The 72,089-nt window shown below is 36.0% G+C and overlaps 1 protein-coding gene across 1 annotated transcript; it reads left to right on the top strand.

Moving 5' to 3' along the window:
• Positions 1–49,293: 49,293 nt before the first annotated feature.
• LOC141403571 (importin-4-like) lies at positions 49,294–69,917 on the top strand. The gene is made up of 8 exons (XM_073986174.1): positions 49,294–49,740; positions 61,413–61,585; positions 61,666–62,390; positions 62,458–62,867; positions 63,407–63,516; positions 63,587–64,730; positions 67,644–67,864; positions 67,939–69,917. Exons 1-8 carry the CDS (start codon positions 49,687–49,689, stop codon positions 68,363–68,365), a joined length of 3,264 nt encoding a protein of 1,087 aa, XP_073842275.1. The 5' UTR covers positions 49,294–49,686; the 3' UTR covers positions 68,366–69,917.
• The last annotated feature ends 2,172 nt before the right edge of the window (positions 69,918–72,089 follow it).

Genomic DNA, 72,089 nt, shown 5'->3' with positions numbered 1-72,089 from the left:
TGAACAGGGTGAACCATACATAGGAAAAAGGGCACAGAATTTATCGCCCATTTACACCATAACCGGTGGGATGATTTTAACTGATTTTTCCTAGTTCTTAGCCTTTTTAAATCGCTTACCGACGGTGACTACAATCTTTTAAACGGTGTTACTTCAAAAACACGTTTCGGGCCGGATCGATTTATTTTCCTTACAGCAACCTTTTGTCCCTCTCGGCCTTGGTGGCATCCAACCATTGAAATATTCGGCACTTTGCTGATTCATATAAGACTCCTATTAATTGAAACACGCATATTTTTCTAATTAGTATGATGTTGGTTAAAGAACACTAGCGATAACACTGTTTTGTTTTCACAATACAAAATCATCACTTACTTTTTATCGTTAGTCTCTTTCACATAGAAAAATTGGCACCAAAATTTCAACTATTAACCTCTATTGGTATACTTTAGTTCACAAAATTAACATGGACTCATCCGCACCGGAATATTTCACTGATACAACTGAATGATTTTCCATATAATTTTGTCTTTTATATGGGCATTTTCCCGCTAGCCATTTTCTTCCAAATATTCTTTTTATAATTTCAAGCATTAAAATCTATACATCTTTCCCTGTTTTTCACATAATTGTTGTTATTTTTTTTTTTTTGAATTTACATTTAACAGAGTAATTATGTCTGTCCGCCATACGTTCAACTTCAGGGTTGGCATCCATACGTTTTGGAACCTCCCTGTACATTTTAGTACTAGGTGTAATACCGACCCCAGGATGACAGCTGAGTATTTTCATTTGGCAGCAGCTGTCAAGAGGACAAATGGAACATAAACAAAGAGAAAATGTGCAAATCGGGAAAAATATTGCATTTTATCCCTTAAAAACTATTAAAAAGGCCGCTAAAAATTTCATTTTCATATCTCGGCAATACGCGATTTGTCTACCGCCCAACACCCGCGCTAAACATAGTTACAATGTGATAAAAAAAAACAAAACAAAAGATGTGTTGTGCTATTATGTTTGTGTGTGCGCTGTTTATGTTGACTGCCGGTTTCCACCAGATCAACCATTCACAATAAGTGCCAAGGCAAATCTTTTTTATTCATTTTATTAGTGGAAAATTATACCAATTCTACTTTCTCTTGTATATTGGCCTTCCGCCAGTTGATATGTTGGGTCCCGAGGATATCTCGTCGGATAAATTTACCCAGTGTTAAAAGAAACTCATCAAAACACAACCAACATAATATTGCCCTAAAGGGGTTGTTTCTGTGGTGTGATGGATTTTCATATTGGGCCACCCGCAACAAAACTCCAAATACTACGAGCTTGCGCAGGAGTATGTGGTGTGCGGGGGTTTTGTTTATGGACTAATGCAGTGTGTTGTTAGTAGTGACGTTCATTCGGCTATGCCTTAACGTGGGGAACTCCCACACCCTGAAGTCTTTTCAGCCGGGCTAAAGTAAATTTTTAGGGAAGTATTTAAAATATTTAACATAACTGGGAGAGCTGTTACTTTTTGGTACGTTTCTTTTCACCGTAGGTACAATCGGTCGATAAGGGCCTGTGGATTTCCGGAACTGTTCTTCCAGATTGTGGATTGTTTTTCAGCATAAAAGATGGTAAGTTACTATGCTCAACACCAACTAACCCTCATACACATAGAATGGTGACAAAAGAATAATCAGTATTGCCCGTAGTGTTGTTAGTATCACCTCCGGTTTCTATATTACCGATTTTGTTATTGCTTCAGGTCTTTAGCGTGAGCTACACCTATGGGGCGGCCCTGTAGGTCTTCTAACTCGTACATATTGTTGCCAATTATCTTGGTAATACGGCATTTTGTAAATTTTCGAGCAAATTTTGAATTAAAGTTTTTTCCAAAGTCACTGAGCATGTGATTACGTTTGAAAACCTCCTGACCTGGTACAAATCTGATTATTCTCGCCCTCTGATTATACCTCTTCGCACTTATTTCGTAAGCCTGATGCATATTTTGCTTCACCTTTTCCCTTATCAAAGTTAGGCGGTCATTTTTCTCGAGATTCAGTATCTCATGATCTGTTAATGACTTTAGTTTACGCGCCAGCACATAATCGGCCCCATTTGTATACATATGATGGCCGAATAAGGCGAAAAAGGGTGTTACGCCGGTGGCTGAATGAACGGATGTGCGAAGGGCACACTCTATCTCCGATAGATAGAGATCCCAATCTCTATGGTCCTTCTCCATGTACGCTCGGATGGCCGCCAGAACGGATTGATTAACCCGTTCTGAGGCATTCGATTGTGGGGAGTAAGGGGCAGTCTGCATGTGTTGGATTTTGTAAGTTTTTACCATATCCTTAAATTGTTTGGAGATAAACTGAGCGCCATTGTCGCTATGGACAATCTCAGGTACTCCAAACTTTCTAAAGATATCCTCAATTAGGAATTTAACGACGTTACTGGCTGTCGCCTCGCGCATGGATTTAAGAAACACAAATTTTGTGAAGTGATCCACTACCACAAAAATGTAGGCGTTGCCACTTTTTGACCTCGGGTATTTACCCAGAAAGTCTATGTAAAGCTTTTGAAAAGCGCGTTCGGTTATCACCTCTTTACCTATAGTGGGTTGTGTTCTGTATGTCGCATGCTTTGTTTCTTTACATGTAATGCAGTTCCCAACGTACTGTCGCACTTGGCACACCATGTTAGGCCAGTAATATTGCTGTCTGAGACGATATAAAGTTTTTGATATGCCACCATGAGCAGCCGTTGGACTGTCATGGGCCTTTTTGATTAAAATATGGGTTAATGATTGCGGTACCCACAATCTCCATTCATATTCTGTAAGTGAAATGTCTCCTTCTGATTTTAGACGCTTAAAAATCATCCCATCTTCGACTTTTAAATCCGGCAGGCGTTCGGAATTTGCCTCAATAGTTTCTTTAATGTCGTTATATTCTTCGGATTCGAACTCTTTGGGATCCAAATCGACCATTTGACAACCTATTTCATCGACAGTCGGAAGTCTTGACAAAGTATCCGCCACTACGTTGTCCTTGCCCTTCCTGTGTTCGATGTTGAAACGGTATGCTTGAAGCTGTAACGACCAACGGGCGAGCCGCCCACTCAAGTCCTTCAGATTCATTAGCCATTGGAGGCTGGCATGATCTGTTATGACAGTAAAGTCCATCAGTTCCACATACGGCCTGAACTTCTTTACTGCCATAACAGCAGCCAGACACTCCTTCTCCGTTACACTATAATTTTTCTGACTGGCATTTAACTTCTGCGAATAGAAGGCTATCGGGTGCTCGTCCCCTTGGTCATTAAGTTGAAACAAACCCGCTCCAATACCGTGCTCAGACGCATCGCATTGAATGAAAAATTTCTTGCGGAAGTCTGCATGGCGTAGGACGGGGGCGGTGGTTAGGGCTTTTTTCAGGCTTTCGAAAGCCTCTATCGCCTCTTCTGTCATGTGGAATTTCTTGGCCTTTTTCAGTGTGTCTGTCAATGGCGCAGAAATCGTGGCAAAATCTCTAATGAAACGCCGGTACCATCCGGCAGTTCCCAGGAAACTGCGGACTTCCCGAGCGTTACGAGGTGTGGCTATCTTTTTAATAGCCTCGACTTTTTGAGGATCAGTCTTCAGTATGCCATCTCCGATGATAAAGCCGAGATACCTCAACTCTTTAAAACAAAATTGAGACTTTTTGATGCCAATAGTCAAGTTGGCCTTCTTGAGACAATCCGCCACTTCTCTCAGTAGCTCCAAATGATGGTCAAAATCGCTGGAGATTACCCACAAATCATCTAGATAGACGAAAACGTTTTCTCTCAGCCTACTCGGGACGACCTTGTCCATTAATCTGCACAATCTTTGTGCAGCATTACAAAGCCCAAAGGGCATTACACGAAATTGGTACAATGGTCGTCCCGGTACCGTAAAAGCAGTGTACTTCTTACTGGCGTCATCCAATTGGATTTGCCAAAAGGCGTACTTTAAGTCTACACTACTGATGAAATACGTCTCGTCTATCCTACTTAGAATTCCATCAATATTTTGGAGAGGATATGCATCCTTCTCCGTGACTTTATTCAGTTTTCTCGCGTCGAGACAGAACCGGTTTTTACCCGGTTTTCTTACCACAGTGGTTCGGTTAGACCACGGGCTTTCACTTACTTCGATCACATTTAGTCGAAGCATATTGTCGATCTCATCGTAAGTGATTTGTTGGACTGCTGGCGACATCGGATAGTGTCTATCCTTAACCGGTTCTGTCCCTTCGAGTAGTTTGATGGTATGTTTCTCAAGTGGGGTACACCCGAGACCCTTTTCCTCGAAGGTGTCAAATTCCTTAATCACATCATTCAATTTTGCTTGCTGTTCGGGCGTTAGCTCGTGCGGCTTTAGCTTATAATCTTCCCCCGAATCCTTAAAATCCTTCATCACCTGCTCTAAATCTACCTCCTCAATCCCTAGTACTTCAGGTGCGAGGTTAAATTTGCGCCAAAAATCTATTCCCAGGTACATATTTTGTTCCAAATCGGGACATAAATAAAATATCATCTCATTAATCTTATCTTCGAACTCAACTCGACATTCGACCTTGCCTACAACACGAAATCTGTGGCCACTGGCCGTTGTCACATTGTTGTAAACAGGCTCTAGTTCAATTCCTAGATCCTCCACCAATTCACGACATCCTTTCCCGAGTATGCTCACGGATGCTCCGGAATCTAGAAGCCCCATGATTTTTCTGCTATTAAGGCCGACTTCTACGTATTTTCTGGGGTCAGAATGTTTGGTGTCGAATTGGGAGATAGCCTCAACAATTTGGCGTTTAATATAGCGCTTTTCTGCGACTTTATTTCTGATTTTCATAATGCGCTTCGATACCTGATTATTGCCGTCATTCGGCCCAAAAATTCTATCCCTAACTTTCCTGTAATTTTCTTCCCTATCTTCTAATGGGATTTGATGTCTCAAACTTGCATAAGAACACCCATTATTCAAGCTATTGTTAAATTTATTCTCATTTTTCTTTTCAGTTGCTGACCGAGGATCCACTGTAGCCTTCCTTAATTTATAGGGTTCTCTGACGGACGCGTTTCCCCTACTCTCTCCACGCCCCTCTTGCGGTTTCCCGATTGACATATTGGGCACATTGGAGTAATGGTTTTGGGCTTACCACATCTATAGCAGAACAATGATCGTTCGGTAGAAGGACAGTCCATAAAAACATGCCCTGGGACCCTACAGTTCCAACAGATTACTGTCTTATTTTGTTGTGGATTCACCCGCATCGCCTCAACTGCATCGACTGAATCTTCCAATGGGTTTGGCTCGCCATAGTTGTATTCGTCTACGTTTACTTCGGCCACCTGTCGTAAAGGACGTGAGTGAGACGGATTAAGTCTCAGATCTTTCCTGGGAAAGTTTTTCTCAGCGTCCTTACACTCCACCCTTAACATCTCAACAGTGGAGATAGCCATCGGGTAAATTACCATTCTAATATTTTCTCGAACATTACCCTTTATAATCCTTATCATATCATGATCAGTTATAGGTGTCAACAATCTGGAACGTAACTGTCCCATGGCGTGGAAATAGGCGTCTATGGACTCGTTGGTGGCCTGTTTCCTTTCCCATAGGTCACGCATTGCTTCAAAGGGAGACTTCGTCGTTTGGTATTGGCACAAAAGGGCGTCCTTTAACTGAGTCCACGATGTGAAGCAGCGCATTTTCTGGTACTGCCAGAACCACTCTAACACGGGTCCGGATATCAATAAACGAAAATCCCTCAAGACTTCCTCCCATGGTATACCATACTGGCATTGCAGACTTTCGAGACGGAAAATAAACTCTTCTACGGTAAGTTTTTGGGTATTACCCTCAAAATTAATTCCGAATTTATCTACCCTTATACGAATATTTTCACTATTGATAGGTGTCTGGTGATAAAAACTGTTCGTAGACGATGCCCTAGACGATTGGTCGTCCCTACTGGAGGCATTCCCTGGAGGTACCTGCGGTTCTGATGGAGTACCCATCTTCAAACTCTGTACCGTTCTCACTAAGGTATCCAAACTATTTCTTATGTCACTGACTTCGTTGCCTATAATTGTTTTTATCTTTTCTTCCAAAGCTCTATCGGATGGGTTGCCCTTAGAAGGTCCTGGCGTCGAGAAACGCTCGCCTCCACCTTCGGTTTCATTCGGCATGGCTTGAGAAGTACCTGGAAGAGGGCGATTTATTATCGTGTTTGACAAATCCCTGATTTGCTGATCGTTCGGCGCGGCATTACCGCCTGATTCCATCATCTTTTGCTTTTTTGAATCTAACGTGATTTCTTCGGAATTTTCATTAAAAGCTGGGGGCCAAATCCTTTTCTTTGCGGTCCGAGATCTGGTATTCATCCCCGAGGAAGGAACTACCTGTGGCTTTTATTAAATTTCCGGTATTATTTGGAAGAAAATAGACGCAAAAACAACCCTTAAAACCTTTTAGCTAATTGTACAAAAGTCCGTTATCGTGATCGATTTGTAATCCAAGTATTATTAAATATGTGAAATCACCTAGATGGGGATTTTCAGAATAAATTCTTAATATTTTGGTAATGTAATAGTTTTAGTCTTTTTTATATATATATATACTTAACTGGGAGGTATATAGCTGTATTCTCAGAGGTTGTATTTTTGGGGTGCTTTTTTCATCTCACATCATTATCATTGTATCACTAATTTATTCCCAAGATGCACTACCTTGAATGTTATAACACTCAGATTTGAACCTTGTCATGAACAACGGCTAATTTTGTAAGATTCTTAATGTAATTCATTCTTTCTAAAAGTGCTATATTATCCCCAAAAAATGTCTTAAACAATAACAAATGTATTTGGGATCTACCAGTATAGGCTCCTGATACTCTGACTTACATTGACTCATTGTCCGTAACGGCTATCACTATCCTGCCTACACATTTCGTACTTCCTATTTCCCAATAATCTAATCATTTTACACAAAGAGAACGAACACAGGTCGACTACAACATTCTTAGTTACAAACACACACAACTAGAGATTGTATCAGACCCTTATATATTCATCTGATCTAATCCTAGAATAACTAAGTCCAATATTGCACATTAACAATATCTACTACGGTAGACTTGGTTGCAATGTTGACCAGCCATAATAGGGTTTGATCAGACACTTTGGGCTATTAATACTAAATTATGGCTATTTTCAAGTGCCTCGCTGATACTGCACTTAGCTTATCCTACTCCTAATATCACGTTTAGTATGATTTTGGGAGCTACTATTTCGGTTGGGCGCCATTTCTGTTATGACCACACATGTATGCTGGCTCAGGGTCATCCGGCAGCTCACTGGCCTCAGGGAGATCCTCAACCCACCCTAAACTAGCTTCTGGCATAACATCACATTTTCCATGAACACTAAACAAACACTAAACTCTAACACAAACAACAACACAGGAGACATTTTCCAGAGAGGTAGGGTCCTTGATGGTCAAACCCTCACTTGCCCGCCCTTCCATGGTCCAGAGGTCCTATTCCTCCGTATTTCCTGGACCCCACAAAGCACTCACCCAAAAATACTTCACTTACCCTCTTTCAGCCATCTTTCCTCCCAACATCCAATTCACTACTCTTCATACATATTCATTTTTACTCATATAATGATTTTATTAACATAACACAAAAAAATTAAATAAATATAAAAATATCGTTTATGGTCATCTAATTTTGTTTCTTTTTACTAAAGTTTCTTATCTTGACATAGAAATCAATAAAAAAGGTAAATTTGGGAACCTACAAAACTGGTAACATAGGGATCATGGGCCCTTATAACGGGCAGCCTGAACTTTACTTTATATCCTACTTAAGTGAGCTCAATTAAGGGGACTCTATAGGCCTGTATCTTCAGGTTATAAAAAAAAACAAAACCCCTAGTACTGGTCTTTGTACAGTTCCTCACAAATTAAAAAAAAATTAAATGATTAAAGGTCCAAATTAATGTAATCAATTAATAATAATAAAAAAATAATATTTAGCCAGTAATAATAATGATAATATAATAAAAATACTTAATAACAAAGATACATATAAAACACACAAGGATACAAACAAACAAAATGAATCGAATCGAGGTTTTTTTTCTTTTGCGCCTAAGGTTTGGCTTCAAAATCTGATCGTTATCGTTTTTATGACAATTTGATCCAATTTCGTATATATGGCAGTTTCGTATATATGACAGTTTATAACAATTACTATTACGAATACTGACATCTATATATCAATAATTTTCTTGACCGGTATAACCGGAAGGTTGTTGCCACTACTTTAGCCTTGGAACAGCTGATGTCTTTAGAACTAATTCTCATGAACAGGGTGAACCATACATAGGAAAAAGGGCACAGAATTTATCGCCCATTTACACCATAACCGGTGGGATGATTTTAACTGATTTTTCCTAGTTCTTAGCCTTTTTAAATCGCTTACCGACGGTGACTACAATCTTTTAAACGGTGTTACTTCAAAAACACGTTTCGGGCCGGATCGATTTATTTTCCTTACAGCAACCTTTTGTCCCTCTCGGCCTTGGTGGCATCCAACCATTGAAATATTCGGCACTTTGCTGATTCATATAAGACTCCTATTAATTGAAACACGCATATTTTTCTAATTAGTATGATGTTGGTTAAAGAACACTAGCGATAACACTGTTTTGTTTTCACAATACAAAATCATCACTTACTTTTTATCGTTAGTCTCTTTCACATAGAAAAATTGGCACCAAAATTTCAACTATTAACCTCTATTGGTATACTTTAGTTCACAAAATTAACATGGACTCATCCGCACCGGAATATTTCACTGATACAACTGAATGATTTTCCATATAATTTTGTCTTTTATATGGGCATTTTCCCGCTAGCCATTTTCTTCCAAATATTCTTTTTATAATTTCAAGCATTAAAATCTATACATCTTTCCCTGTTTTTCACATAATTGTTGTTATTTTTTTTTTTTTGAATTTACATTTAACAGAGTAATTATGTCTGTCCGCCATACGTTCAACTTCAGGGTTGGCATCCATACGTTTTGGAACCTCCCTGTACATTTTAGTACTAGGTGTAATACCGACCCCAGGATGACAGCTGAGTATTTTCATTTGGCAGCAGCTGTCAAGAGGACAAATGGAACATAAACAAAGAGAAAATGTGCAAATCGGGAAAAATATTGCATTTTATCCCTTAAAAACTATTAAAAAGGCCGCTAAAAATTTCATTTTCATATCTCGGCAATACGCGATTTGTCTACCGCCCAACACCCGCGCTAAACATAGTTACAATGTGATAAAAAAAAACAAAACAAAAGATGTGTTGTGCTATTATGTTTGTGTGTGCGCTGTTTATGTTGACTGCCGGTTTCCACCAGATCAACCATTCACAATAAGTGCCAAGGCAAATCTTTTTTATTCATTTTATTAGTGGAAAATTATACCAATTCTACTTTCTCTTGTATATTGGCCTTCCGCCAGTTGATATGTTGGGTCCCGAGGATATCTCGTCGGATAAATTTACCCAGTGTTAAAAGAAACTCATCAAAACACAACCAACATAATATTGCCCTAAAGGGGTTGTTTCTGTGGTGTGATGGATTTTCATATTGGGCCACCCGCAACAAAGTCACGCCTTAAAGTGTATGCTGTTTTACGGTTTTTTTTTTTTTGCAGAAGGACGTTTTCAGAGACTTACCTCGGTATGGCTCAACCCATATTGTCAGTGGTATCAGTGAAGTGTTGCTGTCAATAGAGGAAAAATTGTGTAAACGTTGGTGTAGTTGCGGTATTCTTATTATTACCTAATTTTCTCTTTATTGTAGCCTTAAAATGAATCCACACTCTGCGCCATTCATCTGGTGTACGGGTTGGTGGACCACAACTATTTAATTGCTTTAGTGGCCTTAGTTTCGCCAAAAAGCCTGACTCCACGAGCTATGTATGTTTGGGTGGGCTTCCATTTTTTCAACCAGCACTTCAAATTGTTTTGTAGTCATTTTTGCCATTATAATTACTCAAACACCAACAAGTAAAAAAGCGTTAAGTTCGGCCGGGCCGAACTTTTCATACCCTCCACCATAAAATATTCTGAACTAAAATGGAATAATTAGTTTTCATTCCTGTCCCCAACTTTAAGTGGGTACGTTTCTGAACATGGACCTATGTTGACAATTTTTTATGGAGAGGTGTTGTAACCACTAAGAACTTCAAATGTCAAATTACCGCTAGTTCGGTTTAATATTGTAGCTAAAATCATCAAATTACTGAAAATCGGGAGGTACTTTTATCAATACATCGACCTTTCTTGACAATTTTTGGTGGATAGGTGTGGTGACCACTAAGAATTTCAAATTACAGATAATTCGGTTAAAACTTGTAGGTAAAATTCTCAAAATACCGAAAATCCGTTATATGGGGATATCGAGGTACCGTTATATTGGGCTATACCAAAACATGGACCTACGTTCATAATTATTTCGAATATAAGTTTTTTGTCACTAAGAACCCTAAATATCAAATTATAGCTCATTCGGTCTAGAAATGTGAATTTAAACGTCAAAATACCTGAAATCGGGCGGTAACGTTATATGGGGGCTATTCCAAAACATGGACCTATGTCCACTAGTTATATAACTTTATTGACATTTAAGAACCCTAAATGTCACATTATAGATAAATCGATCTGAAAATGTAACTAAAAACGTCAAAATGCCATAAATCGGGGGTACCGTTATATGGGGGCTATACCAAAACGTGGACCTATGTCCACAACTTTTGTTATATAAGTTTATTTACACTTAAGAACCCTAAATCTCAAATTATAGCTTAATCGACCTGAAAATGTAGCTATAAACGTCAAAATACCGTAAATCGGGGGGCACCGTTATATGGGAGCTATACCAAAACAAGTTTTGTTATATACACACAGCCCAGAAAGTCTGCGTTCACCTTACTACTTTTCAAAAATGATGCTAAAACTTTAACAATCAGGTAAACCAGATCAGTTTTTCTTTCATAAATATGTTATTGGCACTCTTTAGTACCAGAATAAAAAGAAAAATGCCAGAAAATATATTATTATTGCGAAGATAACGGTAGAAAAGTGTTACAACTGCTAAATTAAAGCCCCAAAAAGTCTACGTTCACTTTGTATGTTGCAATAATACCGTTAGTTTTTTTGAATCTTTTTGAAGTTTTCTCCCATTTTTAATCAATATTGTCACAACTGGTCATTCTGTGAGGTCGCTTGCATACTTAACTTAAAAAAGTAAGTTATTTCAAGAATGGAAAACAAGGGCAAAGAAATTGGCATCGATAAAAGGAAAATTCTAGATAAATTATGGAAAAAGCTATCGAAATATTGGCGAAACTGTAGGTAGAACATATCAGTCCATACATAGAGTGATAATTAACTATAAACAAACCAGAATTTTTACGTCAAAACCCAGATCTGGGCATTATATAGGAGCCAAAACCTTACAGTCTCAGCAGTATGCTTTGAAACGTTATGTTGTTGCAACCAAAATTTCGTAGTTCTTCTGCATTTTGGTTCAAATTGCGCTTCATGAAGTTTAGGTAACCATACATACTTGTCCATTGTCGATTCAAACCAAAACTGCACCCTCGCAAGTTTTTACAGTGTAAAACAAGATTTTGTTTTTTCAAGGCCCACTCCAGAAGCTGCCACACACCCCAAACCAAAACTGCACCCTCGCAAGTTTTTACAGTGTAAAACAAGATTTTGTTTTTTCAAGCGCTGTTCGAGCTTTCTCCAAACAGTTTGAAGCCCTTTCATTGCAAACAAATAGAACATGCTTTCGGCCAAAAATATGACTTGATTCCGGAATACTTGGAGGCTTGTTTATGTATTCATTAGCAAATTCAATATGCTTCTGCCTGTCCACTAGTGATATGTACGGCTTTCGCCGTGCGACTATACCATGATATCCAGCTTTATGCCGTATTTTTCTGGCAGTTTGTGCACAAATACTTTTTTTGGATGCCATTTTAAAATTTTCAACAATTTTTGAAGTAATTATCGGCCTGTTTGTTTTAACTACATAGTTATGTTACGCTCCTCCCGTTCTGATAATATTTTTGACCGTCCAAAACTGAGCTTTGACCGTCCAGATCTGGGCATTGACTTCAAAATTCCGATTTTTTATAGTTAATTATCACTCTATGTATAGACTAATATGTTCTACCTACAGTTTCGCCAATATTTCGATAGCTTTTTCCATTATTTACCTAGAATTTTCCTTTTATCGATGCCAATTTCTTTGTCCTTGTTTTCTATTCTTGAAATATTTTACTTTTTAAAGTTAAGTGTGTAAACGACCTCACAGAATGACCAGTTGTGACAATATTGATTAAAAATGGGAGAAAACTGCAAAAAAATTCAAAAAATTAACGGTATTATTGCAACATACAAAGTGAACGCAGACTTTTTGGGGCTCTAATTTAGCGGTTGTAACACTTTTTTACCGTTATCTTCGTAATAATAATATATTTTCAGGAATTTTTCTTTTTATTCTGGTAGTAAAGAGTGCCAATAACATATTTATGAAAGAAAATCTGATCTCATTTACCTATTTATTAAAGTTTTAGCATCGTTTTTGAAAAGTAGTAAGGTGAACGCAGACTTTCTGGGCTATGTGTACATGTTGACATCGAAGTCTTCGTAGCAATAAGTATTGTCTAAAAATTAAGTTTTCTTGATAATGCTGTTTAAGTGATCGAATTTCACCAAATCGTTCTCAAAAGTGGTCCTGGTGGTCGTTCATGCGCGAGAAGCAGAACACACAATGTGGGCCAGGTTCTGGCCCCAACTTATATGTCTTTCTCGGTCTATATATACAGTGAATCACAGTCAAAATTGTCCACTTCACTTTCTTTCATTAAAACTGCGATTTCTAAGAGTTAATTAATGATAGCGATTTCATTCTTTTTTATATGGTTACATTAGTGTCTTAACTTAAATAATATAAAAATAGAATTAAAAAAATTCAGGTAAGTTTAGATAAAAAATAAAAATTGTTAAACATCGATTTCTACCTCACAGTGAAAAGTATCCACTCTAAAAGTTTTATGAAACAAAAGGATTTCTTAGGAGTTTAACACTTGACATCCTTTGTTATCCTTTACAGCTTTTAGCCTTCTTGACAAAGATTTAACTAAATTTTCGGTGCACGATATCTGAATTTTTCACCATCCTTCTTGCAAGGCATTTTTCAGGGTTCCTATACTTTAGATGTTACGATTTTTTTATATTTGTCTCCAAAATACTCCATAAATTATCTATAGGATTTAAATCCGGGGATCGGGGAGGTGTTTTGAATCACTTTTGGACAGTTACATAGCATCCACTTTGGAAAAATATGTATGTATGTATGTGATTTGTGCTCGGGGTCATATATTGATAAAATTGGAATGTTGTCCCAAATCCCATTTTTTCAGCGCCAAAATTTCAAATAATCCTTCAGAATGTTTAAATAATACATCTTATCCTTAATTCCTTCGATAAAGACACGATTTCCTACACCGGAAGCATTCATACAACGCCATACCACAACAGTCTCCTCTGTGCTTAACTTTTGAAATTCCGATAACCTGCCCCGAAAACTTAGTTAAATCTAGGTAGAAATCGATGTTGTTTAACAATTTTTATTTTTGAACCCTCCACCATAGGATGGGGATATATTAAAGCTTTGTTCCTTTACTTTTTTAATGGTAAGAGTGGTAACAGAGAAAAGTGTCACAATTGTTCAAAATTGCTCTCTCATGAACATTTTTACCAGAAAAGTAAAGGAACGGAAAAATGGTAGATCCGGCAGCAATGTCAGAAAAAAACATAAAAAAACAATTTTCGTCTTTTATTTTTTTTAATTTAGTGTTGTCAGTGTTCGACTTTTTCTTCGGTTTTTCGTCCATTTTGTGAAATAATCGTCAAACAAAAGTCGAAAAATCAGTTCTGCCTTTTTCTACCTGCAGAAATTTTGCTGGTAGCCTGTGGTAGAAGAGAAAGCCATTTTCGCTCTCTCTCCCCACTCACTCTCTTAAAAATTGCTTCCAGTTTTGCCACTTTTCGGGGTTAAGGAACGCTTTGCAGGTTAAAAATGGTAACAAATGGTTAAAATGGTAACCTCAGGTAAGTAAAGGAACACAGCTTAAGTTTGTCACTACGTTTGTAACTACTCGAAATAATCATTGTAGACCCCACAAAGTATATATATTCTTGATCAGCGTGCAATTCTACATCAATATAGCCATGTCCGTCCGTCTGTCCGTCTGTGGAAATCACTCTAGCGTCCGAACGGATTGACGTAGGTTGATGAAATTTTGGGAAAATATGTTATATTTACGTAGGACTTTTGGTATTGAAAGTGGGCTATGTAGGTCCACGCTTTCGTATAGCCCCCATACAAAATGACGCGTCGTCGTTTTAAGGAATTTTTAAGATATTTGGCCCATTTTACCACCGAATTGGTTGTAATTTGGTACTTTGTGTCTCCAGAGGCCAAAAAATATTCCTACCAAAGTTGGGTTATATAGGTCCACGCTTTGGTATAGCCCCAATATAAGGCCCCATATAAAGTACGCGTCATTTTAATATATTTTGAATGTATTAGACCCATTTGACCACAAGTTTGTTGTAATTTGGTATTTTGTGTCTTCAGAGGCCAGAAAACATTCCTACCAAAGTTGGGTTATATAGGTCCACGTTTTGGTATAGGCCCCACATAAGGCCCCTTATAAAGTACGCGTCATTTTAATATATTTTGAATGTATTAGACCCATTTGACCAAAGAATCGGTTGTAACTTTGTATTTTGTGTTTCCAGAGGCTAAGAAAAATTTTTACCATAAAATGTTTATATAGGTCCACGTGTTGATATAGCCCGCATAATACAATATCTCCCGATTTTCGACATTTTGAACGTTTAAGCCTCATTATCACACCGAGATGACTGAAATTTGGTATTTAGTCTTCTTTAGGCGTATAAAACTTTCCCCCAGAAATTTGTAGGTATAAGTCCACGCCATCATATAGCCCCATTGAACGGTACCATTCGAATTTCGGTATTTTGAAGGTTGTGGTCACATTAATCTACCGAAATGGCTGAAATTTGTGGTGGACGGTATAAAAAGTTCGGCCAGACCGAACTTACCGCTTTTCTGGTTTTTATACCCTCCACCATAGTATGGAGGGTATATTAAGTTTGTTTTTCCATTTGTAACGCATTGAAATACTCATTTGCGACCCTATAAAGTATATATATTCTTGATCAGGGTAAAATTCTGAGTCGATCTGTGCACGTCCGTCCGTCCGTCTGTGGTAATCACTCTAGCATCCACAAAAATGGAGATAGGACGCTGAAATTTTGGGAAAATGCGTCTTTTGTTTGCAGGCAGGTCAAGTTCGATGATGGGCTATATCGGTCCACGTTTTGGTATAGCCCCCATATAACGGTACCCCCCGATTTACGGTATTTTGATGTTTTTAGCTACATTTTCAGACCGATTTAGCTAAAATTTGACATTTAGGGTTCTGAAGTGTCAATAAACTTATACACAGTCTTACATAAGTATACGTACGCCCCATAAATCTCGGGTTTTAGAAAAAGTAATGATATTTATGAAATTCCAAGTACACAGGTTTATTTCGTCTCACTAATAAACAATATTTAATACAACAAAAGTATATTTCATAATATAAATAACGGTAAATTTTACAAAAACCCAAAAATGATATTTACAAAAGTATACATACGCCCCAAGGAAATATGAGTATTATCGTACAATTTATGGAATTAACAGCAAAATTTATACATTTTATTGTTTTGGCGAATGTGTCTGGGTGTCCGAGATATATTTTAGAGAGAAAAAAATAATTTTTGGGTGTTAAATGCCGTTATTTAATGCCAAACTTCTTGTATAGCTCGTTAAAGCGGACCCTTGCCGATTTCTTTCCGTTTTAGGTATTTGAGTACACAAAATCCACAATATTAGTGTCAAATTATAGATTTTGATATCCTAGAAAGCTTTTTAGTTGACCTTGGCCAAAACACACCTTCCTGGGTGTCGATAAATTCACATTTTTCCTGGGATATCTCAGGAAGTTAACAGATTCCTCGGAATTCTTGGCTCAAATTACATACAGAAGACCTTGAATTGTGTTTTAATATGGTGTTATATAATCCTTGGACACCAATTGAATCGGAAATACTAAATATTCTGTTAAAAACCTGCTCCCAAAGCATCAAAATATAATCACTACCAAAAAGCATGAAATTTACACTGTGAACAACGTAGTTTTCGTATTATGACCATTACCGTCAATATAGTGTCGGAAAGTATCGGATAATTGTACATTTCTAATACAATTGGTGTCCAAGGATTATATAACACCATATTAAAACACAATTCAAGGTCTTCCGTATGTAATATGAGCCAAGATTTCCGAGGAATCTATTAACTTCCTGAGATATCCCAGGAAAAATGTGAATTTATCGACACCCAGGAAGGTGTGTTATGCACAAGGTCAACTAAAAAGCTTTCTAGGATATCAAAATCTATAATCTGACACTAATATTGTGGATTTTGTGTACTCAAATACCTAAAACGGAAAGAAATCGGCAAGGGTCCGCTTTAACGAGCTATACAAGAAGTTTGGCATTAAATAGCGGCATTTAACACCCAAAAATTATTTTTTTTCTCTAAAATATATCTCGGACACCCAGACACATTCGCCAAAACAATAAAATGTATAAATTTTGCTGTTAATTCCATAAATTGTACGATAATACTCATATTTCCTTGGGGCGTATGTATACTTTTGTAAGTATCATTTTTTGGTTTTTGTAAAATTTACCGTTATTTATATTATGGAATATACTTTTGTTGTATTAAATATTGTTTATTAGTGAGACGAAATAAACCTGTGTACTTGGAATTTCATAAATATCATTACATTTTCTAAAACCCGAGATTTATGGGGCGTACGTATACTTATGTAAGACTGTGTATAACAAAACTTGTGGACATAGGTCCACGTTTTGGTATAGCTCCCATATAACGGTACCCCCCGTTTTACGGTATTTTGACGTTTTTAGCTACATTTTCAGACCGATTTAGCTATAATTTGGCATTTAGGGTTCTTAAATGTCAATAAACTTATATAACAAAAGTTGTGGACATAGGTCCTCGTTTTGGTATAGCCCCCATATAACGGTACCCCCGATTTACGGTATTTTTACGTTTTTAGCTACATTTTAAGACCGATTTAGCTATAATTTGACATTTAGGGTTCTTAGGTTCCAATAAACTTATATAAGAAAACTTGTGGGCATAGGTCCACGTTTTGGTATAGCTCCCATATAACGGTACCCCCGATTTACGGTATTTTGACGTTTTTAGCTACATTTTCAGACCGATTTAGCTATAATTTGGCATTTAGGGTTCTTAAATGTCAATAAACTTATATAACAAAAGTTGTGGACATAGGTCCTCGTTTTGGTATAGCCCCCATATAACGGTACCCCCGATTTACGGTATTTTTACGTTTTTAGCTACATTTTAAGACCGATTTAGCTATAATTTGACATTTAGGGTTCTTAAGTATCAATAAACTTACATAACAAAAGTTGTGGACATAGGTCCACGTTTTGGTATAGCCCCCATATAACGTTACCGCCCGATTTCAGGTATTTTGACGTTTTAAGTCACATTTCTAGACCGAATTAGCTATAATTTGATATTTAGAGTTCTTAGTGACCAAAAAACTTATTTTCGAAAAAATTATGAACATAGGTCCATGTTTTGGTATAGCCCCATCTAACGGTACCTTTGAAGTTCCCACGTTATGTACCGATTTTCGGTATTTTGAGGATTCTAGTTGCAACTTTTAACCGAATTAGGAGTTATTTGACATTAAAGGCTCCCATCAAAAACTGTCAACATAGGTCCATGTTTTATTATAACCTCTATATTACTGTACCTCCCAATTTCTAACCCACCAAAAATTGTCAACATGCATAGTTAGATATAGACACCATAAAAAAGGGCCTCCTGAATGAAGCATTTTATGTACATTATCTGACATTTTAACGTACCCACTTAAAATTGGGGACAGGAATGAGAACGAATTATTCAATTTTAGTTCAGAATATTTTATGGTGGAGGGTATGAAAAGTTCGGCCCGGCCGAACTTAACGCTTGTTTACTTGTTTTTATTTAAATTTACCTGAATTTCGTTAATTTTATAATATTTAAGTTAAGACACTAATGTAACAATATAAAAAAGAATGAAATCGCTATCATTAACTCTTAGAAATCGCAGTTTTAATGAAAGAAAGTGAAGTGGATACTTTTGACTGTGATTCACTGTATATATTGAATTTAATGCTCTGTTTCAGAACTGCAAGAATCTACTAATTTTTATTATTTTTTCCGATAACATAAAGGAAAAAATGTTATCGTAGTAAAAAATAGTAGCTTCTTGCAGGTTCTGGAACACAGCATAAGCTTTCAATATGAAGAAATTAAATAAAGTAATAAAGGTGATAGATAATGGACTACTCTCAATTTTAGCTAAAACAAAGAAAATGGAAAACATCCGGAAGAAAAAAATTGAAATCCATTAAATAAACTTGCCACCCTTGTTAACATTCTTGCTCCTCCTCCACCATTATATTGTCCATTATTTAATCTGAAAATTTATTGGCATCACTTACAGTTTTATCTCCTTCTTTAGCAACACAGGCTATATTCTTTGTTTTTTCGTTGCCTTTGCTCTGCCTTCTAGCCATGCGTACTTTTTTTTGTTCATGTACACGGGCATTTTTTCTAAGGTCAATTCCAACGTTGCCGCTGGTATTGAATAATGTTCAGCGATTCTTGCTATTGGTTTCCCGAAGTAAATAACCGAATCCCTCACCGCATTTTGCATATCCTCCTCTGTGTAGGGTCTTGGTTTTTTGAACCGCCGTAGATGCACAAACATCTCCACCTCCTCTTCCAGCTGTCTCTTCACATTGTTGACTTCAGTATTAGAGCTGTGAACAATAGAAGGCTCTGTATTGTGCTCTTCTATTTTCCTTATCAATGGGTACGTGAAACAAAACGCATGCATTTAGAGCTCGCGCCATTTGGGTTTGATCACATGTAATTAATCTATCAAATAGCTTATTTTTACGCTGCTACCAGCTTCAAGAGGCCTGCGGTTTATTTCTTCAAAAGAGCTGGTTGCAAGATGAAGAGGACTGGTTGCAAAGTGAAGAGGGCTATGCTGCTGCTGGATAAGAGGGCTGTGCTGCTGCTGGATAAGAGGGCTATGCTGCTGCGGGATAAGAGGGCTATGCTGCAGCGGGATAAGAGGGCTATGCTGCTGCTGGATAAGAGGGCTGTGTTGCTGCTGGATAAGAGGGCTATGCTGCTGCTGGATAAGAGGGCTGTGCTGCTGCTGGAGGGCTATCTGCAGCATAGATGGTGCAATTCTGAATGTTGAACTGAAAGGTTTCGCTGAAATTTTTTATAAAATTAGTTGTGTCTTTTTTACTATTACAGTATAATACATACACATAGCCCAGAAAGTCTGCGTTCACCTTACTACTTTTCAAAAATGATGCTAAAACTTTAATAAATAGGTAAATGAGATCAGTTTTTCTTTTATAAATATGTTATTGGGACTCTTTACTACCAGAATAAAAAGAAAAATTCCAGAAAATATATTATTATTACGAAGATAACGGTAAAAAAGTGTTACAACTGCTAAATTAGAGCCCCAAAAAGTCTGCGTTCACTTTGAATGTTGCAATAATACCTTTAGTTTTTTTTTTTTGAATTTTTTTGCAGTTTTCTCCCATTTTTAATCAATATTGTCACAACTGGTCATTCTGTGAGGTCGTTTGCACACTTAACATAAAAAAGTAAAGTATTTCAAGAATGGAAAACAAGGGCAAAGAAATTGGCATCGATAAATGGAAAATTCTAGGTAAATAATGGAAAAAGGTATCGAAATATTGGCGAACCTGTAGGTAGAACATATTAGTCTATACATAGAGTGATAATTAACTATAAACAAATCGGAATTTTGAAGTCAAAGCCCAGATCTGGACGGTCAAAGGTCAGTTTCGGACGGTCAAAAATATTATCAGATCGGGAGGAGAGTAACATAACTAATATAGTTAAAACAATCAGTCCGATAATTACTTCGAAAATTGTTGAAAATGTGAAAATGGCATCCAAAAAAAGTATTTGTGCACAAACAGCCAGAAAAATACTGCATAAAGCTGGATATCACGGTATAAACGCACGGCGAAAGCCGTACATATCACTAGTGCACAGGCAGAAGCATATTGAATTTGCTAATGAATACATAAACAAGCCTCCAGTATTCCGGAATCAAGTCATATTTTCGGACGAAAGCATGTTCTATATGTTTGCAACAAAAGGACTTCAAACTGTTTGGAGAAAACTCGAACAGCGCCTGAAAAACAAAATCTTGGTTTACACTGTAAAAAATGGCGAGGGTGCTGTTTTGGTTTGGGGGTGTGTAGCAGCTTCTAAAGTGGGCCAACTTGTATTCATTGAATCGACAATGGACAAGTATGGTTACCTAAACATCATGAAGCGCAATTTGAACCAAAATGCAGAAGAACTTGGCTTAGCTACGAAATTTTGGTTGCAACAACATAACGTTACTGCGAGATTGTAAGGTTTTGGCTCCTATATAATGCCCAGATCTGGATTTTGACGTAAAAATTCTGGTTTGTTTATAGTTAATTATCACTCCATGTATAGACTAATATGTTCTACCTAGAGTTTCGCCAATATTTCGATAGCTTTTTCCATAATTTACCTAGAATTTTCCTTTTATCGATGCCAATTTCTTTGCCCTTGTTTTCCATTCTTGAAATAAATTACTTTTTTAAGTTAAGTATGCAAGCGACCTCACAGAATGACCAGTTGTGACAATATTGATTAAAAATGGGAGAAAACTTCAAAAATACTATCGGTATTATGGCAACATACAAAGTGAACGCAGACTTTTTGGGGCTCTAATTTAGCAGTTGTAACACTTTTTTAACGTTATCTTCGCAATAATAATATATTTTTTGGAATTTTTCTTTTTATTCTGGTACTAAAGAGCGCCAGTAACATATTTATGAATGAAAAACTAATATCATTTACCTATTTATTAAAGTTTTAGCATCATTTTTGAAAAGTAGTAAGGTGAACGCAGACTTTCTGGGCTATGTGTATGTATACAGTGACACAGAAAAGTATACATACACCCTACAATAGTGCAGTTTTGGCTAAATAGTTGGGCTTTTTACAGCAACAGCTGCACTGTGTGGCTCATTGGTGACAAAATAACCATAATTATACAAATTTATTTTAATCTAATGCGTATATTTAATACAATTGAAGAAATTCAATTTTCACAACACAGAAAAGTATACATACACCCCAAGGAAATTCGAGTATTATCGTAAAATTTATGGAATTAGTAGCAAAATTTATACATTTTTTAGTTTTGGCGAATGTCTCTGGGTGTCTGAGATATACAGTTAGTCAACTTAATTATTGCAAAACCAAAATTATTACAAAATTCTAAATAAAACATCATTTTATTGGTGTAAATAAATATCATTATTAATATTTTTGTTAACAATACAATTCTTACACATGCTTATTAATATAATAAAATAAAAAGTAGCTAAATTTCACTAAACATTTTCTTAAAATTAACAAAAATGAGTACAACTCATTATTTGCACTGTCAACTAAAGAATTGCAAAATTCACAACTTTTCAGTCTTTCACGGTATTTTTCGAAAAGTTGGTTCTAATATTTCGTATGCCCACATTTGGCATCAAAAACAGCTTGTAAACGTATCTGAATTTAATAAATAAGTTTCGGAATGTCATATTCCAATGATATTTTTTAGCCATTTTTCTTTATTGCATTTTATGTAGTCCCCCAGGTTAGTGGGCGACCTATTCCCGACTTTTTCCTTGAGGTTTACCTATGAATTTTCGATGGGGTTAATATCTAGACACTGGAACGGGGTGTAAATGACTTTGGTACAGTTGTATAACATCCAAGTCCTACATAAATTAGATTCATGCTTAGGGTCGTTGTCTTGGTAGTACTCATATTGCAATTTGTTTGAATTTTCAGGGCCAACAGGCCCAAATTTCTTGATGCTTTTGGTTAAATCTTTTCTTAAAACATCTAAATAGACCTCCTATGTCATTGTTTCTTCCGAAATCAGGATTTTACCAAAGTCACTGCTTGGTATACAACCCCATACCATAACTGACAATTTTCCGAACTTTACGGTATGTATTAAATTTTTGTTTTCCATGACTTTCAAGGGCTTTCCCAATACTTTTTGAGGTCCATTGTGATAGTACAACATAATTTTAGTCTCATCAGAAAATATAACGCCATCCCAATACTAAAGGTGGCGTGAAAAGTTGTCTATAACAAGTCTGAATAGTTTCTATATATTGTGATTGGAGGGCAATGTTTTTTACCTAGTCACTCGTGATGAATGCTTGTTATTATGTAGCACTTTTCTGACTTTCCCATGTGACACACTTACTCCAAAACCATTTTTAATTAAAAAAAGCAATTTTCTGGTGCTGCTTTGGGCTATTTCGTTAATTTCTTTAATCATTCTACAGTCAATTCGTGTGGTTACTATTTTGGACCTACCATGTAACGCCATCAGTTTGAGCCTGGCTTCTTTCTCGGTGCGGTATATGATGTTTTATACACTTCTCAGGTTACGTGAGGTGATTTTAGGCATTTCTCTTTCGGATTTACCATTATAATAATTGGAATAGACCAAAAGTAGCATATTTTCCAAAACCGTTTACCTGACTATCTCTTTTTCTGAATATACCGCCTATGTTACACACACAAAAATTAATTTATGATCAAAAATTATGGATCTACATGTCCACATTCCATAAAAGTCTTAAAATTCCTTAAATGCAAAAAAATCGCGGGGGAAACCGATTTTATTGCACATTAATTCATTTTGCAATTATTTAGTTGACACCACAAAAACCAGGTACCTATCCTTTTTGCCCGTTGTTTTTGTTATTTCCAACCGATTTCTGGATTTATTGGCTTGATGTTGTCATTAACAGGTAAATCAACAGATATTTACAAAAATCCCAACATTGTTGAAAGAATTTCTTGTAGTAACTCCTAATTAAACATCTAAATTTTTAAAAATGCATCGTTTGCAATAATATAGTTGACTAACTGTATTTTAGAGAAAAGAAAATAATTTTTGGGGGTCAAATGCCGCTATTTAGGGTCAAATTTCTTATATAGCTCGTTAAAGCTGACCCTTGCTTAATTTAGGTATTGTACTTTATAAAAAGCACAAAATTCGTATCAGATGGCAAATCTTGAGACCCTAGAAAGCTTGGAAGTTGTTTTTGTGCGTAATATACCTTCCTGAACGTCGATAAATGCACGTTTTCCCTCAGATTTCTCACGAAGTGAATATATTCCGCGGAATTCTTGGTGCAAATTACATACAAAGTGTATTGAATTGCCCTGAAAAAAATTATTTTCTTTTCTCTAAAATATACACAGTCTTACATAAGTATACGTACGCCCCATAAATCTCGGGTTTTAGAAAAAGTAATGATATTTATGAAATTCCAAGTACACAGGCTTATTTCGTCTCACTAATAAACAATATTTTATACAACAAAAGTATATTTCATAATATAAATAACGGTAAATTTTACAAAAACCAAAAAATGATACAAAAGTTTACATACGCCCCAAGGAAATATGAGTATTGCCTGATTTAGACTATGCTGGATTTAGCAAATCCAGTGGATTTGAGTTGTCATTTTCATACAACATATGTCAAATAAATCCAGATTATTGATAAATCCAGCGTAGTCTAAATGTACTTTATTATCGTACAATTTATGGAATTAGCAGCAAAATTTATACATTTTATTGTTTTGGCGAATGTGTCTGGGTGTCCGACATATATTTTAGAGAAAAAAAAAATAATTTTTGGGTGTTAAATGCCGTTATTTAATGCCAAACTTCTTGTATAGCTCGTTAAAGCGGACCCTTGCCGATTTCTTTCCGTTTTAGGTACACAGTCTTACATAAGTATACGTACGCCCCATAAATCTCGGGTTTTGGAAAAAGTAATGATATTTATGAAATTCCAAGTACACAGGTTTATTTCGTCTCACTAATAAACAATATTTAATACAACAAAAGTTTATTCCATAATATAAATAACGGTAAATTTTACAAAAACCAAAAAATGATACTTACAAAAGTATACATACGCCCCGAGGAAATATGAGTATTATCGTACAATTTATGGAATTAGCAGCAAAATTTATACATTTTATTGTTTTGGCGAATGTGTCTGGGTGTCCGAGATATATTTTAGAGAAAAAAAAAATAATTTTTGGGTGTTAAGTGCCGTTATTTAATGCCGAACTTCTTGTATATTTCGTTAAAGCGGACCCTTGCTGATTTCTTTCCGTTTTAAGTATTTAAGTATACAAAAGCCACAGTATTAGTGTCAGATTATAGATTTTGAGATCCTAGAAAGCTTTTTAGTTGACCTTGTGCATAACACACCTTCCTTGGTGTCGATAAATTCACATTTTTCCTAGGATATCTCAGGAAGTTAATAGTTTTCTCGGAATTCTTGCCTCAAATTACATACAGAAGACCTTGAATTGTGTTTTAATATGGTGTTATATAATCCTTGGAAACCAAATGATTCAGAAATGTGAAATATTCTGTTAAAAACCTGCTCCCAAAGCATCAAAATATAATCACTACCAAAAAGCATGAAATTTACACTGTGAACAACGTAGTTTTCGTATTATAACCATTACCGTCAATATAGGGTCGGAAAGTATCGGATAATTGTACATTTCTGATTCAATTGGTGTCCAAGGATTATATAACGCCATATTAAAACACAATTTAAGGTCTTCTGTATGTAATTTGAGCCAAGAATTCCGAGGAATCTATTAACTTCTTGAGATATCCCAGGAAAATGTGAATTTATCGACACCCAGGAAGGTGTGTTATGCACAAGGTCAACTAAAAAGCTTTCTAGGTTCTCAAAATCTATAATCTGACACTAATATTGTGGCTTTTGTATACTCAAATACCTAAAACAGAAAGAAATCAGCAAAGGTCCGCTTGTACGAGGTATACAAGAAGTTCGGCATTAAATAACGGCACTTAACACCCAAAAATTATTTTTTTTTTCTCTAAAATATATCTCGGAAACCCAGACACATTCGCCAAAACAATAAAATGTATAAATTTTGCTGCTAATTCCATAAATTGTACGATAATACTCATATTTCCTTGGGGCGTATGTATACTTTTGTAAGTATAATTTTTTGGTTTTTGTAAAATTTACCGTTATTTATATTATGGAATATACTTTTGTTGTATTAAATATTGTTTATTAGTGAGACGAAATTGTAATGTACCCGGGAAGTATGACCTCTATTGGTTACCAAGGTGACAATGGCATTTGACTATTTTGGCTCCGGCTTAAGCTCTAGCGGCGAGGAGGTGCACTTGGGCACATACAAAAAAAATATATATCAATTTATAAGAAAACCAGGAAAAGACTTGTTGTTGTATCGAATTTGGTTGTTGTTGTTGTTGCTGGTACCCCTAGGTGGAATTTGGGTACCCTCTGCCCTCCCTATGGGTTCCTAACATGAACCCCCTAATGGGCCTCATGACTATGAAGACCCCCAAACGTAGATTATGACTGCCCAGTTACCTTTACATTACCTTATTATTATTTTCTCCAAATTAATTCATATTTTGATCGTTTTCCTTATATACAAGATTCATCACTACATTTATTCATGTACGTATAAAATAATTCAGGTTAAGGCTTATGATTACTTAAGGCTATTATGCTTAAGTCTAGTAATACTTTAATTCCATTTTTTTCTGTTTAAGTGGATTGAAGAAGTAATATTATGAAATAATATTACCAATGTAAAAAATGATAAACTATGAGGTTCTAAAAAGGTTAAGGATACACTCTCTGGTGATCTCCCTATTATTGTACGTCTCCACGCACAATATAGAATTTACTTTAAAGCCAAAATAAATACCTCAACCTATCGAGCTCGAATGGGTATTGGGGTTTGTCCATGGGAAGCCATGGATTTATATATGAATTTGGAAAAATCAATTAAATAGGGGTATCGCTGAGGTGCATCGTACAAGATTAAAAAAAATTATAATTTCGTATCGATGGAAAGATTCAATATTTTGGTATTATCAACAATAAAAAAAAATTAACAATATATCTGATCAACAATTAACACCTTTCTGAACATATATAAAAAAAATCCGTATATAAATGCATCCACGAGGGTATAATCAACAATTAACGGTATAATTAAACACATGCACAATTATAAGTATGTTAATAATTACACTCGGGTGTATAAATGAAATTATTCATTAACTTTTCTCTATATTCAAATCTGTTACTCGATCGATATACATATATATAAATATATATACATATATTCAGAAAGAAGGTGTGACTGATCTATAGGTTATGATATTGGGCAATAATTGTACTTAATAATTACGATGAGATCCAATATAAAATACCAGATAATTATATTCATACAGATGGATAGTATGTGACCGCAATTATTGAATGTTGATTCTAATATAACACACTTTAAAATCCATACGTGTTTAATTTAAACATACAAAATTTGTTATACGTAAATGCGTTTGATTATAATTCCGTGAACCAAATTATAACCAAGCTTATCTCAGTTCTTAGTAAAATCACATGAAAGATTCAATATGCTCAATCAAAGCCAAACTGTTTATGTATAAATGTGTTTGATTATAATTCCGTGAAGAAAATTATAACCAAACTAAAAAAAATCACATAAAACATTCAATAATTCGATTGCTGCACTGCGGCTTCACTTAGGTCTTCAATTCAATCACGGTTCTACTTACAGTACATCCAGAGAATTTAGGCTATGTTATGATGGTGATGATGAACTATGATTGTGATAATGATGGGTATGATGATGAAAAATACTTAATGTCCAGTCTATGGGTGATGATGATCTGTGCTATTGCTGTTAAATGGGCTTTTGGCATGAGGTGATGAATGATGGCTGCGACTAAAGTTGATATGAATTGGATTCTCATCTAGATTCAATTGTGCACTGCAGTGTATGGTCCACGTGGTGGTTAAATTTTCTGGAAAAACGGTCACTAATTGTTCTGAACATCTGCCTCCGATATTGCGGGCATCAAAATTCAAATCCTTTTGGAAAACTTGAGGTGTTTTGCGCCATAAAGGGGCCGGCATGAAAGCTCGAAATGTTTATATGAATGACGCCTCAGCGTTATGGCTGATTGGGGTGCAAAAGTTTATTGTTGGGTCTGGTGGAATGAATTGATGATATGGCTTTTAGGTTATCTCGGCTGGATTTGATGAGATTGATTTATGATGGTTGAGTATGAAAAATGGTGATGATGGAGTGACTATTGGTTGGTATAACTGGGCTATCTTGTATGGTTACTGTGGATGTTGTTATGTGGCTATTGGTAAAGTACAGTATTGTGGAGTTTACTGTACTTCAAGGCATGTCGGTTTTTTGCAAACATCAAGAGGTAGCAAACGGTGTTATTGTTCGCTTTTAATTAATTTGTTTAAGCCGCATAACCTCAATGCCTGAAGCTGCTGTGGTATTGTACCCGGGCTATGGTTGAATGAAATGTAGGTACAGCCGCACAAGCAACATGCGGTTAGCATGTGCTATCCGCTACCAAAAACACCATTCTTTTGTTGATAAAATCCAACAAGAATCCACTAGGGTTTCAAGAAAATTCCAATAAGATATCACAGGGGCACGTTTCTGGTGATTTGCTACTTTGCTGGTTTATTCCAGCAAAATATATTTCAATTTTTCTTTGCCCGGCACAATTTTACTTCACGATTATGAGGAGATGTTTTCGCTTTGCTAATTTTTTTGCAATGACGCTGGAAATGCATGTCAGAATTTTTGATGGCTGCAAATTTACGCCATTTGCAAATGATGTTGCCACATCGATAAAAACACAAAAACGAAATGTCAAAAATTGCCTACGTGGCAGGCGAATGCCCACAATGCGAAAGCGTTCGTACGCCGACGCTCGGCATATATGAAGTGTTATGGCAGGTTTACATTTACGAAATTGAGTGGATTTCATAAATGTAAACCGCATTATGCTAGGTTAACATAACAAACCCGAACATGTTGGCATAGGCCAGCCGAAGCCATACTGATTCGGGAAGTTAACCGAAGTGTGTAGAAGTGGGGAAGAACTACGACCCTGAGACAACAATAAAAAAAAAACATGATAAAAGCCGGGCAATCATTTAGTTGGCACCATATGTTGAAGGTCTTTCGAGTGATAGACCCCTATCTTCCGTCCTTGTAGATCTTCTATTTCGTAAAGTGAGTTTCCTACCTTTCTGGCAACCCTACACTTGACAAACTTATGACAGAGCTTTGAATTAAGATGGCGCGATGCGTCACTCAAAATGAAGTTCCGTCTAAGTATTTCCTGTCCTGGCTGAAAGTTAACCTCGCGTGTCCGTGTATTATAACGAGCCGCTGACTTCTCGTACGAATCGTGAAGTTTTTCCTTAATCGAAGTTTTAATTAAATCGTGAACGTTGTGTTTCGGTAGAATTTCGACCGATCCATCTTCCAAAGTGCCTAGTTTTTTTGCTAAAGCATACGCGCTACCGTGTGTGATCATGTGTGTTCCGAAGAGTGAAAAATATGGAGAACATCCTATGGATGTATGGATTGTGGACCGAAGTGAACATTCAATAGCTGATAAATATCGGTCCCAATCTTTCTGATCTTCGGACACATACGTTCTAATCGCCGCGATAATTGTTCGGTTGACTCTCTCCGATGCATTCGCCTGTGGAGAATATAACGCGTTTCGGATTTGAGTGCAACCATAGCGATCTAGAAAGGAAGTGAATTCGGACGAAATAAACTGTTTCCCGTTGTCCGAGTGAACGGTTTGCGGAACACCAAATTTGTGAAACACTTCACTTTCTAAAAATCGGATAACATTTCGCGAGTTGGCCTTCGCTAAAGGCTTCAAAAGAACAAATTTCGTCATGTGATCTAACACAATGAAAACATACGCGTTGCCTAACTTAGACCGTGGAAAAGGTCCTATAAAATCGATAAAAATTTTCTGCCATGGTCTATCAGTGACGGTTTCGTTTCCCATTTTCGGTCGTAACACCTTGTTTGGAGCTTTGGTCTCCTTACACAAAACACAACAGTTAATATAATCGCGAACTTGCTTTGCCATCTTCGGCCAGTAAAAATATTGTCGAAGTGCGGCTATTGTCCTGCCAATACCACAGTGACTCTTTACTATAGACTTGTGAGCGTTTTCAATCAAACTTTCGGTTAAAACAGTGGGAACCCATAGTTTCCATACGAAATTCTCGTGTACGGGAGTGCCATCAGACGGAATCGTCTTTTTATATACAAATGAATCAACAATTTTTAAATCCGGAAGACTGTCTTGGTTCTCGCGTACCATTTCTAACAACTGAGTGTACTCTTCATTCTTGAAATCGGGCGAATCTAAATCAATCAAAGGCTTTTCATCAATGAACATGTTGACTTCATCCATGTGTAAACGAGATAAAGTGTCCGCGACTACATTTTGCGATCCCTTTCTGTGCTGTATATCGAAGTTAAAAGCCTGAAGCTTCAAGCTCCACCTCGCCAACCGACCACTGAGATCTTTCTGCCCCATCAACCATTTCAAAGCGCTGTGATCAGTGATAACCGTGAACGGCATCATCTCAATGAAAGGACGAAATTTCTTTATTGCACTGATCACGGCTAAGCACTCTCGCTCAGTGACACTATAATTCCGTTCAGCATTCGTCAACTGAGCGGAATGAAAGGCGATGGGGCGTTCCAGACCTTCAGCGTCTAGCTGGAACAGCACTGCGCCTAACCCAAGATTGGAGGCGTCGCATTGGACGTAAAATCTTTTATCGAATACAGGATGGTTCAAAACAGGACTTGTAGTCAGAGCTACTTTTAATTTATTGAAAGCCTCGATTGCGGAATCACCGAATGAAAAAGTTCTGCCCTTCTTCAAGGTGCTAGTCATAGGAGCGGTTATTTCGGCATAATCTTTGATGAAGCGCCTAAACCAAGAAGCCATCCCTAGGAACCTACGAACATCTCTAGCGGACTTTGGAATTGGAATATCAGTGATTGAGTTAATCTTTGATGGATCAGGCTTTAATTTTCCTGCCCCGACAATATACCCGAGGTATTTAAGCTCTCGACGACAAAATTTGGATTTCTTGAGATTGATGGTCAAGTTTGCCCTGGTCAACATTTCACCTACCTGACGAAGTAGTTCGACATGTGAGTCAAAATCCGGAGAAACTACAAGTAAATCGTCGAGGTATACGAAAACCTTGTTCTTCAGTTCCGGTGAGATCACTCTATCCATTAACCGACATAACCGTTGGGCTGCATTGCACAACCCAAACGGCATGACAGTAAATTGATAGTGTGGTCTCCCCGGAACTGTGAACGCAGTCTTCGGACGGCTTTCTGTTGCCAGAGGCACTTGCCAAAATGCATCCTTCAAGTCGATGCTTGATATAAAATAAGTGTCTTGGAGCCTGCCTAAGAGTGCGTCTATAAATGGTAGCGGATAAGCATCTTTTACGGTAACTTCGTTTAGCTTGCGTGCATCCAAGCAAAGCCTGTTCTTTTCGCCTCTACGTACAAGTGTGACTGGCGAATTCCATGGACTTGTACTCGGTTCTATAACACCTAGACTCAACATGCGATCCAATTCCTGATATATAAGAGACTCGACAGCTGGCGATACTGGATAATGTCGCTGTTTTATTGGGACAGCATCCCCAGTGTCGATGACATGTTCCTCCAGATCTGTCTTGCCGAGACCATGCTTCTCAAAATCTCTAAAACTTTCCTTAGCTTTCTCAAGCATGGCTAATTGGTCATCGGACAAGATATGCATATCGGAATCTACTTTATCGGAATGGATCTCTAAGCTGCTAATAAGTTTTGGTGCTACACTGAACTCTTTCCAAAAGTCTACCCCGCAGTACATGGAATTCTCGAGACCAGGAATAAGATAAACATCCATGGTCTTCGTCTTACCGTCGTACGAGAGCTCAACACTAACTTTACCAGAACAAGAAACTCGCTGGCCACTAGCTGTACCGACGCTACATTTATATACAGGATTAACCTTCAGATTTAATTTATCAACCAAAGAAAAACAATTTTTACCTAAGCAGGTGACACTGGCTCCACTATCAAAAAGAGCTAAAACTGATACTCCATTAACAAGAACTTCTCTAAATGGTCGAGGATCATTGGGTCTAAAATCAGAAAATTGAGCAGACGATACTGATAACCTTTTAAGTCGCCTACGTTTATATCGCTCACGAGTCTTCATAATACGTTTGGAAACAAAAACAGTAGTATCGGCAGTTATTTCGGAATTGAAAATTTTTTCACGAGTCTTCATATAATTGGCCATGCGGACGTGAAAAGGTAATGTCAAATCAGGTTTGGTTTTGGCTAAGTTATTGGAAAGTCTGGGTAATACTCTACATGGATCAGGAAAAATTGGATCTGTATGAGTGGAAACATCAGTAGAGGCTAGTCAATCCACTGTCTGAGTAGCTATGGATTCGGACTTAGAAACATTAGAACGACTAATTTGTTTGCAGTTATTGCATTGTGGGGTGGTAACACCTGGTGATCCACAGCGGAAACAAAATACTGAACGATGAGAACTGGAGCAATTCTTAAAAATGTGGCCATTGCTGCCGCAATTCCAACACCGTGAAGGCTCATTTTTGGAAACACCAGTTGGCTTCTGCCGTAAACGCAACTCCTCAACATCATGGACTAAATCATCAAAATCAGAATCGTTAATTTCATTTATCATTCGAGGGGGTTGGTTGGTCCTAAATCTCAGTGATGATTCCCTTTCCAGAAATTCCTCAGCTTTCCTAACTTCATTTCGGAATTGTTCCACCGAATAAAAAGTGCCACTAAATGTTAAATGGGCAAGTTTGGGTTTCAATCCAGCTTTGAGGATGTCTATAACTTCAAAATCTTTCAAAGGTTCCCTTAATTGAGTACGCAGATTATTTATAGCGTCTATATATTGTGTAGCAGACTCATCTCTCCCCTGCTTCCTGTCCATAATCTGCCTCATTACATCAAGATTTGATTGAAAACGCTGGAATTCCCTAACTATACACAGCTTTAACATCTCCCAGTTCAAATTTGGATATTGACGGATCAGACCCCAGTACCACTGACAAGGACGGCCTTCCAGTAAATGATGAAATTCATCAACCAATTCTTGTTCTGGGCAGCCATAACTATTTCGAAGCCTTTCTACTCGAAAGATGAAATCTTCGACATTTGGTGTCTTTGGGGTGGCATCAAACTTAATGCCCCACTTACTGAGATATGGATACCTGGGCCTACTAAAATCTTCCCTATAACGATTTGGAACTTCCTGGTTTCTACTACCCGATCCTGCATGTCTGGTATCGGTTTGTAGTGGTGGCAAATCATGAGGCCAATCAATGCTTTGAGAATGTGGTTCTTGTCTGTTAATAGGATTAGCTGGAGGAACGGAAGATTGAGAAAAAGCAGCTTGAACTGCAGCAGCAACCGCTTTCTGCATTTCCTTTTTCATGGTTTCAACCATTGAGGCTTGGGTGGCCTCTAATGCGGACTGAACTACCTCAAGAACTCCTGTGCTACTAAGCCTATCAACCTGATCTTCATCATTGCCACGAATAGTCAAAGGGCTAAAAGAAGGTCTAGGAATTGTGCTTGGTTGCTCATTTACTTGCGAAAGAGTAGGTGGGCTTGCAAATTCGTTTGGTGTAGGCGGATCATTGCCATCAGCGCTAGCTGGGATACCTGATCCGGTACCTGGTTCTGTTCCAGCAGCTTCTCCCACTGCTTGACTTGTCGACCTGGTAATAATGCTGTAAGTTTTTGGCTTAGCACCTGTAGCAGGCTGCATGATGTCCCCCAAATCAACAAAAGTTACAAAAAAAAAAAATGTCCTTGTACTACTCAGTCCAACAAGAAATTTCAATAAAAAGCTCAAAATCCAAAAACGTCTTCTCTAATGACCGACAGGTTTTCAAAAAAAGGTAGGTATGATACCATAAATTCAACAAAAATACCAAAGATATATAGATGAAACAGCCAATCACGGTTACTGCCTTAAGGTTCCGAAAAGTCCAATATAGAAAATCTCATACGCAACAAAACTCAATATGAAAATTTAAATGGTTCCAACAGGTCAGGTATTTCGAAAAAGGATCGAACCAAAAAAAACAATAAATCTTGCAAAGTTTCTCATAAGCAGAAAAAAAAAACTCAAAAATCCTGAAAACAGAATAAATTGAGACAGTAGATTATCTAGGCTGTGGTAGATCAGGGTAAAAGTTTGTAAGTCCGGGTAAAATTAATTCGAATAATATCCGAATCAGAAAAAGAAAGGTCTTAGCTGGTGAAGGAAAAAAAAATATATATATATATAGGACTTCGATAGGCTCTTCAGTCCTCTTCGCCTACCCCTATTGTTCTATGAGGTAAACTGTTCAAAACGTAGGAGTGATTGTTGCCGGTTAGAATTTCCTCAAAGAGTTTCTCGAGGTCTCTTCAGTGTATCTTTAGTTAAGCATAGAACGGCTTTCTAAAGATACACTGGGAAATCGACAACCAGACAGCAATCAGCCCTACGGAAAATGCTCCAACTCAAGGTTGAGCGCTGCCGTCCGAAGGCTCTCCAGACTAACCGCCCCTACAACCTTAAGGTACTTCAGCTGACCTCGAGTCGAACTGAAGACCAGTCTTCGGAAACAGTTAGTCCAGTTCTGTGTACACCCTGTGTGTACGTGAAAACAAACAAAAATATACTACTACTTAAAGCCTGTATATTTTAAAAAGTAAGAACTAGCAATCAGTAGTTTGAGCCTATCAAACCCCTCCTGCAGTCTTTTAATCAAAAAGAGAAAAACAAATGTCTTGAGGGCGACGACCCTTTGCCTCACGCAATCGGAAAAGAATGGTAACAGTAGAAAATGAAGAAATCTAACAAGACTAATGCACTGCAGATCACCCACAGAAATCTCAAAAAAAAAGTTTCACCAGGTTCCACGACGATGCTTCACATTCGATTTCCAAACCAGACAGGAAATAAAATTGTGCCAAAAATTCCCTCTAGTGTAGGTGCCAGAAAGTAAAGAAAACGAAATACAAAGTCTTAAAGTGTGCGACAATTAACGTCAATAACTGTATTCAACAAAAAAAATTACTCTTTTCAAAAATAAGCTTTGAATCCAAATTCAATGTTTACTACACTGACGAACATTGAGTGCAATTTCGTCAAAATATTCGCTTTAACCAAATTTCCAAAATCAATCAACATGAAGTCTCAAATCATCAACAGCAAATCGCACAGAATCAAGAATATAGGATTTAAAATATCAAGAAGTATTATTCCAATTTTCTTCTTCAGAAAATTACATCAGATAATGTTCGGAAAACAAATCTTTAAATGTTTATCGTTCATATATAATAAGAAGGCTAATGTAAAGAGGTTTGGGTCAGTCATAATTAATTATAAACAACAACAACAAACAATCTTCATTATCTTTGAAAAGCGCAGTCAAAAATTTTCCCCAAAAATTTCAATTCTAATAAATCAATATATTAAAGCAGCTATAATATAGCAAATCATACAAAAGATCATAAATAATCAACTGCAGATGACAATATACTACAAAGCTTTAAAGAAAGTCGAAGTATGAATTCAATAATGTAGAAGTTTTGTCGCAAAATTGCAGCTTGACATAAACTCAGGCTTGCAAGACGACTAAAACTCTTTTCCTTTAAGTTGACATTCAAGAAATGATGTTAAAATTTAATTGACCTTAAGTCGCAATTGGTATGTTGTAATATAACAACAACTCAAGACATACTGAAAACCAATCAAACAAAAATTCATACACCTAATGTTCAGGAACAATTCCCATTGATGGGAGTTGAACCTAAGACATTGGCTTGTACGTTGGGCGCCATTTTGTAATGTACCCGGGAAGTATGACCTCTATTGGTTACCAAGGTGACAATGGCATTTGACTATTTTGGCTCCGGCTTAAGCTCTAGCGGCGAGGAGGTGCACTTGGGCACATACAAAAAAAATATATATCAATTTATAAGAAAACCAGGAAAAGACTTGTTGTTGTATCGAATTTGGTTGTTGTTGTTGTTGCTGGTACCCCTAGGTGGAATTTGGGTACCCTCTGCCCTCCCTATGGGTTCCTAACATGAACCCCCTAATGGGCCTCATGACTATGAAGACCCCCAAACGTAGATTATGACTGCCCAGTTACCTTTACATTACCTTATTATTATTTTCTCCAAATTAATTCATATTTTGATCGTTTTCCTTATATACAAGATTCATCACTACATTTATTCATGTACGTATAAAATAATTCAGGTTAAGGCTTATGATTACTTAAGGCTATTATGCTTAAGTCTAGTAATACTTTAATTCCATTTTTTTCTGTTTAAGTGGATTGAAGAAGTAATATTATGAAATAATATTACCAATGTAAAAAATGATAAACTATGAGGTTCTAAAAAGGTTAAGGATACACTCTCTGGTGATCTCCCTATTATTGTACGTCTCCACGCACAATATAGAATTTACTTTAAAGCCAAAATAAATACCTCAACCTATCGAGCTCGAATGGGTATTGGGGTTTGTCCATGGGAAGCCATGGATTTATATATGAATTTGGAAAAATCAATTAAATAGGGGTATCGCTGAGGTGCATCGTACAAGATTAAAAAAAATTATAATTTCGTATCGATGGAAAGATTCAATATTTTGGTATTATCAACAATAAAAAAAAATTAACAATATATCTGATCAACAATTAACACCTTTCTGAACATATATAAAAAAAATCCGTATATAAATGCATCCACGAGGGTATAATCAACAATTAACGGTATAATTAAACACATGCACAATTATAAGTATGTTAATAATTACACTCGGGTGTATAAATGAAATTATTCATTAACTTTTCTCTATATTCAAATCTGTTACTCGATCGATATACATATATATAAATATATATACATATATTCAGAAAGAAGGTGTGACTGATCTATAGGTTATGATATTGGGCAATAATTGTACTTAATAATTACGATGAGATCCAATATAAAATACCAGATAATTATATTCATACAGATGGATAGTATGTGACCGCAATTATTGAATGTTGATTCTAATATAACACACTTTAAAATCCATACGTGTTTAATTTAAACATACAAAATTTGTTATACGTAAATGCGTTTGATTATAATTCCGTGAACCAAATTATAACCAAGCTTATCTCAGTTCTTAGTAAAATCACATGAAAGATTCAATATGCTCAATCAAAGCCAAACTGTTTATGTATAAATGTGTTTGATTATAATTCCGTGAAGAAAATTATAACCAAACTAAAAAAAATCACATAAAACATTCAATAATTCGATTGCTGCACTGCGGCTTCACTTAGGTCTTCAATTCAATCACGGTTCTACTTACAGTACATCCAGAGAATTTAGGCTATGTTATGATGGTGATGATGAACTATGATTGTGATAATGATGGGTATGATGATGAAAAATACTTAATGTCCAGTCTATGGGTGATGATGATCTGTGCTATTGCTGTTAAATGGGCTTTTGGCATGAGGTGATGAATGATGGCTGCGACTAAAGTTGATATGAATTGGATTCTCATCTAGATTCAATTGTGCACTGCAGTGTATGGTCCACGTGGTGGTTAAATTTTCTGGAAAAACGGTCACTAATTGTTCTGAACATCTGCCTCCGATATTGCGGGCATCAAAATTCAAATCCTTTTGGAAAACTTGAGGTGTTTTGCGCCATAAAGGGGCCGGCATGAAAGCTCGAAATGTTTATATGAATGACGCCTCAGCGTTATGGCTGATTGGGGTGCAAAAGTTTATTGTTGGGTCTGGTGGAATGAATTGATGATATGGCTTTTAGGTTATCTCGGCTGGATTTGATGAGATTGATTTATGATGGTTGAGTATGAAAAATGGTGATGATGGAGTGACTATTGGTTGGTATAACTGGGCTATCTTGTATGGTTACTGTGGATGTTGTTATGTGGCTATTGGTAAAGTACAGTATTGTGGAGTTTACTGTACTTCAAGGCATGTCGGTTTTTTGCAAACATCAAGAGGTAGCAAACGGTGTTATTGTTCGCTTTTAATTAATTTGTTTAAGCCGCATAACCTCAATGCCTGAAGCTGCTGTGGTATTGTACCCGGGCTATGGTTGAATGAAATGTAGGTACAGCCGCACAAGCAACATGCGGTTAGCATGTGCTATCCGCTACCAAAAACACCATTCTTTTGTTGATAAAATCCAACAAGAATCCACTAGGGTTTCAAGAAAATTCCAATAAGATATCACAGGGGCACGTTTCTGGTGATTTGCTACTTTGCTGGTTTATTCCAGCAAAATATATTTCAATTTTTCTTTGCCCGGCACAATTTTACTTCACGATTATGAGGAGATGTTTTCGCTTTGCTAATTTTTTTGCAATGACGCTGGAAATGCATGTCAGAATTTTTGATGGCTGCAAATTTACGCCATTTGCAAATGATGTTGCCACATCGATAAAAACACAAAAACGAAATGTCAAAAATTGCCTACGTGGCAGGCGAATGCCCACAATGCGAAAGCGTTCGTACGCCGACGCTCGGCATATATGAAGTGTTATGGCAGGTTTACATTTACGAAATTGAGTGGATTTCATAAATGTAAACCGCATTATGCTAGGTTAACATAACAAAATAAACCTGTGTACTTGGAATTTTATAAATATCATTACTTTTTCCAAAACCCGAGATTTATGGGGTGTACGTATACTTATGTAAGACTGTGTATTTGAGTATACAAAAGCCACAATATTAGTGTCAATTTCATAAATATCATTACTTGTTCTAAAACCCGATATTTATGGGGCGTATGTACGTATACTTATGTAAGACTGTGTATTTTTCCAAAATCGATGCTATGTAATTGTCCAAAAGTGATTCAAACACCTCCCCGATCCCCGGATTTGAATCCTATAGATAATTTATGGAGAATTTTGGAGACAAATATAAAAAATCGTAACATCTAAAGTATAGGAACCCTGAAAAATGCCTTGCAGGAAGGATGGGGAAAAATTCAGATATCGTGCACCGAAAATTTAGTTAAGTTTTTGCCAAAAAGGCTAAAAGCTGTAAAGGATATCATACCAAGGGCTTAAACCCTAAAAAATCCTTTTTGTTTCATAAAACTTTTAGAGTGCATACTTTTCACTGTGAGGTAGAAATTCGCTGTTGTTTAACCATCTTTATTTTTTTTATCTAAACTTACCTGAATTTTGTTAATTTTATTTTATAATATTGTAACAATATAAAAAAGAATGAAATCGCTATCATTAATTAACTCTTAGACATCGCAGTTTTAATGAAAGTGAAGTGGATACTTTTGACTGTGATTCACTGTATATTGCAATTTGTTTGAATTTTCAGGATCAACAGGCCCATATAATGTTGAATACAATTTTCAGCTTATCAGAGGTGATTTTAGCGAATTCTCTCTCGGATTTACCAATATTATAATTGGAATAGCATATTTTCCGAAATCCGTTTACCTGGCTTTCTCTTTTTCTGTAGAGCCGTCTATGTTACATGCACAACAGTTAATTTATGATCAAAAATGATGGATCTACATCAGAGATGCACACAAAGAGCATGCTATTGTTGGTAATTGTATGGAAAAGAGAGTTGTGTTTAACGTTTTCGTAAAGGCGCGGGCATGGCTGATCTACATGTTCACATACCATAAAACTCATAAAAATTCTTAATTGCAAAAAATCACTGAATAATCCCACGATTTTATTGCACATTAATTTATTTTGCAATTATTTAGTTGACACCACAAAAACCAGGTACCTATACTTTTTGCCCATTGTGTTTGTTATTTCCGACCCATTTCTGCATTTACTGCGTTTATTGGTCATAAACAGGTAAATCAACCCATATGTATAAAAACCCCAACATTATTGTAAGAAGTTGTTGTTGTAATTCCTAATTCAAAATCTAAATTCTTATAAATTCATCGTTTGCAATAATTAAATTGACTAACTGTATGTATTAGTATGTACAGTTAGGCAAGAAATGTATTGCAAAAACCAAAATTGTAGAAAATTTCATATTAATTGTTCGTTTATGGCAACAAATTATGGAAAAACTATACGGTTTTTTGTGCAAATCTCTTGCTATAGGTCCTTACAACAATATTCCGTCAAAATATGCAAAGGTTATTTGCGATTTATTACAAATACGGTCAAAAATAAGAATTAACTACTATTTGGGGGTGACAATAAAAGTATTGCAAAAATTACCAAATCGATGGTTTCTTCGAGAATTACCAAAGGTGTGTTCCTTAATGAGTTGCCTACCCACTTTGGACATTCATTGGACCATTAATTAGCTTAGTTAAACCAAAAATTAAGGCTCGGTATGTTCCACTCTAAGGATACTGGTTCCCCAATTTTTAGTAAATCTTGATCCTTCGTTGGAGGATGTTTTTGGAGTTTTTTGTTAAATTGGACCCAAACATTTTATGAGGGTTCATATCAGGATGTTGGCCCGATGTATTTAAGAGTTTTGTGTTGTTGTATTACATCGGTCATTTACACAAATAAGATTAACATGTCATGATCTGGTCTTTGGAATGGTGGTAGTTGACTTTGTTTGAGCTTTCGCGATCAATTTTTCTGAGTTTAAGACTAATGACTATTAAATATTTCTTAATGATGTCAGTGGGGATGTCTTCCCAATCGTTATTAGATCCGTAAACCCAATTTCGCATACTATTTTCCATGGTAAAGAATATAGTACCCAAATATTCGATATTCCAGTTTCTCCAGTAGCGGTTTAATTCCCATATTTGATGGATTTTATTGGATTTGGAGCAATTTTTTGGATTTATTATGATAGCAGAGGATAATATATATCCACTTAGTAAAAATTAAATCATATTAATACCATTGAGAGACGAAATAGTACTGTGTCGTAGGTCGTTTCAAAATACTACACAGGTGTCAATTTTTTCCATATACTTTCCAGAGGTATCTCGATGTTTTCAAAGCCAAAATCGGACTGTTTTGCATTGTTCCATTATCCTACAATACATATTGAGTCAAATATTCAATCTTGGCATACTTGCCTTTGGCCGATTCGTCATTGTTTATTGTTAATATGGTCCCATGCGTTTTTTACCTGTGTGAAGACCCTCCATGACCGCATTTTTTATCACTGAACTTTATTACATTCAATACTGTTAGTCTATTATTAGCCGCAAAAATCATAAAAATGCATAATGACCGCAAAAATTTGCAAAAATTTTATAGTTTTATAGTATTGATTTTTCCCGTTGCGATACTTTTATTGTCCCCCCCAAGTAGCAGTTAATTCTTATTTTTGATCGTATTTGTTATAAATCGCAAATAACCTTTGCATATTTTGATGGAATATTGTTGTAAGGACCTATAGCAAGAGATTTGCACAAAAAACCGTATAGTTTTTACATAATTTGTTGCCATAAACGAACAATTAATAAGAAATTTTCTACAATTTTGGTTTTTGCAATACATTTCTTGCCTAAATGTATGTACATATACATACATATGTATTATACTGTAATAGTAAAAAAAGACCCAACTAATTTTATAAAAAATTTCAGCGAAACCTTTCAACACCTGCTGTGGCAACACGTTCAACATTCAGAATTGCACCATCTATTTCCAGCTGCATCATAGCCCTCCAGCAGCAGCACAGCCCTCTTATCCAGCAGCAGCATAGCCCTCTTATCCAGCAGCAGCACAGCCCTCTTATCCAGCAGCAGCATAGCCCTCTTCACTTTGCAACCAGCCCTCTTCATCTTGCAATCAGCCATCTTCACCTTGCAACCAGCTCTTTTGAAGAAATAAACCGCGATTTTGACGATGCAACCCAGAGGCCTCTTGAAGCTGGTAGCAGCGTAAAAATATGCTATTTGATAGATTAATTACATGTGATCAAACCCAAATGGCGCGAGCTCTAAATGCATGCGTTGTGTTTCACGTACCCATTGATAAGGAAAATAGAAGAGCACAATACAGAGCCGTCTATTGTTCACAGCTGTAATACTGAAGTCAACAATGTGAAGAGACAGCTGGAAGAGGAGGTGGAGATGTTTGTGCATCTACGGCGGTTCAAAAAACCAAGACCCTACACAGAGGAGGATATGCAAAATGCGGTGAGGGATTCGGTTATTTACTTCGGGAAACCAATAGCAAAAATCGCTGAACATTACTCTATACCAGCGGCAACGTTGGAATTGACCTTAGAAAAAAATTCCCGTGTACATGAACAAAAAAAAAAACTGCGAGTGGATAGAAGGCAGAGCGAAAAAAACAAGGCAGCGAAAAAAACAAAGAATATAGCATGTGTTGCTACAGAAGGAGATAAAACTCTAAGTGATGCCAATAAATTGTCAGATTAAATAATGGACAATATAATGGTGGAGGAGGAGCAAGAATGTTAGCAAGGGGGGTAAGCATGGTAGAACAAATACAAGGTAAAGTTAATACTACAACAAATACAACTCGAACAACAACCACAAAGGAATTTGTTTTTGTTTGTAACGTTACTGCCAGTTGTATTTGTAAGCAAAACAAGGAAATGTCTATAAATTATTTGAATTTAAAAAACTAATAATTTTTCACATTTGGTTGAATATTTTGGAAAACATGAATGAAAATTCGTTACATTTTCAATTTTTATGGTTCCACATCATTCCACTAAATGCATAAATTCTCGCAGAAAGTAGAATTCTTGCAGAAAAGTTCGGGGTCGCTGGAAATTCATAGAAAAAGGAGAAGCTGTTTCAATGTTTTGTTTTAGAAATCAAAGAAGCACATGTTTATTAGGGCTTTATTTTTTTAAATTTTAACAAAATACCTCACATATTAACAAACGTTGTATCGCCTCTACAAGCGGTGATTTACTGCGCGGCTTATCGTTCGAACTTGGAGGAGATTACATATCATTGATATGAAGAAGTTTTTCTGGGAAATGGTTTTTTCCGAATGATATATTTTTTTTCTCAAAAAATATATGTCCCTAATGTACATCGAAATAGAAATAAATGTATAAAATGTCATATGAAATTTGACACTAACGTTACAACCCAGTTCAGTCAGCTGGGTATTGCTGCTACCTTTTCTTGTTCTACCATGGGGGGTAAGTTTATTTAATGGATTTAAATTTTTTTCTTCCGGATGTTTTCCATTTTCTTTGTTCTAGCTAAAATTGAGAGTAGTCCATTATCTACCACCTTTATTACTTTATTTAATTTCTTCATATTGAAAGTGAATCACAGTCAAAAGTATCCACTTCACTTTCTTTCATTAAAACTGCGATTTCTAAGAGTTAATTAATGATAGCGATTTCATTCTTTTTTATATTGTTACATTAGTGTCTTAACTTAAATATTATAAAAAAGAATTAACAAAATTCAGGTAAGTTTAGAAAAAAAAAAATAAAAATTGTTAATTAATTAATTAACTCTTAGAAATCGCAGTTTTAATGAAAGAAAGTGAAGTGGATAATTTTGACTGTGATTCACTGTATATATAGGCCGAGAAAGACATATAAGTTGGGGCCTGAACCTGGCCCACATTGTGTGTTCTGCTTCTCGCGCATGAACAACCACCAGGACCACTTTTGAGGACGATTTGGTGAAATTCGATCACTTAAACAGCATTATCAAAAAAACTTCATTTTTAGACAATACTTATTGCTACGAAGACTTCGATGTCAACATGCATATGAAAGTGTATAATGAGACTGTTGTACAACGTCTGCTACGGAAGGAAACAGAATTGGCAGCCTTGGAAGAGCCTGACGTGACATTGAGGCCTACGCGAAAATTCATGGAATATATGATGGAGCTTTGCAAACTCATCGCTGAAGATGACCACAGCCCTTTCCGTGTGAAGCTGACCCGACTAAGTAATCTGAAGGAATTTTTCAACAATATAAATATCCCACTACACGAGGTCTATGCACGGAGTATGTCATCCCTTATAATGCTAATGCTGAGCCATGGCAATATCCCAGCAAAAAAGTTTGGAAGTAGTGCAATGCAGAGTTTTGATTTCAATACATCTTTCGATGCAGTCCACGCGGGGTTATGAAAAATGCACTCCGCTCAATACATTTTAGAAGCACTCGCTTATAGATCCCTAGCCAAGCAAGCCAATTTTTTGATGCCTACAGTCGCAGTTTTTTTTCTGAACACAAGAAAGAGTGTCTAAAATTATAAGAATTTGTTTAAAAAAAAAATAAAGAAATACAAACTAAAGATACCAACATTGCTGTAATTCACGAGACGCAAATTATTTTTGAAGTGGAGTTAGAGTTTTTTTTTGGAAATCTGAACTGGAGTTGGAGGAAAAATGAAAAATCATTTGGATGATGAAGAAATATCAGTTGCGGTGTCACAAAAAGCAGAGCAGAGGAAGTAAACTCAGTTATGATCAAATTTAATGGAGACTTTTTATCATTTGTATTAGTATAATAAAGTTAATATTTTACACGAATAAGCAATGTATTTTATTTATTTTGGGATATTTGCAAAGGCTTGCATTTTATAGCATCTTTAGACCGCATTTAAATTCAATCCAAAACACTACATCAAAGGCTGTGATTTGGATCGAAAGTTGAGTGCATCCTAGCTGCACGCTCTCTTGTAAAATTCATAGGTGAATTCATAGGAAAAGATGTACTCCAGCGGCAATTGTTCTAGTGATTTAACTGCATCCGCGGATGCAAACTTTTTGCTGGGATTAAGCTCATGAGATTAACAACGCATGCTACCATAGAGAAATACTACGCCGATATTCGCAGCCACTGTGTCGCTAAACCAACTACGCACAATGAATTACGCTAAAGCAAGGTACGATGCTGTAATAGAGTACTCAGAGCTCTATTGGAGAGAAAGAAGTTTTCCTAGATAAAAAGTATGTATAAAATTGTAAACTTCTCATCAATGTATAATCTAATTACTTACATACAGTCAACCAAAAAAGTCTACATACACCCTATAAATCTCGAGTTTTAAGGGTAAGGAAGCATTTTTATGAAAATCCAAGTACATAGATCTATTTCATATCCCTAATAAACAATACTACATACAACAAAAATATATTCCATAATACGAAAAATACTTGGTTTACATTTACGAAATCCACTCGATTTCAACTGTCAAATCCATAGGTTAAACGTCAAATGAAATCCAATGGATTTCAGATGAGATTTCATTTGACGTTTGAGCTATGGAATTGACAGTTGAAATCGAGTGGATTTCGTAAATGTAAATTTAGCATAACGGTAAATTCTATAAAAATTAAAATATTAATAAGGAAAAAGTGTACATACAGTGAGTGTCAAAAATATTCGGTTCTCAATTTCACCAATAATAACACCTCAGTAATTTAGAAGCCCATGCCCAATATCCAAAAAACTAAATACATAAAAAAATGTTGGTCCTGTGGCAATTAAAAAGTGTATGTAACATGGACCCATGGCAACCCTATAAGCGAGAATAACATAGAAAACGTTGTTAACCCTATTTTCTATGCGTCAAAAATATTCGGTTTTTGTAACTTTTGTTAAATATTTTGCCAAAAAAACAGGTCATTATCGAACTTTTCTGCAATATTAGTATACATTTTGATAATTGCGAACAGAATCTTTGTTCCTGTGTGCAAAAATATTACATTTTATAGCAAATTATTAAAATTTAGCAATAAGGAAAAACGCTATCCAAGAAAAGGGAAAACTGGTCATATTTCATTCTAAAAACAGCAGAAATAAAAGGAAATGTTGCTTATTGTTGAATATTTAGTCGAATATAGTTGAAATAATGTGCAAAAGTCACGAAAATATAGAAATAATCGATTTCGTGAAACACATAGCCGTAATTTTCCAGGAGATTCCTCTACCTTCGCTCCCAATTCTTGGATTTGGCTTATGTGTTTCACGAAATCGATTATTTCTATATTTTCATGACTTTTGCACATTATTTCAATCATATTCGACTAAATGTTCAAAAATAAGCAAAATTTCCTTTTATGTCTGCTGTTTTTATAATGAAATATATGACCAGTTTTCTCTTTTCTGGGATAGCGTTTTTCCTTAGCGCTAAATTTTAATAATTTGCTATAAAATATAATATTTTTGCACACAGAAACAAAGATTCTGTTCGCAATTATTAAAATGTACATATACTAATATTGCAGAAAAAGTTCGATCATGACCTGTTTTTGGAAAAATATTTAACAAAAGTTACAAAAACCGAATATTTTTGACACATTAAAAACAGGGTTGACAACGTTTTATTTGTTATTCTCGCTTATAGGGTTGCCATAGATCCATGTTACATACACATTTTAATTGCCACAGGACCAACATATTTTTAAGTATTTGGTTTTTTGGATATTGGTGAAATTGAAAACCGAATATTTTTGACACTCACTGTATCTATGTACATTGTAATAGATATAAGTCCCAATTTACATTAGGCAAGTTTACTTGCGGCAATTGTTAGTTTGGGGGTGAGAGAGGGTGTTGAGAGGCAAAGGGTTACCATATACCTCACCTCTCTCTCCATCAAACTGACAATTACCGCAAGTAAACTCGCCTAATGTAAATTGGGACTAAATATATAAAATGTCGTATGGAATTTGACACTATCGTTACAACCCACTTCAGTCAGCTGTGTATTGCTGTTACCTTTTATTGTTCTACCATGTTGTTCAGTAATAGGCCGTTTAGATATAACAAGGTTAACCCAGTGGGTCTGGGTTTCAAATGTCATTTCCATTGTATATACTTCAAACAAATCCTCATAAAGAAGGTTAACCCTGCAAAAAACTATAATATAAACGCCGTATAAGGCCATGTTTATATTATAGCTTTTTTCAGGGTTAACCTTCTTTATGAGGATTTATTTGAAATATAAGACTACGTTTACATTTACGAAATCCACTCGATTTCATCTGTCAATTCCTTTGTGTATACGTCAAATGAAAACTCATCTGAAATCGATTGGATTTCATTTGACGTTTGAGCAATGGAATTGACAGTTGAAATCGAGTGGATTTCGTAAATGTAAACATAGTATAAAAATGAAATTGACATTTGAAACCCAGGGTGTTTGTTAAATCCGGTTATATATAAACGTACTATAAACGAGAAATGGGAAGTAGTGCAAGTACTTTTACTTACGAAGTTATCGCACAGACTTTATGTCTGTGGATTATATAAAAACAAGGTTTCATAGGTCTCGGTCCGTGAAATCAGGCTTTCTTAGATCGAGTTCCATACTAAAGTAATTTTATGAAATTGGTGTGGAGGGGAACTCGATCTATGAACGCTTAATTTCATGAAATTATTTCATTGAAATCGCTTTAGTGTGGACCGGGACTATGAAACTCCATCTAGAAATGCAGATTTTCATGAAATTTTTTAATGAAATTCACGCTAGTGTGGACCGAGACCTATGAAACCCTGTTTTTATATAAGCCACAGATATAAAGTCTGTTCGATAACTTCGCAAGTAAAATGTATTTGCAAATACTAGCAACTACTTCTATATTTTTCTTGCTATATTTTTGTGACTTTTCCACATGTTTTTTACTATATTCGACTAAATATTCAAAAATAAACAAAATTTCTGTTTATTTCTGCCATTTTTATAATGAAATAGGGTAAGTGCACCAATAGTCGGCCCTTTAACTTTTTTTTCATTTTTAAACTGGTGTCACAGGTTGTGGGAATATTATTTTGCTGTAAATATTTAATTTTACACTTCACTAAAGGGTTATGTTAGTCCCAATTTACATTAGGCGAGTTTACTTGCGGCAAGTCCCAGTTTGTAGAAGAGACACGTACGGAGAATGGAAATGGAAAAAAATTGCTCGTACCGGCAATTCTCAGGCAATTCATTTTATATTTTTCGTATTTGACATTATTTTCATTGTTTTGAAAACAAAACTTGTCGGAACAGAATTGCCTTTTATAAACGCAAGAGGCAAGTTTAAAAAGGAACGAGAAAAATTGCCGCAAGTAAACTCGCCTAATGTAAATTGGGACTTTCAGATTTTATAAACTTGTTTTTATTATTTATTTAATAAGTATTGCTAATTTGCATGTTTTGCAAAAAACACCCTGTGTTCTCATAGTCGGCACCCTATTTACCGTTGCAGAAAAAAGAAGAAACTTGAAAAATATGAAGTTATTTCGACTAAAATCCTTTACATACATACATATATTTATATCAATTAAATCTGACAAATTCATTTACATTAATAAGCCTTACAAATATAGCAAGAAATTAATCATTTTAACATTTATATTTATTGAATATGAAGCTAATTTCATTTATTTCTTTATATCGTTCATTTAATCATTTTAACATTTATATACACAGTCTTACATAAGTATACGTACGCCCCATAAATCTCGGGTTTTAGAAAAAGTAATGATATTTATGAAATTCCAAGTACACAGGTTTATTTCGTCTCACTAATAAACAATATTTAATACAACAAAAGTATATTCCATAATATAAATAACGGTAAATTTTACAAAAACCAAAAAATTATACTTACAAAAGTATACATACGCCCCAAGGAAATATGAGTATTATCGTACAATTTATGGAATTAGCAGCAAAATTTATACATTTTATTGTTTTGGCGAATGTGTCTGGGTGTCCGAGATATATTTTAGAGAAAAAAAAATAATTTTTGGGTGTTGAGTGCCGTTATTTAATGCCAAATGCTTCTTGTATAGCTCGTTAAAGCGGACCCTTGCTGATTTCTTTCCGTTTTAGGTATTTGAGTATACAAAAGCCGCAATATTAGTGTCAGATTATAGATTTTGAGATCCTAGAAAGCTTTTTAGTTGACCTTGTGCATAACACACCTTCCTGGGTGTCGATAAATTCACATTTTTCCTAGGATATCTCAGGAAGTTAATAGTTTCCTCGGAATTCTTGGCTCAAATTACATACAGAAGACCTTGAATTGTGTTTTAATATGGTGTTATATAATCCTTGGACACCAATTGAATCAGAAATGTGAAATATTCTGTTAAAAACCTGCTCCCAAAGCATCAAAATATAATCACTACCAAAAAGCATGAAATTTACACTGTGAACAACGTAGTTTTCGTATTATAACCATTACCGTCAATATTGGGTCGGAAAGTACATTTGCCAGGATTTGGCTTAGAAATAACTGTGCCAAATCATATCGAAATCGGTTCAGATTTGGATATAGCTCCCATATATATTTTCGACCGATTTGAGGTATTTGATGCACGAAACACGCTATATATGTTCAATTTTGATGAAATTTGGAGTATGTGACGGAATTTGGTCTACAAATAAATGTGAAAAATTATATCGAAATCTGTTCTGATTTGGATTTAGCTCTTATATCTATTTTACATATTCATAGTGGTGTAGGTTATTATATAGTCGGCCCCGCCCGACTTTGATCCTTTCCTTACTGGTTTTTTATTAAAAATATATGAAAAACAGTGATTATCTGTAATGCCTGTGGTCCCGACCATTACGGCTAATCGAGGTCCGACTGTACATATATCCGACCGAAATATTTTCTATACGAATATACATATTTTATCCGAACTACTTTCAATGCGAAAATATTTTTTTGCAAGATTTTTTATTCGGAAGATAACATATTTGCTTTGTTCCAGAACCTGCAAGAAGCTACTATTTTTTACTACGATAACATTTTTTCCTTTATGTTATCGAAAAAAATAGTAAAAATTAGTAGATTCTTGCAGTACTGGAACAGAACAATTGTATTTTATTCAAAGTAGTTTCAAAGGTACCAAAAAGTAACGTTTCATTTACCCTCCCCATTATTGCAATTCTCTCGGGTATTCGATTACCCATAATACCCATCAATGTAACCGGAAGATGGTTACTTTGTGTGGTCGTCAATTCGAATGGAATCAGTCGTTTTGCAATCGTGCAAGTGAAAATATAACAGACGGCGGGAAAGAAGGTGGAATAACATTTTGCCGGAGAGTTGGGAACAAAGGACACAAGAAAAAAAGGATATTTTGCTGTTCGTAGAACTAAAAGAAAGTATTTGCAAATACTTTAAAAGTTAATTGTAAAAACCGACTTTAAAAACAAAATAAAAAAACTTCTGGAAAGTTTAAACTTTTTTGGTTAAGTTAACAGCCGCAAAGAAGAAAAACAACAAAATGGAGCAAATTATTGCAAATTTATTGTGTGCCGACAATAATCTGATTAAACAGGTAAGTTTGGTGAACGATCTGCAATAATTAATTTACAATTTTCGGTGCAAAATTCCATTCGGAAATGTTCTTTTGAAAACACGTGGGGACTGAAAATTTGATGGCGTTTTCTTTTCTTTGCTAAGTGATTCTTCTTCTTTCTTTTTGTGTTTGGCTTTTATTGCAATTTCGCGATTCCCATACACCACACGCAAGCAGAGGCAGAATTCGGCATTCTTGGCGCTGTTTGCTGCTGTTGTTTGGTTAAAATTTGCAGTGTGCGGCGAGTTGTATTTGTATGGGTGGCTAGGTGAGCGACTGTCGAATATGTTTTGCGGCGCGCGAAAGTAAAAAGAAATAAAGTGGGTTACCACCGTATCTCTTTGAAATGGCCAAAGTAAAGGAATTTGTTGTTTGATTTATGGGTATTTCTCAATGTCCCATTTAAATAAAAGGGGGGTTATTTGAAGCTATTTGTATCTCAAAGATTATGAATGATGATGGTATGGTTGAATGTTTACATCTTCAAATGACTAGTAAAATACTCATATTCACACATAATTGCCTTACTCTAGTTTCTAATTCTAGGTTTAATGATACTGATTTTCTTAACTGTAATTAATCATTACAATTAACACAAGCAATCTGAGTTGAGTGAAGGGAATGCAAAGAAGAAGGGGTGTGGTCGGCAACAGACCAGGGACTTAGTCGCCGCCAACTAGCAACAATTTTAATTGCTTTCATTTTGAATTGTAAGAAATCGTTAAATTCATTTCTTTGGAAGAAGATATTCTCAAACACACACGAAACTTGGAAACATGTGCTTTTTCCATATAAACCATCCAGTGACTAATGTAGCAAATATTCTGCCTCTTGTTGCTTGGTCGGACACAATGTACCTCTCTCCCTCCCCACACATTGTACATCATCGATGATGTTCTGGCGCTTTGTGCGTAATTGAAATTCCTCATATGGCTTTTTGGCATTTTGTTTAATTTTGGGCATGAATTAAAGAAAATAATAAATGTGTGCGGATGGATACGGTTGTTGTTTCTCCAGCCGGCCACCATGCTTTCATTAGTGCGTAGATTAGTGTACATGCAAAAAAAATATGAATTAATGAATAAAATTAGTACATAGGTAATTACAATTATAGGCACATGTGTATGTATTTGGATATTGAACATCCTTAACGAAGACAACATTTCAAATTATGCAAATATTTCACTGGCCCTGGACAATTTATGCTATTTTATAGATTAATAGCTAACCAGATTTTTTACTTTTCGTGGCAGTGTTCGTTTTCTTGTGATTCTTTCTCAAATACTTGTTCGGATCATGATATTTTTCGGAATCTCTGTTCAACAATAAATAATTTTTATGCGAAAAGTCTATAGAGGTCAAGATATGGACCTCTGAAATTCAAAAACTTCTCTTGTTTGTAACGTTTTACCCGTTGGGTATCATTGGGTCTCTTACGGTATGCATCTTCAGAGGCCTTTATTCTCGGGAAATATGAACGAACATCCCCATAAAAGTTATATTGTCGACTTCCGCCTTAATAAGCCCAGCTATTTCCCACCAATTCCCAAAAGACACAAGGAAAAACTTCTCTCAATTAATAAACTTCTTAAGGAGGAACCCTAATTGCCGCGTCCGATATAACATACATTGATTTTATCTTAAAAGATTCGGTGTCCAACTTGGGTGAGTTCTTTTGCGAACCTGTTCTGTAGTTTGATTCTGTAACTTATTTTTGGAAACCGACAAAAATCCGTGAAATTAAAAAATAGTTAATTACCGAAATTATAAGTATATTAATTTTAACGGTTTTTGTTGGTAACTCAAAAAATTAGATTTAGAATCGCTCTTCTGTTTCGAAAAGTTTCAAGAACATTAACATAAGAATATAGGGCATAAGATGAATGTAGTGGCTGGACTCAGAAAATTCTGAAATCTTGTCCACAGGTAGGTCTTGGAATGCTGACTACGCCAATATAAAAATCATGTGCGGGAAGTCCGTATTTCCCGAGATATAGGCTTCGAAAATTCCGAAAAACCCATATGATTTTTGACAAAAAATAATTTTGAAAAAAATTATGATCGCGTTAGCCCTTTTAGTATCTGTCCATAGGAGAGAAAGTCTTAAATCCCGGCCGAAGGCCGGCTATTTTCCACAAAAATTTAATTTTTGAAAACTATCTGTGGAAAAAGTTCCAAATCCAGCCACTACATTCAACTTGCTCCGAATATAGGAAAAACGCCAAATCTTGTACCCCTTTTGGTATTGTATACCCTTAGTCTTTAGGGTATATATACCATTTTATACGAACCACAATTTGCCTCGTCGATACAATAATGGTTAGGAATCCGTTTCAGATAATTTGTAGTAGTCGTTTTATCCTCGCCCATCTGCCTGTCTGGTTGGCTAGTGCGGGTTGTCTCGAACAAATCAACCGCTTTGATCGAAACGGTGCACCACGCGATATCGATCCACTCCTTATGATATCTCCCCCACAAAAGTTAAACATTTTCCGCTAAAATATTTGTGATATTTGCGATAGGAGAGGAAGTTCGAAGTTCCGAAAATTCCCTTTTGTAAAGGCCTGCCACTTGAAAAGAATTACAAGTTAAAAGAAAATTTTGTTCCCGTGCGCACGATTTGATCCTGTCCAATATCCGGTCGAAGGCCGAATTTACAATAAAAAAATCCGTTTTTCCGCCAGCTGATAGAATAATACATTTGTTGGCTTAAACGTCGTTTAGGTGCACCTCTAGGATCGGGCTGAAATTTTTACAGTGGATAGCCCTTGGCTTCCTGAATACAACGATATATAATTTACCGTGGGAAAGTCGTTCTCGAGATATGGGTCTAGACATTTCGGAAATTTCGTACTTCAACACCTTTAGGTTGTTTATGGGCACCTCTCGGATCGGTCTGAAAATTTTACCATAGGTAGCCCATGGGACCCTGAAAACAACGACATATACTGTTTCGGGGGGAAGTCCATACTTCCCGAGGTATGGGTCTTGACATTTCGGAAATTTCGTAACTTAACACTATTAGGTTGTTTATGGGCACCTCTGGGATCAGACTGAAATGTTTACCATAGGGAACCCTTGGGACCCTAAACACAACGATATATAATTTTCTGGGGGAAGTCCATACTTCCCCGAGATATGAGTCTTGACATTTTACTATTCTAACGTGGGCAATATGGGCATCGTTTTAAAGCTTATGGAGATTACTTTAATTCACGGAGAATGCATTAAATTCCTGATCAAAGGCTTCTACTTAGGAAACATTCAATTTCATCGCGTAGCCCATTTTTGTCCCTGTCCATAGGAAAAAGTCCATAATTCCCGGCCAAAGGCCGGCTACTTAACACTTTAAATTTAAAAGAGAGTTTTGATCGGGTAGCCCACTTTTGTCCTGTCCATAGGAGAAAGTCTTAAATCCCCGGCCGAAGCTCGACTACTTAAGAACAGTTTAAATTTAAAAGAGAGTTTTGATCGCGTAGCCCACTTTTGTCGTCCATAGGAGAAAGTCTTAAATACCCGGCCGAAGGCCGACTATTCAATTTAAAAGAAATTTTTAATTACCATTATTAATTATTGGCGGCATTGGAAATTACTCTTCGTGAGCTTTAAAACGAGTCCCATATTGTACAAATTTTAAAAATAATTGTGATAAAGGTAAAAAAATCAAGACCCATGTCTCGGGAAGTATGGACTTCCCCCTGGAAATCTATATATCCTTGTGTTCAGGGTGTCAAGGGCTATCTACTGTAAAATTTCAATCCGATCCGAGAGGTGCCCATAAACAACCTAAGGGTATTAAGTTACGAAATTTCCGAAATGTCAAGGCCCATATATCGGGAAGTATGGACTTCCCCCGGAAATCTATATATCGTTGTGTTCAGGGTCCTAAGGGTTACCTACGGTAAAAATTTCGGACCGATCCAAGAGGTGCCCCTAAACGACACTTGTTCCAATTTGTTCCCTAAAATGACACGCAGTATAACTAATGCCGTTACCGATTTGGTCCATACTCTGCACACCGTTATACTTATTATATTTTTTCGAAACACTCTTTCGTGAACGTACTATTATAAAACTTTTCAAAAAAGTGCCGTTGAGGATATGTTTCGGATAGTTTTGAAATTTTACAGCAGGTCGTCTCGCGGCCTCTATTAAGACGGTATAATTTTTTTTGGGGCAAGTCCATGCGCAAAATATCTCTCGAAATAAATTTGTCCCAAACTTTGCACATCGTAATATATCTTCCAGATAAGGAATAGCTTCAGGTGTTGACTATATTGGTCCCACATCTAATAACTCCCACTCAAAGTTTCAAAGTGCAGCTTAAGACCAGTTCTCCGACAGTTTTGAAATGTTACAACAGGTAATAAAATGACTAACATCCAAGAAAAGGTCTACATCGGACAACCTCTCTCACAAAAGTTCAAAATTTTCGTTTATGTGCAGTTTAAGGGCTCTTCGAGGTAGTTTCGAAATTTTTACCGACGGTACACCTTGTGGATAATGTTTTCTTAGGCAAGAACATACTCTCTGCAATAACGGTGCAAAAGTTCTAAAAAATCAAGGATGTTTTGGCATTTTTAGTGAAGGTCAAACATCCACAAAACTTCCTGACAAAATGGCTAAAAAAATCCCACATCGATCAACTAAAATTACTGCTGGGCAAAATAACTATCGAAAGAAGCGACTGACTTGGTCCAAACTATGCAAATCTTAACATTTAATTCAATAAAAGGCCACTTCTGTCATTGTGTTGTCATTTTCTAATCGGTCGACATGGTTCATTTTAGACCTGTATCTAATTTTTAGATTCGTTCCTATCATGGAGGTACATAACAACCTCCGTAAAATGTCAACACTTTAGCACTTCAATCCTGTTTAAAGTCGGACGTTAAACAATACTTCCTGAGATATGGACACGAAATGTTCCAAAATTTAGACGCGTTTTAGTAGTCTTTGTTACAACTACAAAAACCCTAGTAGGGTTTTGTCCTGTCAGATCCAGTTCGGATTTTATGGCCTCATCAAAACCGAGCTAAAACTACAGATTTTTGTTTCCACAAAATATTACGAATGCCACATTTTGGACCGAATTGGCAGATCCGTTCGAGAGTTATCTTGCGCTCCAACCACTACACACGGTGTCAGAGGGGTTTTTTGTACTTTTTAGGCTATTTTCGTAGGAAGTAAGGACTTGCCCCTGATGCAACTTATAGCATTGTATGGGGGCCAGTGAATACAAGTTGCTACACCAAAAATCAAAGCGATTTAAGAGCAGTTCCTAAACTGAACCTTTCCGAAATTTTGTGTATTGGAACCTCATCTAAGTCTGGTAGAAATTTCACGATGTGCAAAGTATGGACCCAATCAGTTACTTCCATTAAAGCCAAATTTTGGACCGAATCGGTTGATCTGTTCGAGAGTTATCGTGCGCTCCAGCCAGACAGGCGGACGGACATGGCTAAATCAACTCCAAATTGTCTGAAACACATTTCGTCCAAACATACTTGGGGTCTAAAACCATTATTTCGATGAGGCACATTTTGCCCGTATGAAAGTGTATATACCCTCGTTAGCATAAATGCTGAGGGTATAAAAATCCTCAGCTCAAATGTTTGCACAAGATTGCCTTAAAAATGTTGCACAGTGTAATCGTCCAATGTTCAAGAAACACAAAAGTGGTATTCTTGAAATAAAGAAAAATAATGTTCTATTAATGGACATTTCAGCGGTATAATTATTTGAGTGGCATAACCAAGACCTTAAGCTTGAACAAAACTTGCAATTATTAATAAATTCGAAAGGTCAATAAAATTAAAAAGCAATCATAAAACATTTATATAGGAAAAGCTTCTAGAAAATTTAGTCTTCTATTATCATTTCTGTGAAAAAAATTTCCGATCTTCAATAGGAAGGTCTTCTATTTATTTAAAGGAAGTCATTATATAGTATGACTTTTTGGTACCCTTCGAAAGACTTTCGCACAGAGTATTTCTTACATCTTTAGAATCACTTTTTTCACCATGGACGAAAAAAGCTTATCGTCGATTTTGGTGGTTTTTATTGTATTGTTAGCTTGGCTATTTTATTCATTTCTCCACATCCTCGATTCTCCACATCCTCGATATACAATAGGCCGGGGCGATTTGAAAACCTTAATGGGCCGTTCGCGTTTCTGATTCCTGGGATTGAACTGATCAAAAAAGTTCACTGGACGATATGTCCACCGCGAAAATCGAGCCTCCCGATTTTGACTTTAAGTTTTTATTGGCGTTTTTTAGATATTTTGGCATATAACAGCCAAACCATTGAGATTTGCGACCCAACACAAAGGACAAAATTTTAGCCAACACAATCTAGTACATCGCGAAATTATTGGAATGCTCCTTCAGGCAGTTTTGGCCTTGATAAAGTGCATATTTGTCGGCAAATATCGATAAATGACATTGTGCTACAAAAGTTGACCAGAAAAATATTCAAGCGTTCTGTTACAAAATTCTATCGTGTTGGCGTCCATGGACAACGAAAATACTTTTGGTTCGGTTGGGTCACTTCGTTTTATTATTTTATAATGGTAAAAGTAGTGAAAATCTGGGTTTCTTCTTACATTTTCAAATTTAAGCGGGCATATCTTCTTTTTTCACTACGGATTTCTATTGATAAATTTTCCTATTAAAGCGATGAATAATATCGCGATGTACTAGAGAGTTCTTAATTATTGTGTTGGCTACAATTTTGGCATTTGTGCTGGGTCACAAATCTCATTGGTTTGGCTGTTATATGCCAAAATATCTAAAAAACGCTAATAAAAAACTTAGTCAAAATCGGGAGGCTCGATTTTCGCGGTAGACATATGGTCCAGTGGACTTTTTTGCTCAGTTCAATCCCAGGAATCAGAAACGCGAAGGGCCCATTAAGGTTTTTTCCTTCCACACAAATCGCCCCGGCCTAATATACAATCCTCCAGTAAATTTCATTTATTTTTCTTACTCTAATTTCACCCAAGAAGAAGTCATAGGATTGCGATTTTACTTTTATAATTATTACAAAAATTACCTATCACAAGGTATCACTGAAATTAGCTTTTTTAGCTTATTTTGTTGCGAATGCTAATAAGCATTTTTTTGTTTTCCCTGTATAACGTGTTAATTGCTGTAGTGTATATAGTAACTGTATGCATATATTTTCTATAAACACACTATGTACATGTAAACGCTAATATATTGCATATTGTTTTTCTTTTTTTGCATTTTTCTGTTTATTCAAAAACGAAAAAAAACGTGGTCTTCTCTTAGTCACCTTTTTGTTGCCTCAGTTTAGACTTTTTACGATAATAATAGTTTCTAATAGCCATAACATCTACATTTCTTTTTTTTTGCTATAGATATCGTTGAGCATCAAGTGTGTACTTGTTAGTGCATATCAACCAACTATTTTTCACATACTAAAATAGAAAATAACCTTTATTATTTGTTTCAAAATGCAGTAGTGGACAGATGTTGTTACTAGGCGTTGGTGAAAGGTGCCGGAAGAAAAGTCAGGCAGATTTTGTTAGCATTAACGTCATCCATAAAAAAAATTATTACTTATATATGAGTTGGGCCCATAGATATGACCGTCGGACGCTTTTCGTTTGTATGTGAACACATGTTCGCGTTCAAATGAATGCCTTTGCACCACACCATCATCAACTATAAGTTCTTGTGTTGCTTGATAAGATTTTTGATTTGGCATATTAAATAAACAAATTTTATGCGTGTGCGAATTTTTCTGCGAAACTTCTACATTTTACAGTAGCAACTATTTATGTCGAATACTGGTTGGTTATTTGGGGACTACTAGAAAATCCCCTATGGATACAACCTTATATAAATAGGTATATTAAATGTATACAAACAACTGGTGAATGCAAATTCTTACAATACTCCTTGTCGCCATTACCGTCATAGATAGCCCAACTTTAACGTATTTCTTCCAAAATACACAGAATTGCGTAGAAACTATAAAATATTTACTTCATTTTCGCAAAAAAAATTGTTTTAATATTTGTGTTTTTTATTGCTAATTTGTTATATTCCACAGGTAATATATACAGAACGGCATTTCGTCATATTTTTATTGCATTCTGTCCACCCTCAGCGTGCAGTTAATGTCTAAAGCATAAAATCGGCGAGAAAAAGAATGTTATGGATGAGTGATTAGTTGCTGTATTTCTTTGTGACGTTACTCCTATTTTCTTATCCATGACATGTGAACATTAGATTAGTTATCTTTGATAGCACGTGCTGGTGTTTTTTGGCTTTTTGTTTGGAATAAAACTGATATAACCCAGGAGAAGACACATTTTTTATATCTAGCAATAATTAACATCAACGGCATTTTATAGAATAACTATGTGTCTGATTCTTCATAAGAAGGTCTTTGATCATCCTATTCGAGGATGATCTTCAGGTCTTCTATAGGAAGATATTCTGGTTTTAAATGAGAAGTCAATGTATTCAATTAGGAGACCTCCGATGTCCTTTATAGCCTTCTTGGGATGATCTTTTAGTCTTCTAAGCGATGTTCTTTTGGTCCTCTATATGAAGACTTTTTGCTCTCTATAAGAGTGTCTTTTTATACCCTCCACCATAAGATGGGGGGTATATTAAGTTTGTCATTCTGTTTGTAACTACTCGAAATAATCATTGTAGATCCCACCATGTCCGTCCGTCTGTGAAAATCACTCTAGCGCCCGAACGGATTGAAGTAGGTGGATGAAATTTTGGTAAAATATATTATATGTACATAGGACTTTTGGTATTGAAAGCGGGCTATGTAGGTCCACGTTTTCGTATAGCCCCCATACAAAGTGACGCGTGACGCATCGTCGTTTTAAGAAATTTTTAATATATTTGTCCCATTGGACCACCGAATCGGTTGTAATTTGGTATTATGTGTTTTCAGAGGCTAAAAAATTTCTACCAAAGTTTGTTTATATAGGTCCACGTTTTGGTATAGCCCCCATATAACATCCCATATATAGTACGCGTCACTTTTCGATATTTTGAATGTAGTAGTCCCATTTGAACACAGAATCGGTTGTAACTTTGCATTTTGTGTTTCCAGAGGCTAAGAAACATTTCTACCATAATATGTTTACATAGGTTCACGTTTTGATATAGTCCCCGTAGGACGATACGTCCCGATTTTCGGTATTTTGAAAGTTTTAGCCTCATTATCACACCGAAATGGCTGAAATTTGGTATTTAGTCTTCGTTAGGGGTACAAAACTTTCCCCCAGAAATTTGTAGGTATAGGTCCACGCCCTCACATAGCCCCCATAGCACGGTTCCTCCAGATTTTCGGTATTTTGAAGTTTGTGTCCACATTAATCCACCGAAATGGCTGAAATTTGGTATTTGCTCTTCATTTGGGGTATTAAACGTTCCATATGAAATTTGTTGGTATATGTCAACGCCTTTATATTGCCCCCATAGAACTTACCTCCCGATTTTCGGTGTTTTGAAGGTTGTGGTCTCAATATTCCCCAGGAATGGCTGATATTTGGTATTTAGTCTTCGTTGGGGATATAAGTAGTATAGCCCCCATAGAACGGTACCTCCTGATTTTCGGTATTTTGAAGGTTGTGACCTCAATATCCCACCGAAATGGCTGAAATTTGGTGGTTAGTCTTCGTTAAGGGTATACAGCTTTCCACCTGAAATTTGTCCACCTGAAATTTGTCATATATCCCCCATAGGACGATATCTTCCAATTTTTGGAATTCACTTCAATACAGTATACAGGGTATAAAAAGTTCGGCCCGGCCGAACTTAACGCTTTTCTTACTTGTTTCTCCTCTTAAAGGAAGATCTACTGGTCTTCTTTGGAAAGATCATCTAGTCTTTTATAAGAAGACCATGAATTTAACGAGAAGATTTTTTGACTTCAATGAGAAATGAAGACCTGCATTTGGAAGACGGTTGAATTGGATACGTATGGTCTTCTTGAGATGACCTTTCGTTCTTCTACGAGAAGACCTATGTGAAGACATTTTGTGCTCTATAAGAATATCTTTGGTCTCCTATTAAAGAAATTTCTTCTTATACCTAGTCTTAAAAGAAGAGACCAAGTATTCAAGGAAAAGACCTTATTTTCCTCAATCAGAAACTCCTATTATCTTTTATATGAAAACCTTCAATGGGGAAACCTCCTGGCATTTTAGAGGAAGGCCTTACCACCATCTTTGGAATACATTATCTTCTTTGATAGACTGTTTGGTCTTCGATAGATAGATCTTTTAGATTTTCATAGGATGATCTTTTGATTTTCTGTAGGTGTGTATTGTAGTCTTCCATTGAAAGAAGATCTAGTCTGCTAGGGGTTGAACTTTTGATCCTCCAAAGGTTGAACTTCGATCATTTTCTATTGCATGATCTTCTGGTATTTTATAACAATAACTTTTGGATTTGTATGGGAACGTGTTTTGACATTTCGAATAATATAGAAAAAAACTTTTCTGGGCCGTTTGAACTTTCACATGTCTTTATAGGGTCTTCTATGGTTCAACGAGAAGACCTTCTTGCCTTCTATTCGAAAACCTTCAGGTTTTCTATGGATCGTTCTGTCCTCCATAAGATAAGTTCACTTCATTTAAAAATATCTTCTAGTCTTCTTGTCATTTATATGACAACTTTGTGTTCTTTAGGAGGAGCATCATCTAATCTTTTATTACCGATGATCTTAGGATCATCCTCTACAAAATGATATTTTTGTCTTCTATGGAAAAATTTTCTATCAGGTCTTCGACAAGAAACTCTGGCGTGGAAATATCTTATAGACTTCTATAGGAGCACCCTCTGGTCTTCTATAGGAATACCTTCTGGTCTTCTATAGGAATGCCTTCTGGTCTTTCATTGAAACAGCTTCTGGTCTTCTATTGAAACAACTTCTGGTCTTGTATATGAATACCTTCTGGTCTTCTGTGGGAATACTTTCTGGTCTTAGGAATACTCTTTTGGCCTTCTATAGTAATACATTCTCTTCTTCTCTTCTCTTCTTTAATACGACCTTCTCGTATTCTATAGGAAGACCTTCTGGACTTCTATAGGAAGGTGTGGTCTTCTATAGGAAGATCTGGTCTTTTATAGAAAGACCCGGTCTCCTATAGGAAGACCATCTGGTCTTATATAGTAAGACCACCTTATCTGCTATAGGAAAACATTTTGGCCTTCTATAGGAAGATCTTCTTATCTTCCGCAGAAAATCTATTAGTCCTCTAGAGGAAGACTTTCTGGTCTTTTATAGAAAGACCTTCTGGCCTTTAATAATGTGTACCTTTATAGGAATACCATCTATATCTAAAAGAGTACCATCTTGTATTCTATAGTAGTCTTGCAAAGAAATGTTTTCTGATGGTCTTTAGGAAGACATTCTGTTTGTTCCGATCTTCTATCTTTTATATCTGACTTTCAAGTCCTCCTTAAGAGGACCTTCTATTGAAAAATCTTATGGTTGTCTATGGGAGACTTTCTTGTTTTCTATCGGACGACTTTCCAGTCTTCTGTGGGAGGGAATATTGGTCTATTTACCGCTTCTTCTTCCTGTTGTATATTTGTTCGTATTTTCTTTTTCATTTTTATAATAATTTTTCCCATTTTCATTTCCAGGCTACTGCTGATTTGCAAGAGGCCTACAAGCGTCCTGAAACTATTCCCCAACTATGCGACATTGTTGTTTCCAACAAGGAAGCTCAAGTACGCCAGTACTCAGCTGTTCTTTTGAAGAAACGTTTGGGTAAATTGCGTCATTGGCAAATGGTTCCACCAGAGCAACAACAAATGTAAGTTTCCTCAAACTCTACTTGCTATCCAAATTCAATTTCATTATCTTCCCCCTTTTTATTCTTTTCTTCATTTGCAGCATTAAACAAGGCATGCTGAACGCCTTGATCAACGAACAAGAGAAATCTGTACGCAATGCCATTGCTCAATTTGTTGGTGTTTTGGTACGTCATGAAAGCAGCGACAAGCAAGGTGGTGCCTACATGAATGAAGTCTTGAACTTTGTCTATGGCCATTGCAGTTCTGCTGATCCCAAACAAAGTGAATTGGGTTCATCGATTTTTGCTACTCTGACCGATGTTGCACCCGATCAATTTGTACCCCATATGGAATCGGTTTGTAATATGTTCACTGCTGCCTTGGTGGCCACCGAAGCCAGTGGCAATATGTCTTCACCAGTTATTTTCAACATTTTAACTGGTATGACCTATTTGGTGCCATTCATTTTGGGCCACAATGCTGCCGAACAAACCTATCAAAAATCCATCCCACTGATCATCAAATCATTGCAAGCTTTTGCCGTACAATCTGATCCAGATCAATTTGTTCGTGCTTTTGATATTTTGGAAAGCATGGCTGATTATACCCCAAAGTTGTTGACAACAAACATTAAGCCATTGTTGGATTTCTGTTTGGAGGCATCCAACAACAATCAATTGGATAGTGCTGTACGTGTTAAGACCGTGGCCTATATTGGCTGGTTGGTTCGTTTGAAGAAGAAGGTTATCATTAAGCAGAAATTGATTGAACCCATTATTCAAGTTGTCTTCAATTTGATGGCCACCGAACCAGAGGGTGATGATGGTAAGTGATTGTTTGTGGCCGACATTTGCACACAAAAATACTATATTTGCTCCCATTTTTATTTCAGATGACGAAGAATACTTCTTGGGTGAGGATAGCTCAAACCCAATGACCACCGCCACCCAAACCATGGATTTGCTGGCCTTGAATGTACCACCAGAGAAGTTGATTCCCCCACTATTGCAATTGTTGGAGCCTGCATTGCAGGGCCAAGACCCCTTGCCCCGTCGCGCTGCCTATTTGAGCATGGCTGTCATTGCTGAAGGTTGCTCTGAAGCCATTTGCAATAAATATTTGGAAACCATGTTGAACATTGTCAAAGTTGGTATTACCGATCCCACCCCCTTGGTGCGCAATGCTGCCTTCTTTGCCTTGGGACAATTCTCGGAACATTTGCAACCTGACATTACCAAGTTTGCACCACAAATTTTACCCATTCTCTTTGAATTCCTACAACAATTGTGCAACGAATTAAGAGTAAGTTGTTGTTTAAATGCCGTAGGCTTACAGCTTAGTTTTTAAGAGCACCACAATTAGTTTTGAAAAACAAATTCCAAAGTTAGAGGCGCACAAACACCCTTTTTAAATAATTGGCCCTTTTTTCTCTCTCACCACACACACGAAATTGGTTTTTAATGCAAAATTTGTCCTTTGGCTCTTTTTCTTCTACTTTTTTTATCTTTCGAACCATTTCTCTGTTTTATTACAACAATGCCATTTTGTTTGTTTTTGTTGTTTTTTATTTTGTGTTTTGTGAATGCTGCGCATTTTGGTGGCCTTCTAGGCTTTTTGGCCTCAAGCAAATCAATGTGATCAAGCTGGTGGCAACTGGCCCAACACAGCAGCCACAACACCAAAACAAGACTTAAATTCCATACTCTATATGAGCCAATTGCAAATCAAGCGTAAAACGCTTCTAACTAATTATGTAACTACTCTTAAACTTAAAGCTATAGTCATTTCGCCGAAGCAAGATTGACGAGTTGCTAATGTCCCGCATTTGTTTATTTCTACAGAGTGGTGGTACTGAACCCAAACACATTGATCGCATGTTCTATGCCTTGGAGACTTTCTGTGAGAATTTGGAGGATGCTTTGGTGCCACATTTGCCTTTGCTGATGGAAAGGTAGGTTTCCCTTTACCCTCTATTGAGAACATTCTTAAAACGTTTTCTTTTATCCCACCCCATTTTGTAGACTTTTCGAAGCCATGAACCCCAACAACTCTGTACGTCTGCGTGAGTTATCGCTCAGTGCCATTTCTGCTGCTGCCAATGCTGCCAAGGAAAACATGTTGCCTTATTTCCAACAATTGATTGCCATGTTGCAAACCTATTTGGTCAAAACCGAAAACGAAGACATCTTGGCCTTGCGTTCCCAAGCCATTGATACCTTAGCCTCTTTGGCCCGCACGATTGGCAAACAAAACTTTATGCCTTTGGCCACCGATACCATGAACTTTTCTCTGTCCCTTTTGGAAGAAGCCGATGATCCAGATGTACGCCGTGCTTTGTACAACCTAATTGCTGCCTTGGCTGAAGTTGTCAATGAAGAAATGGCTCCTGTTTATCCCAAAATCATGAACCGTCTCTATGATTCCATCTTGTCCACCGAAGAAGTTATTCCTGAATTCAAAGAAGATGTTATTACCGTACCCGGTCCCGAAAATGATGAGAATGATGATCGTGAAATTGACATTGAAAATTCCGATGGTGAAGATGATGATTTGGACAACATTGCTGGTTACAGTGTTGAGAATTCCTATTTGGACGAAAAGGAGGAGGCCATTTTGGCATTGAAAGAATTTGCCCAACATACTGGTGCTGCTTTCATTCCCCACTTGGAGGAATCCTATAAGAATGTTTACAAAATGATTGATCATCCCCAGGAAGATATTCGTAAGGTGTCAATTGACGCTTTGGCCACATTCATAATTGCCCTGTTCAAGCAAAACGATGTACAGGGTGTTGGCAATGCCATTACAATTCTCATCCCTAAGATGGGCCAAATTGTACGTGATGATGAAGAGGTTTCTGTTGTTTTGGCCGCTTTGGAAAGCTTCTCTGATTTGCTGAAGGAATTGAAACAGTTGGCTTTGGCCGATGATAAGTTGTGCGATACCATTTTCACATGCATCAATGATGTTCTGTTGGGCAAGGTGGCCTGTCAATTTGATGAACCCAATGCTGGCAATGATGATGAAGAAACTGAAGAGAGTGAATACGAGGAGGCAATTGTTGAGGCTGCTGGCAATTTGTTGCCATTGTTTGGTCATGCTATGGCTCCTGAAAAATTCGCCTTGTACTTTGGTCGCATCTTCCCTGTCTTCTTGTCGAAGTTGGTAAGTAGAAGAAGAATAGAAGTACGAATGATTCTTTATGAGTTGGAAAAGGTGGATTAAATTATCCAGAACGAACATAATATTCGGGATATTTGAATAATGAGGGTAGAGATTGCTTTGTGGTATTTGAATAACGTGGATAAAGTGTACACAGAATACTTGGATAACTCAGATAAAGTATCCATGATCTTTAGATAATGTGTATAAGGTATCCATGATAATAAGATAATTTGGATAAAGTACTCGTATGATAATGGGATAACTTTTAAAAATCGTCCCTGATCATTAGAGGATGTGGATAAAGTATTCCTGATACTTGGATAACATGTGTAGGGTATGCAGAATATTAGGATAACGTACATAAGGTATCCACGATATAAGGATAATGCGGATGAGGCATCCATGATATTCGGATAACATGGATAAGACATCCATTGTATTGGGATAACGTGAATAAGGTATCCACGACATTTGATTAACATCAGTAGGCATCCGTATCCATGATATTTGGATAACGTGGATAAAGTATCGAAAATATTAGGATAACGGTGATGAACTGATAACGCAAACAAGGCATCTAAGATATTAGCATAACCTTGATAAAGAATTCATGATATTTGTATAGCGCGGATAAAGCATCCATGAGGTTAGGACAACGTGGACAAGACATTAATTATATTAAGATAATATGAATACGCTATCCACGATATCAGGATAACGTGAATAAGGTACCCACGTTATATATATAACGTTGGTAAGGTATCCCTGATATTCGGATAACGGTGATAAGGTATATATGAACTTTGGATAACGTGCACAAGGCACCCATGATGTTTGAATAACGTGGATTAGGCATCCATGTTAGGATAACATCAACAGGGTATCCATATTTTGAGATGGGGGATATAGATCCATGATGTTTGTATAACGCAAATATACATATGTCCGAAATATTAGGATAACGTAAACAAAGTATTCATGCTATTTGGATAACACGGATAAGACATCCTTGATATTAGGATAAAGTATCCAAGATATTAGGATAACGCGGATAATGTAACCATAATGTTTGGATAATGTTTCCATGTTATTTGGATAACGTAGATGCGAGTAAATATATTGGGATACGGTGGATAAAGCATTAATGATATCCGGATAACGTAAATATGACCTTCTAGACATTCGGATAACACGGATAAATCATTTAGAAAGAACAGATAAAGCAGATAAAATATCCAATAAAACATGGATAATACATTTGATTAAAGTATCGAGAACGAACATAATATTCGGGATATTTGAATAATGAGGGTAGAGATTTCTTTGTGCATTTTGAATAACGTGGATAAAGTGTACAGAATACTTGGATAACTAAGATAAAGTATCCATGATCTTTAGATTGATAAGATAATTTGGATAAAGTACTCGTATGATAATGGGATAACTTGTAAAAATAGTCCCTGATCATTAGAGGACGTGGATAAAGTATTCCTGATGCTTGGATAACATGTGTAGGGTATGCAGAATATTAGGATAACGTAAATAAGGTATCCACGATATTAGGATAATGCGGATTAGGTAACCATGATATTCGGATAACATGTATAAGGTATCCATTGTATTGTGATAACGTGAATACGGTATTTGATCAACATGAGTAGGTATCCGTATCCATGATATTTGGATAACGTGAATAAAGTATCCAAGATATTAGGATAACGGTGATGAACTGATAACGCAAACAAGACATCTAAGATATTAACATAACCTGGATGAAGAATTCATGATATTTGTATAGCGCGGATAAAGCATCCATGAGGTTAGGATAACGTGGATAAGACATTAATTATATTAAGATAATATGAATAAGCTATCCACGATATCAGGATTACGTGAATAAGGTTTCCACGTTATATATATAACGTTGGTAAGGTATCCCTGATATTCGGATAACGTGGATACGGTATTTATGAACTTTGGATAACGTGCGTAAGGCACCCATGATGTTTGGATAACGCGGATTAGGCATCCATGTTAGGATAACATCAACAGGGTATCCATAATATTTTGAGACGGTGGATCGATCCCTGAAATTTGTATAACGCAAATATACATATGTCCGAAATATTAGGATAACGTAAATACTTGGATAACACGGATAAGACATCCGTGATATTAGGATAATGTGGATAAATTATCCAAGACATTAGGATTACCCGGATAATGTAACCATAATGTTCGGATAACGTGGATAATGTATCCATTTTATTTGGATAACGTAGATGCGAGTAAATATATTGGGATAAGGTGGATAAAGCATTAATGATATCCGGATAACGTAAATATGACCTTCTAGACATTCGGATAACACGGATAAATCATTTAGAAAGAACAGATAAAGCAGATAAAATATCCAATAAAACATGGATAATACATTTGAAATACTAATATAACCAGGAACATGTAGATAAAGTATCCATGATGTCCATACAGGTATCCGAACACCGACTATGTCCAACTTAACTTTTTCAATATTAAAAGGGAAATGATTTTGCGATAAATTGGATTGTCATACCCGGATAATGTAAATATAGCATTCAAGACATATGGATAAAGCGGATAACTCATTTAAGAGGTGGAGGTGATGTGTATAGGTATCCAAAGTCGAAATGATCCAAAATGTCCATAATGCATAAATAAGGCATTTAGGATATTTACATAACCAGGACAGTATATTCAGGATGTCCGAATAATTTGATCAAATATCCATCCACGATACCCACACATGAATTCAAAAATCTACTACATATGCTGAACTTAACTAACATTTTCAAAATTAAATGAACTATTTTTGATTAATCATTTAATTAATATATTTTTTAATTTAAATCCACTTCTCGTTTTTTCTTCCAGCAAAAAGCCAAGAAGAATGAAGATCTTGAGTCACAAAGAGCTTTCGTTTATGGCGCTTTGGCTGAGTGTTTTGATGCTTTGAAGAAAAACAGTGCAACCTATTTCGATACATTGTGTCCCGTCTTGATTGAGGGTCTTTCCGATGAATTCAGTCAGGCACGTCAAAATTCTGTGTTTGGTTTGGGAGAATTAGTTCTTCACTCTGAGGAGAAATCATTTGAGTAAGTTTACCCGCCCCGCCCCCCAACCTTCTCTATGTTCTGGAACTTATTTTAAACCCCTCTTCTATTTGCAGAGCATATCCTCACATTTTAATGGCCTTGTCCCAAGCCGTCTCCAAGGAAACCGAGCCGGCTGCTTTGGACAACATTTGCGGTGCTATTGCCCGTCTAATTTTGACCAATTGCCAATTGGTACCCTTGGATCAAGTATTACCAGTGTTCTTGCAACATTTGCCATTGCGCGAAGATTTCGATGAGAATGCCACCGTATTCAAATGTTTCAAGCTGTTGTACATTCAGGCTCGTGATCAAATTGCTCCCTCCATGGAACAAATTTTGGCCATTGCCATACATGTTTTGTACAAAAAAGAATTCGTTGACCAGGATACCTGTGACAATGCTGTGGCTTTGCTCAAAGAGATTCGTGAAAGTTATCCCGACAAATTCAATGCTGTTGCCAACTCCAATCCTGAAATTGTAAACTTTTTGCAAACTTTGTAAGCAGTTTGGAGGAGAAGAAGAAGATATTTAAATTGGAAGGATATCATGTAAACACCAACACAACCACCAAGCAACACATATAACCGCGCAGAAATTCACAGAGAAGAAGTCAGCCTGTAAATGTTATAGTATTAACCTATTTTTCATTTAACTATCCGCCATGGAACTTTGTAGTCGTTGTCATCCATCGTCTTCTCTTAATTCTTAAGTCTATTGTTTTGTTTGCCCTGGAAGCAAGAAACTACAAGAGAGAAGGTGGTCTATTCTCATGCTGCGTAGTCATATAAAATCAGTTACTTTTTGGGCCAGTTTTGCTTTAGAAACGACCCCCAACCTCAATCAACCCTTAAACAATTTTCTTTAAAGGAAATCAAAGACTGTAACATTTGTTGTTTAAATCGCATAAATAACCATTTTTTATATATTTATTGTTGTTATAAACAATTCCTATGCGATGTTAGGATATTAATGAAAAAATACATTTTTGACCACACATATACAATCAATTTATAAATTATTTATAATAAATACAAATCATCATGCTTTTTGCATATCTGGCATATGCCCCGGAGACATGTTAATCCCATACATTAACATTCAATTTCGTCTCCAGCTGTACTCCTTAGTGATGATATTAACTGTTTTTGATATTGCATCAAATCCCCCCCATTGCCCCTCATGTTTTATGACCCTGAGTTTGTTGTACCCATAGTGAATGGTACGACACCTGGCTGTGATAACTTTTACTTGTGTGTCAAATTGTTTCCAATCTCTCTTTCAACGAAAGCAGAGATTTTTAATTCCTCTCGAAATATTGTCAAAAACACATCATTGATGGATGATGGATCTTATACATCATCATCATTATTAAACGAATTCTCCCCTAATTGCTAATTGAAAATACTCCCCCCCTCCCCCATTTTGTATTGATGACTCCCTTCGTTCTTTTATTTTCTTGATTTTGATATTTTGTTCGCTACACTGTCAATATTGAAATTGGTTTTAAGTTATTTGTTTAAAACTTTGCAGTGCTTAGCACAACATTTAATGCAGCATTCAACCCAACACTTTCCCCCGGCCGTGAAATTCACAAATATAAAAATCCCAGTACCATTCTATCCCCTTTATTATACAGTGTAGTCAAATGGACAATTCCAAAAAATAATGCAATGCAATCCATTGACAGAGTATAATAACAGTTATTTTTTAGATCGACTATTATTAATTTTGTAACGAAACAAAATTGTTTACATTTTAAATAACTTATATACTATGTTATATAAAAAAAGTTTTTGAAATTTTATGCTTCACATTATTTTTATAAAATTAAGTTTTATTTGTTTGTACTCACACCACCACCCACCCCTTAAAATTTATATCAAAAAAGCATGACGATATCAGCCGAGTTTATTGAAATCTAACCATGCTTTAGCTCATAACTTATATTAAAAAAAAAACATTCTTTGTTAAAAAAATAATGTTCTTATTTTCCATATTTTTTAGTATAGAAATTGTGAAAGAAAAATAAAATTTTGAATTTTAAAGAATTGTACATTTTGTGATGTTTTCTTTTTTTTTAATAGTCCAAGGTGCGTAGATATAAATGGGTCTGTCTCAATGGCCGCCATAAACCTACGATAAACGGAGATTTTTGGGGGCAACAAAAGACCGGAACAAAGGAGGATTTTTTTTTAAAAGATTTTTAGGGGCAACCGGAGACCATTATAAACGTGGATTTTTAAAGAATTTTAGAAGCCATCAAAGACCACAATAAACTTGGATTTGGAGCCATCAAACACCACAATAAACGTGGATTTTTTAAAGAATTTTAGGAGCCTCAAAGACCGCAATAAACGTGGATTTTTAAAGAATTTTAGGAGCCATCAAACACCACAATAAACGTGGATTTTTTAAAGAATTATAGGAGCCATCAAAGACCACAATAAACGTGGATTTTTTAAAGAATTATAGGAGCCATCAAAGACCACAATAAACGTGGATTTTTTAAAGAATTTTAGGAGCCTCAAAGACCGCAATAAACGTGGATTTTTAAAGAATTTTAGGAGCCATAAAACACCACAATAAACGTGGATTTTTTAATGAATTTTAGGAGCCATAAAACACCACAATAAACGTGGATTTTTTAATGAATTTTAGGAGCCATAAAACACCACAATAAACGTGGATTTTTTAATGAATTTTAGGAGCCATAAAACACCACAATAAACGTGGATTTTTTAATGAATTTTAGGAGCCATAAAACACCACAATAAACGTGGATTTTTTAATGAATTTTAGGAGCCATAAAACACCACAATAAACGTGGATTTTTTAATGAATTTTAGGAGCCATCAAAGACCACAATAAACTTGGATTTTTTAAAGAATTTTAGGAGCCATCAAAGACCACAATAAACTTGGATTTTTTAAAGAATTTTAGGAGCCATTAAACCCAAAATAATCTTGGTTTTTTTTAAAGAATTTTAGGAGCCATCAAAGGCCACAATAAACGTGGATTTTTTAAAGAATTTTAGGAGCCATCAAAGGCCACAATAAACGTGGATTTTTAAAGAATTTTAGGAGCCATAAAACACCACAATAAACGTGGATTTTTTAATGAATTTTAGGAGCCATAAAACACCACAATAAACGTGGATTTTTTAATGAATTTTAGGAGCCATAAAACACCACAATAAACGTGGATTTTTTAAAGAATTTTAGGAGCCATCAAACACCACAATAAACGTGTTTCTTTTAAAGAATTTTAGGAGCCATCAAAGACCACATAAACATGGATTTTTTAAAGAGTTTTAGGAGGCATAAAGACCACAATAAACATGGATTTTTTAAAGAATTTTAGGAGCCATCAAAGACCACAATAAACGTGGATTTTTTAAAGAATTTTAGGAGCCATCAAAGACCACAATAAACGTGGATTTTTTAAAGAATTTTAGGAGCCATCAAAGACCACAATAAACATTTTTTTTAAAGAATTTTAGGAGCCATCAAAGACCACAATAAACGTGGAAGAATTTTAGGAGCCATCAAAGACCACAATAAACGTGGAAGAATTTTAGGAGCCATCAAAGACCACAGTAAACGTGGATTTTTTAAAGAATTTTAGGAGCCATCAAAGACCACAATGAACGTGGATTTTTTAAAGAATTTTAGGTGCCATCAAAGACCACAATAAACGTGGAAGAATTTTAGGAGCCATCAAAGACCACAATAAACGTGAATTTTTTAAGGAATTTTAGGAGCCATCAAAGACCACAATAGACGTGTATTTTTTAAAGAAATTTAGGAGCCATCAAAGACCACAATAAACGTGGATTTTTCAAAGAATATTAGGAGCCATCAAAGACCACAATAAACGTAGGTTTTTTAAAGAATTTTAGGAGCCATCAAAGACCACAATAAACGTGGATTTTTTAAAGAATTTTAGGAGCCATCAAAGACCACAATAAACGTGGATTTTTTAATGAATTTTAGGAGCCATAAAACACCACAATAAACGTGGATTTTTTAATGAATTTTAGGAGCCATCAAAGACCACAATAAACTTGGATTTTTTAAAGAATTTTAGGAGCCATCAAAGACCACAATAAACTTGGATTTTTTAAAGAATTTTAGGAGCCATTAAACCCAAAATAATCTTGGTTTTTTTAAAGAATTTTAGGAGCCATCAAAGGCCACAATAAACGTGGATTTTTTAAAGAATTCTA

The sequence above is a fragment of the Musca autumnalis genome, unplaced genomic scaffold, assembly GCF_047663935.1.
Source record: "Musca autumnalis isolate F117 unplaced genomic scaffold, ASM4766393v1 scaffold_4, whole genome shotgun sequence".
NCBI classification, from domain to species: Eukaryota; Metazoa; Arthropoda; class Insecta; order Diptera; family Muscidae; genus Musca; species Musca autumnalis.
The sequence above is the reverse complement of the archived record's forward strand: the minus strand, read 5'-3'. Positions and strand labels throughout refer to the sequence as shown.

Coding starts and splice junctions, on each gene's coding strand:
- LOC141403571 (XM_073986174.1), top strand. CDS start 49,687: ATGGAGCAAATTATTGCAAATTTATTGTGTGCCGACAATAATCTGATT. Junction 64,731..67,643: donor CTGTCTTCTTGTCGAAGTTG/GTAAGTAGAAGA, acceptor TTTTTCTTCCAG/CAAAAAGCCAAGAAGAATGA. Junction 67,865..67,938: donor TCTGAGGAGAAATCATTTGA/GTAAGTTTACCC, acceptor TTCTATTTGCAG/AGCATATCCTCACATTTTAA.